Raw genomic sequence first — 72,089 nt, forward strand, 5'->3', positions numbered from 1 at the left:
AACTTTACATTTTCCTTTTGGTTGATACATGAAGACAAACTAGCACAAATTGATTTATTTTCAAATGCAAGATCATTCAGCAGCCTGCTTTCACCTCACAACTGCACAACCTTAGCTTCTCTCACTGTTTCGTTTCTCTCCAACCTTGACCCATGTTATGATCACACTAAGTATCTGAATACTGCTCAGGAAAAAAAATTAAGGTACTTTTCCTGAAATAACTAAGAATCTATACTCATTCTGAAGATTCCTCTTGTGGGCTAAAGATTACAGTACTTCCAAATTATTTCATGGCAATGCATGAAAACAGCTCCCCTTTCAAGCTTGTGTATTAAAGCAAAACTAGGTTGTTCAGATGATCTTGCACATGCACAAAACTAAGCTGGCTGTAAATGACAGATTCCAATCTTGTAAGAGTTGTTATACTATGAGGCATGTCTAATACTGAGTTAATAATAACAACTTCCACCCATTAACACAAAAATCCTGTTTTAGCACATGAAAAAATAAAATTTTATCATCTGAAATGACTTTAAGTTTGCTTTCATTTTCTGGTGCAGAGAAGCCTCTCCTTTCAGGGCCTGTAGTAGCAACGGGTAGTAAACAATTGGACAATTCTTTTGATGGTATTTCACTTACCCATTCACAGTAACTGAGACAAACAACTGATAATACACATTTCTTAATGTACATTATGCTTTCTAGCTATTTCTTCTTTTCCTATCTTGTACTATGTCCAACTGCTATGTAACAATGGGAATATGAAATTCACTATTATCAAATATCAGAGGCCTCCTAGGAGGGGTTGATTCTTTGTCTGCTTTGTGCAACAGTTTAAAAAGCCCTGTTCCAATATTCATTGGAATTCCCATGATGATGCACTCAGAAACACCTAAGGAAAAAAAAAAAAGACATGTTGAAGATCTAAAGAGTAAGGATTTACAAAATCATTTTCATTTGCCTACTCTGTATGCCCTGCCTATCAAAGTCTTCTTGGACCCTACAGATAAAAATCAAGGTCTTGTAACTAGCTGAAGTAAATTTTATGGTAATCAGATCAGTATGTTATTGAATTTGTGTTAAACTCTAGATTGGAAAAACTCAACCTAACCCAAACACCTTCTCTAGTGAGGAAAATGCTTCAGAAGGTTTGCTTTTGGATATGACACATTCCAATTAGTACCAATAACAGAAGGTGCAAGGCAAAGCAACTCTATGACCATTCTCCAACTCAGTGCTAAGACTTCAGTCAAATCCGGCCTAGGTCCCTTGACACCCCAGCAACTTCCCAGTGGAAGAGACATACCACTACTTTGCATTTTCACAATTCAAGAAGTGCTTGGTTTGAATTTTAAGATATAGTCTGCTCTGATGGCTATAACACTTTCACAGCAATGCACTGGCACATTTATATTCCAGATCTACTTATGTATTCAACTTTTCCAAAGAACATTCCACATTAAAAGCAATCTACCAGACACCATTGGTTTCTTTTCTTGGCATGCTGTTATGACCCAAATGACACATATTCTCAGGAGTGTAAGAACATTCCTAAAATTACAGATTTAAGGAAATAAGAATAAATAGCTGTCCCTTTGAACAGCTAAAGAATGAAAATCTATTTGCTGAAAATTCAGGAGAGATTTTATTGGTAATTGAAATGTATATGAATGAAGATTCTGTACCTTTGCTCTTAGACTTCTACTACACATTTTCCAACATTATGGACTCTAAAATCTTGTGCAACATAATTCTTAGGAGTCACTATTTATTTAGGCCCCTAAAGCATGCAAGTTACAATCAATAAAGGAAATGCCTAACTCCTAGCACCTACAGTTGACTTTGAGTACACTCTAATTTTCCTTGGCAACATCTAGGGTTTTTTTTCCTAGGATTTTTTCCCTATAGAGATGCAAAACTGTGAGTGTAAGAGTCACTTTTCATAGCAACTCAGAGAGATAAGTAGTGATACTCAGGTAAGGCAGCTGCACAGCACTTTTTAATGTGAGTATCACCTCTTCAGTTTAGGAAGACAGACAACAATTTTCTGTTCTGTCCATTCCTTTTCCTTATTTGAATGAAAACATTTTTATAGAAGACAACATGAAAAGATCTTTGGTCTCCACATTATTCAAAACAAAGTTTTTATCAGCTCAGAGAGAACTCTGAGAAAACGTTTTCTTTTCCTTACTGTCTAAGATAGAATCAGTTTCCCATAAAATTTTTGCTTTAATCATTGGCACATAATAATTTATTTAAAAAAAAAAATCCCACCCATGTGGAATGCTGGACAGCTAGAAAGTGGCAGAGTACTTTTAACAGATTTCAGCACTTCAGGAAATATACTGTCCACAAAGCACTGTTTAACATTGACTACACTAAGACCACCTGCAAATACAATCTAGTACCCTCGATATAATATACTCCTATCTTTGTACTTCACTAGCACCCAGAAACTCCAAACAAGCAGTTACAGCTCCAGGACGTAGCCTCACATAAACAGATGAAGAGGTTGAAACCTATTTGACCTCACCTTTTCTCTGTTTAACCTACGAGATAGAGGCTTGTTAACAAATCACTCTAAAATGTATCTAACTTAAAGGAGAATGAAATCTGGCAGGAATGGAGGTAAAGGAGTTTTTCTAGAAACTAAAATTCAGTTCCCAATATTAGAGTACATCGCAGAAATGCAAAGTTAAGAGGCTAACAGAATGGCTAAACTACTAGAATTTTCTGTTTGGCTGTATGGAATGTGTGCATGCACACATGTATTTTTAAACTTCTATCAGATTCCTTCATGAATTCAGTGACAAGATGATTCAGTAGATGCTAATGAACTTAGATTTCTCGAGACATGGATCTCCTCTGTTGGTAATGGAGCAGGATAAACAAGGCTTCTAATTAAAAAAAACCAACACAACTTTTCAGCTGTTTACATGAGAACTAACTGAAGAGGCCATGAACTTTGCCCTTATGTTTATTACTATTCACAACTGACAAATTACACAAGCAATCATTATGCACAGTATGTTATTCACATATGCTGAGACATGTATATCTTCCTATTTCTTAGTAGCAATGAAAATGAAACCTACATACTGAATGGGGCACTAGATTCCTTAATCAGCCCCAGGTGATTTCAAAATTAAAAGAACTGAACTACTAGTATCAGGACAAATTTTCTGGAATTGCACTGACCTGGCCAGCCTGATCTAGCGTGGGGTGTCCCTGCCCATGGCAGGGGGGTTGGAACTAGATGATCCTTGTGGTCCCTTCCAACCCTGACTGATTCTATGATTCTATGTGGTGAGCAGTAAAACTCAAGTAATAAAAGTCTACCTTAAGAAACATCCAACAAATGTCTAATTGACTTCAAAATCTCCAACTGAGACTAGAAGTAGAGAAACATTCACCAAACTTCTAGGGTCAAGTATGGACTAGCTTTGGACCTGAAGTTTTTGACATTTAAGCTGAACAGAAAGCTTAGCAATGGAATTTGCAATACCTACCACAAACAGAATCCTTCTGTCCAAAGTAGGCAGCATCAAAGAGATGGTCTGCAGTCTTTTCAAAAGAAGCCAGCATCAAAACACTTTCCTTCATTTTTGCCAGTCCAAACCTAGTAATGCCCAACACTTCACCCTTGAATGATGGAAAAACACAAAGAAAGACTCATAGTAGTGGCTGAAGGTCAGTTCTGTGTGCTAAAGAAGCAAATCAAGTGAAAACATAAATGTAGGTTTTATTCTAATGCACAGAAGAAACAAGTAAAAAGGGTACTAGCTATAATACAGCACTGCGATAATACGCTGCTTGACAAACATCCTGAAGGTTAAGAGCTTCATAGTAACCAATATCTAAATAAAACAGAAGTGATTATTCCTACACAACAGAAGCTGTTAGAAATGGTTAATAGACTTTTTTAAGCAGGAACATTGTAAAGACTGAAAGAAGCATGTCCATGAGAAAAAAAATCCCACAGAATTATAAACCAGCTTCCATGTGGTTGGAGAGCACTACACTGAAGCTACTGCTTATTATCTACTGAAAAATCTAACTTCAGCTGCCAGGAGATTCCAGATGTTAAATCTTCATTTTTTCACTCTCCAGAAAAAACAGTAATTAACTTTTTTAATTAATTTGGCTTGTTTCTGCCTCTTTTTCTAACATCCTGATCATAACAGACTGTGCACAGAAGCACAAGTATAGACAAAAGAATGCATGTGAGGGTGACAGCAAGTGTAAAGCACTTCACTCTGATGCCTTTTTCCACTACTGTGTTGCAGCCACACACAGCCAGCCCTGGGGACTGCTGCAGCTCAGTACAATGAAGCTCTACAGTTTTGGGAGAAGTCAGAACTCCTTCATCCACATAACTCAAAATTAAACCCTTGCACTCTAGCAGGCCAAGTGGAAAATCTTACTTCACTGAGCATACTCAAATCTAAAAACCACATCAGATGGAAGGAAAGATAGTCAATAAATAATGAACAGGGATGGTATACTAACAACTTCTGGAAGACTGTTCATACTCTATATGTAATCTGATTCTATTTGTAATATCTGTGTCCTCTAACTCTTTTAAATAGTGCAGCTGCTATGAACCACACCCCATGTAGTTTTCTGCCCAGCAAGCCTTAAATTGCATGCATGGTTACCCAAACAATTTATTTCATACCAAAAGGTTTAGGATTCCTGTTTCCAATATGAAATTACAATTCCCTATATATGATGTCAACTTGTTTTCGGTCAAAATACAGCTTGTCCTCTGTCCTCAACCACTTGATTAATCAAGCATTTTGTCTGATATACAACAGTACTTTGTCAGTACCATCTATAATTATTTTAACCTGTAACTGATTTCCATCTCCTTAGCTCACCCATGCTTCTCAAATATGGTAATAGTAATTGGTATCAACAGGCCAATGCACCGTTTAGAAAGAGCAGGGTACAAACCTTGTAAGTCATCAGGTCAGACAGCAACATCACGTGCCTCCTGTCAATGCTCATACCGTGGTTCACCATTGTATACTGAATCTCATTGATAATGGTTGTCCGAGCAGCTTCAATTCCCAGTGTCTTCTCCACCTACACAACAGATTATGTTTGACTAATGAAAAGCCAAATGCCTGAAGCAAGTATATGCTTGGAACATGCATCATCTGATATCAGCACATACTTCATTTCCACTGCTACCATTTTGCATTTCTCCGTTTTAAAAGTTTATAGAAAAAGCTTCTCTAAGTGAACAGTGCTGCCAGTCGAATTATTCTCTCCTGTTAATGCATTCTGACAACTATTAGTGAAATCAGGTTTGTTTAGGTATCAGCTGCTGTATCTGAACACAAACAATGCACTTGTAATAAAGATGCTATGGGGGAAAAAACCCCTCACAGTACCTGTTTAAACATTACCTCATAAGTGTTGTTGGAGGACGTTTTTGTTCCTTTCACTCCATGAGTAGCCATAACAGCTCGCAGATTATCACCTTCAACTAGAAGCTTATATTTTTCCTTTCCACTTTGTTCATCAATATGAATGACAGCTCTGGAAACCTCTGGTATACCTTGCACTACAACCTTCACAAAATAAAAGAAGTAGTAACTTTTATACCGCATTACTGTACACATTGAAGAATAGTCAATAGTCTTTGTCAGCATTCAAACCTATTTAGAAGCTGCAGGCTTTGGAGTAAATGCTCAGTTAAAATAGATATGAACTAAGATTTCCTGCTCTTAGATACACTGCTCCCAATGCAACATTCACACTGTACTATAAACTTTACTCACTACCTACATTTTCCATTTTATGCTAGATATCATCATACTCAGACCTGGGTCTCAGAATGCTGGTAGATCTATACAATGAAAAAGAATTAATAGGGTTCATTTATCACTATTTTTAAAATCCAAAGTAGACAGAGTTTACCCAGAAAGCTGCAAAAATGCCAAATATATTTGTGTAGCCTAATTCTAGATGCAGCTGGAAAAAGACACAACTTTCATACAACTGCTGCACTCAGAATGTTTCAGGAGATGTTCAAAGGCAAGCATTAAGGCTTCAGCTTCATTTATAGAGATTAGTAATGGAGGTTTAGTTTCAGCTGTAAAGCACCAGCATTACAGGCTAAGAATTATGGATTCAGACTATCCTCAATGTCAACACTGGCAAGAATTAATTTTATCCTCCACCACAGAACCCTATGTTACTATTACTGATAACCTCCCACAAAACATGAGACAACCTGTTTTTACCTTTGGTAGTTCTTCCTTCAGGGACTGCAATACATAGTACATTGAACTCTTGCTGTTTTCACGTGGGGTCACACATACAACTGCTTCTCCATGGACAGCAACATCCCCAGGCTTTACTCTGAGTTTAGATATGCAAATAGAGTAGCGCACAGTCTCTGCATTCACCTGTGGCAGAAGTCAGCCAGCAAACATCAGGGAACCTCTCTCAGCTTATATAAAAATGCTCAAATACATGCAGCAGTCTTTCAACAGAATATAAAGTATAATTTAGAAAAAACAAACAAAAATTGTTACTCTCCAATGTTGCATGAAATATTATGCTGAGGCTATCAGTCTGTATTTCACCTAATGGACAGAAATGGCACCCTTGTATTTATCAAGACAGCAGGAAATGAATGTCTGTTCTCTCATTCCCAAATAAAGGAAAAACTATTCACTTTACAAGCAAAAATGGGGGGCAAAGGAAATACAGATGTCATGTAGTCAAAGAACATCCTTCATCCACTTTTTTCTAACTTCTCCTGGTCCAATTTCTGTTTCTGAGTCAGGATTAAGAGACACTTTGGAACTCACCCAAAGCAGATTTTGCATAGGAATTGAGCATCTCACCTCTAATCTCAGTAGTCTAATGCGCTCTAAAGACAGCTTCACTAGGATGAAACAATCATCTGGAAGAAACACTTCCTCAATGTATTCCGAAATCTTTAAGAGACAAGGACAAAACACTTAGTGAGAACTGTTAAAATGCCCCGTCTGCAATTAGCTAATGTTTACATTTTAAACATTTTCAATAACACAGTTTTTCCTACCTCTCCTAATAAAGTTTTCTCAATTCTTCCTTTAACCAGACGGGCAAAATCAGGATCATCATCTTTGTCCAACTGTGCTGTTATAATAGGGGTGCTGCAAAGAATAAACACACACACACAAAGGAAATCCTCAGATAGCTTACAGATTGCAGTCTGAATTACAGCCTGCCTGTGGAATTTTCTAGAGACCATTTAATATGCTAAAGAGACCTTCAGCTTCCTCAGGTACGTTAAAAAACTGTTTATGTAAAAACCCATATACACACAAGATTGTAAGAGAATAAACTGGAGACTATTTTCATACACTAGTCCAGCATTATTTTAAGTATGGCTTCATGGATACCTAGTAGTAGGCATGCTTTAACTACCACTAAACACTAGAAAGTTTTGCAATATAAACTTAGTAACCAATTCATTTGATTTCCAGAAAAATAAAAATATCCCTTCTCTAGCTTCAAGTATCATGGTTGGACAGACAATAGATTTCTTCTGTTTCTGTATTCCATGGATTCAATGTTATTTAGTACATGTATTACCGAGAACAGGGAAATACTATCACAGACTGCAAATTTACCCATCAAGTTTCACTTAAGCAAAGGGGGGAAAAAAACCCAACATAAGTACCTGATAGCCTTTGAAGCATTTATGATTTCTTTGATCCGTGGCACACCTAAAGTAATGTTCATTGAAGCAACACCAGCAAAATGGAAAGTCTTCAGGGTCATCTGTGTGCCAGGCTCACCAATACTCTGTGCACAAAGAGCTCCTACTGCAGAACCAGGCTCCATCTGTGCCCTGACAGAGAAATTTCATTTAAAAAAAAAATACAGAAAGAGACACATAACTCAAAAAAGTGTAAAATGCTAAGCAAGCAAAGAAAGAAACTGCTCTTGTAGATATGAGAAATGTTTTAATTTGTTTAAAAATCAACATCTAGAGGAGACGTTAAAAGGTCACCAATACTCAAGACACTGGTCTCATGCAAATGAAGAAGATATCCCATTATGCAGGCATTCCACAGATCCACTGTAACATCCTTAACAGAAAACAACACACGTCTCTTCTTTCTAAGCATTAAGCTGTAGGTTCAAGATTCCCTATTCAGCAAAATTCCACACACTAATATTTCCCAAACTACCCTTGTATGTTTTAGCATGAGAGAGCTTTATTAAGTCTTCTTTAAGAAATTACTATGCAATTAGTTTTTATTCAGAACAAAATCCTGATTTTCAACTTATTCATAAGTCCTATACTGATGACCTACTTTCCTTTCATGTTCTGCCTGTAATGGGCTCATTCACACATTTGCCCATTTCTAAACTTCCTGTACTTTGAAAACTGGTTGTCCTTACAGCACAAAAAATGAAGAGCACTACGCTGCTTTAAACTGTCAACAGATTATAAGAAATTAAAATGTCCACACCATCACTATCTTGCTAGAGAGTGACAAAGCCCCAATCAAACAAAAGACATCTACCAGTACATAATAGATTCAAGGACGTGTTAGCATGAAGTGCAATGTAAGTCTTCAGACTGTGTACATCAAGAATGATTGACAAGATTCACATGGATTTCAAAGTGATCTGTAAAAACATTATTTTGCATGGACTCCTTGGAGGTTTGAACACTCTCCTGCAATATGGGGAGGAAGGGAACATAGCTGTCTTTAACAAGCCCACCTGTAGATGACAATGTCTTCATTTTATATGTTTTTTTTGGGTTAATTTTTACATTCTACCTTTGTCTTGCAATGTTTACATAATTTGGGCCAACTATTTCTTATTCTTTATTTGTACTGCATTCAGAAAAGAACCCATGTTCACACAGGAAAAATAGCAAAATAGGCTCCTTGACTGCAAACAAAGCAAGAGGCAGGAGTAGGGATAAATTGAGAGAAAACACAGGTTAAATATTCACCTCATATATTTGTCCCTACAAGTCTCTAGAAACTTCTCTAGTTGTGTTGGAGTAATCCTATCCAACTGATACAAAACTCGTGGCTGAAAAGAGATAAAAAAAGAGTTAGAAAGGCAATAGCTTATGAAGACTTAAAATAACTACATAATTACCCCTTGAAATTATTTACCTCTGTTGTGCCATTGTCATTAATACCATACTTGTCCCTAGTTTTTTTTATCTTCTCAGAAACACCTTTGATGAACTTTTTAATTTCCTGAAATTACATTAAAACAACAGTAAGTAAAGATATGGTCTTCATACTGAAGTCTTCAACAGTTAGTTGCTCAGAGGTTCAAACAGAATGTTTACAGTAAAAAATCTGTACTAAATCAACAATGCACAACATGGAAAGGGGAACGTCAAAACTTAAGACACAAAGGTACACTAGAATTTAGCAAACCAGATTGACTCTTATGTAACTACAAATTAGCAGCAGTACCTGAGGAACACAGTCACACTGAATAAAAGCATCTTTCCTGAGCACACTCTGAAAACCAGTAACTTGACTTTGGTTGATCCTTCTTTCTCTCCCATCACTTAGTGAAACTGACTAAACCCAATCTCTGTATACTGACACAAACACATACTTATTCATTTCTCTGCAGTCAAAATAATTCACTAGTCAGAGAAGTGTGGCATAAGAAGTAGTATACAAAGGACACCTGCTGGATAGATTTCAGAGATTTGTGATATATTTTATTGGAAGAGGTAAAAGAACCCAACAGACTCAAAACTGATATATACAAGTCAGTTGCTACCTAACAGTTACGTAACCTCTCTGCTGTGGACAGGTCGTGAAGGTAACTGCATGTAACTTGTAGTAGTATCTAAGCCTTTCACTCTCTTAACACGTTTACCCAAAGTAATTTTAGCATTCTTTACTGAAGAATAAATTGAAACAATACTGCCAGGAAAGTATTCAACATTTCTCTGAAACATCATTCAGGCACTATGCTTTGGATACAGATATGCACACTAGAAGTCATGAAACAGAAGGTCTATGATTAAACTTATCCATGAAAGGGGACTCAGTGCAAGTCATAGGTCTTTCCTGACCTGGGTAATTCTATCCTATCCTATCCTATCCTATCCTATCCTATCCTATCCTATCCTATCCTATCCTATCCTATCCTATCCTATCCTGTCCATGACCATAACACAGGCTTATCAAAACCAAAACATAAACAAAAAGCAAGAGGAAATCCTTCCAATCTACTTCAACAATGGCTTAGGAAAGGAGCAAATAGTTTGATTTTTAGCATTCTTTTAAACCCTTTCTGTCCCATTAGCCCTGCCTGACAACCAGGATGATGATTATACAGTATCACCTGTTCTTCACACTGTACTGGACTCCTTCCAACCACTACCATAGGCAGACACTGAAAATTACTTGCTATTTTTAAATTTGTTTTAAACACCTGAATTCATAAACACTAGTACACCACTTCTATTACAACCTAACAGAATCCTCAGGTTCTCAAAGTAACAAAATTTTTACTGACATTTAAGGGTATTTTCTGACAATATATTTATTTTCTGTGAATATTAGAACAAAGTTCAAATCAAAGAATTGACAACAGAAGTGTGCTTCTGGAACAGATGCTTCAAGTTGTTTCCCTGCTTAGATGCACTCACGTATTTCTGCCCCTTTTGCCATTAATTAAATAGTTTGTCATTTTAAAGTTTTTTTTCACTCCAAAGTCTTTGCATAAAACTCATAATTCTATTTATTTCCTAAAATAAGTGTTGAGTAATAATGTGGTATTGCAAAAATTAATCTTCTTAGTGCAGATACATTAAAAAAAGAAGGAATATTTTCAGGACTTGCAGAACTTCTCCAGAACATCCGATCTGGAGAAGAAAAACTATTAAGGAGAGATCTTAAAAAGAAATTCCATCTTGAAATTCCATCTGTGTTTTACACAGAGAGAGTGATTGCCCATTGGAATGGGCTGCCCGAGGAGGTGGTGGAGGTGTTCAGGAGGAGACTTGATAGGGTGATTGGTTTCATGGTTTAGTTGGTTGGGTGGTGTTGGATGATAGGTTGGACACAATGATCTTGAAGGTCTCTTCCAACCTGGTTTATCTATTCTATTCTATTGAAAGTCGTTTCTTTTGTGGAGAGGTAAGAAAGGAGGAACCAAAGAGGAAGAAGACACTAACTTCCTCCAGTACACTGACGACTAAGTTCTTAGAAGAAGATGACCTACTCACATAAAACCAGGGGACAGTAATACGAAACCACATGACCAGTACCACCTTCTCATGACATGAAGAAAGGGCAGGCTTAAGACCAAACCAGCATAGGATGGCAAATAGCATTATGGCAAAGTACTTCTTAGTCAACTTTTCCTGTTTCGTAGTCTCCAAGTACAGAAGTATTCAAAACCATTTTAAATTCTCATTATATATCCTTCTGAATTTTAAAAATAAGCTACTAAAATCCTATATTATTTCCAGGCAGTGGAACCAAGAAAGAAAGGTGATAATTAAAAGGTGTACCTCTGAAGAGATTTGTTTTCATTGTCAAAAGTTTTATCCATGCACAAGAACTAATAAGAGAGGGAATGACCTATCCCTCTCAGTTTTCAATGATCTGTTGGCAGTTTAGCCAAACTATGAATTAATTTATGTTACCAATAAAAAGAAAACGTAGCTCACTTTTCGCTGAGCCTATCTCTATGGGGCTATCACCATCCACATAACACTGTCCTCTAAGAGCACGGCTATGTTACTTCCAGAGTGAGCTCAAGAAACCATTAGTTTTTTCACATAGTCTAAATCTGTGAAATCTTTTAGTCTTGACCTGTTAAACGAAAAGGCACCAAACTGACTGAGTAAGCTCTGGCTCACCATGGGCCTTGTTGGCTCCTACAGAGTCCATGTTCAGTCAGAATAGCAGTTCAGTGCAAAAAGCCTGGCCATGCAGGCATTTGCATCATGTTTCCCAGCACTGAAGCTAGTGCACCATTTACACACCTGTATTATAATTTAACAAGCAGTAATGTATATATGCTAGTCAGTTACTTTAGCACTGTACACACATCTTTAGCTAGAAAGCACTAACATTAATGCTCACACAGTGCAAACACATGCTACAATTACCTCATTATATTTTTCATAACCTGTCTCAGTTAATGTCTTCAAGGATGAACAGAAAAAAAAAAGAGAAAAGGAAAGAGGAAAATGTAACAGCATCTGAACTTTAAAATCTTAAACTAATTACCATTACAGTGATGTGCTTCCATAATTAGTAGCAATCATTCAGATTTTCCTGGTATGATTAAAAAGATGTACACCTCAAAGAACTCAAAGCTTCATCTCTAAACTGTAGTATTAGTGTATTGCATATTTTTTTCCTTCAGAGATGCAGTTAAGATTTACAACACATTTCAAGAATGGGTATGATTGGTTTTTTATAACTCCATTCCAGCAATGGAGTTGCAAATCAGGTGTATATCCTACTGCTTACTAGTTTTGTTACCTACTGCTCTGAAGCACTCTGATCTATTTAAAAGCAACCCTTCAAACACAGTTCACTAAATTCAGGTTGTTCTCATCAGTGCCAGTAATCAAGAAGTTCATCAAGGTAACAACTTTGTGTCCAGAGGCTGGTTAATTCTGCAGTTTTTATCATTGCCTCCCAAAGCAGCCTTAGGTGTACCTGCCCTTATGAATATTAAAATGGATTAATACTCTTTCAAACAAATTGACTTCTACAATGACTGCAAGCAATCATGTATATGTTCACTCATCCTTCAAACAGGCAAGTACTCCCCAGAAGATAAGACCCATCCAGCAAAGCACTTCCTATGACAGAATTTTTTTTGCTGGATTAATAACATAAGAAAGCAGGGTAAGTAGGTGTAAAGCCTACAGCTTGTGTTTCTATTACAGGAAAATAAACAAATGAGTGAACACAGTAATTCAGACAGGTGATGACATCAAGACATATGCATAATGGAATATAAGACACAGTCCTAGTGTCTTCTTACGCAGAGTCAGTGAGTATCAATTAATTTCTGATGTCCCAAAGGAAGCATATAATTACTGTACCATCTTGCTACAGAGAGAAATTCTAGCAAGATCTCTCAGACCAGCAGCACCTTCTACTCAAAAATCACTACATTTTTTTCTCATTTCTGAAGTTCCTGCGGTGAGCACCAACAAACTGTACAGGAATGTATTACTGACCAAACTAATGCATAAAATTCAGCCACTGTTCCTACAGATTGTAAGACCGCTTATTTTAGTTTCCTTGATTTATAAGGAAAAGTTAATCATACTGTGATGAGGAATTGAGATAATTACCTGCAGAAAACTGTCCTGGCAGCAAAGAAATTCATTCTTCTTCATGATAGACTCGGATGTTAACACCAATTCATTTTTACTAAGGGCTGGTTCACTTCGGCATGGATACACAGCCTTAAGAGAAAGAAAATTATTTCTTCACATAAAACATAAGGACATAAACTTCATTATAATGACAAAGAAAATAGATCCATGTAATTGATTAACTATTCTTCAGTTTTGGTGGGGGTTTCGGCTGCTTGCGTTTTCTGAGATTTGTTTTATTTCTGTGACTTGTTTTATTTAATATATAGTACCAGGCTATTGTGAATAGAAGGTCCACACACGATTCTGCTCAACACACACACTCTTCTAATTCTAGCAGTTCATTACATTCAAATAGCAGAATCTGAACAGTCATCTCAGCAAAAGGCTTTTAGCTTTCAGGACAGGGGGAGATCAATGAAAAAGCAAACTGCAAAAGCCAAACAACTCTATTCTTCAAACTTCACAGCATATTCAGAATTATTTATCAGTCCTCTGGCCTAAGAAGCAGTTCCACACCAAAAATATGCATGTTTTGGCTTAGTAAGGAAATAATGTAATCCAAGTCCAATCTATTACCCAACCAAGCCAGCAGTAATTTCTCTAGTGAGTTGGCCATTAGGCCTTTTAGGGCCCTTCTGTGTCTAAGCACAGAATAAAATTCTGTTCTTCACAGCTTACAGTTTGGTCCTAGTTGCTCTGTTCTAATGTAAAAAAAAACCACATCTGTAAAGCATGATCACTCAAAAGGGTAACTGCAAAATAAATTCTTCAATTGCAACAATTCTCCCCATAATTTATTACTTCCTCCAACATGTTTATTAATCTTTTCACATTCAACAAAGATTTCAGTGATCCTTACTCTGATATTGTCTAGAACTCTCTTGAATTCCAGTGGTTCATCCTTCCCTTCCATGGCTGCAGGATCCAAGCCATCTCCTCCATAAATAAACTGTATAATGTCACCAGTAGAACTTCTGACTGTCAAATCATACTGTGAACAAAGATCTTCAAGTGATTTTACTAGTCGCCTCTGAAGGAAAGAAAAATACATACAAAATAATTAACTGTGAAAGGCAAGTAAATGGGATCTTTTAAAATAAAAATGGCTATTTTGTACAAAAAGTAAGGAAACTAGACTCTGGAAATAAATCTGACAGAGTGATTAACAGGCACCAAAACCTTTTTTAAATCACATATTATCCTTAGGGCTTTCCTGTACATTCCCCAGAGCACGAAAGCCAACAATAATAAAATAAAGCAACGACACAACTCTCCACATTGAGAAACTCCATCATATAGGAAACATAACAATTATTCTAGGCTGATGAAGAGGTGTGGACTTTGTCACATAACATTCATTATCTCCCAATTGCATTTATTTATGCATATGGAAGCAAAAGTAGCCAATGATTGTTCTGACAAAGCCCCAAAAGTTCACCTGTCAGAACCACAAGGTGCTGTTCACAGGACCATAGGATGTTAGGGGTTGGAAGAGACCTCCAAAGACCATTGAGTCCAACCCCCCTGCCAGAGCAGGACCACAGAATCTAGCACAGGTCACATAGTAATGCATCCAGACGGGTCTTGAAAGTCTCCAGAAAGGAGACTCCACAACCTCTCTGAGGAGTCTGTTCCAGTGCTCTGTGACTCTCACAGTGAAGAAGTTTCTCCTCGTGTTGAGGTGGAACCTCCTGTGCTGTAATTTATACTCATTACCTCTTGTCCTATCACAGGATGCAATGAAGAAGAGCCTCTTGGCACCCAGCCCTCAGATATTTATGAAAATTTATAACCCCCGCCCCAGTCTTCTCCAGACTGAAGAGCCCCAGGTCTCTCAGCCTCTTATCCTCTGCACTTATCCTTGTTGAACCTCATTAGGTTCCTCTCTGCCCAGCTCTCCAGTCTGTTCAAGTCTCGTTGAATGGCTGCACAGCCTTCAGGCATATCAGCAAAGCCTTCCAGTTTGGTATCGTCAGCAAACTTGCTGAGCAGACACTCTGTCCCCCTGTTTTTCTACCAGAGTTAGCTACTTCTCTTACATTACATAATTTTATTTGGAAATCCCTTTGATACCATCTTCCTTCCCCCCATCTCCCAAAAAAGAAGGCATGCTATGAAGTACCAGTGCTTAAAACCTGTTCTATCAAAGCAAGTAACATCACTAAAGAATATAAATGGGCATTCATTAAGGAGGAAAAAGGTAAGATGCTGTAACAGTTGTTTGGGGTTTTTTCCCCCTTATTTTTTAATTCCAAAGTCTGTGTGCTATAATTTATTCATGTAGGCTGCAAGTTGAAGAAAAATATTTTTCATGATTATAAACACATTATTATATTTGCATATTGCCACTTATAGTTACACACACACACAAATATGAGTGAGTTTGAGAGACAAATGGTCTAATTAGTCATCCAGACCAACAGACATTTCAATCTTTGTAAAGTTATTTGCATATCTCTGAGCATGCCCCCAGCCCCAAATTATCTTGGCTTTTGTCCTGCCTTTTATACTGGGAAGTGACTACTCATAGTAGTAAGAAGTGTTGTTGGGGGGATGTTTATTTTCACAGACAATACAGCCAAAGATACTAAGAACTTCCATTACTTGAAGACCAAGTCTATATTGTCAAGGGGCCTGTTACCCAGAGGACAAATAGTAAAATGGAACTTCAATCATATTTCTGTAACCCAGACAATCTCTTTCAAATAATCCAAACCAAGGACTTGTGCTTTCTGCTACTTGTTGCTGAAATCCTGTATCTGAAAAAGCACTCACAACTCCATGTTATAATGTACGGACAAAACTTCTATCATTCACATGGGTGTCTAGAGCACACACCACATAGAAAGTAATAAGCATGTAACTGTACCACTGCCTGAGGTCTGGTTTTCAAACTTCATGTCTCATGGAGGACAGTCACATATTTCACAGAATAAATTACTCTGTTACACAAAAACACACACCATGTATGCACTTCTCCCTCACCTCTCACCTCCACGTGCACATAAAGAAATATACTCCTTTTATAAGGCTGATAAAACCCAACTCCACTGACACTTACCTGCATATATCCAGTTTCAGCTGTTTTTACAGCTGTGTCAACCAGACCTTCTCGACCAGCCATTGTATGAAAAAAAAATTCAGTGGGAGTCAATCCAGAATAGAAGCTATTAGCAACAAACCCCTTTGCAGCTGGGAGCTATGGAGAAGAGCAGGGAAAAACAAGTTACATTCAATGTACATTTAATATACATGTTATCAAAAAATGGATTGTATGTCATCTAAATTCTTTCATATTCTTAACAAATACATACCCAAACACAGAACAACCATTTCAGCTGCATTTAGCTTTGAAGTTCAATGTTTGTAATGTAGATCTGAACAAAGACTTCAAAACCCTTGCTTTGCTCTTCTGAACTAATCCTCCTGCAAGCCTTGTCATGCTTCTAGTCGTTCCTTGCAAACACTACACCAACTACTAACACTTCAGCCTTCCTTAAAGTTTCAGAAATTGAAAGGGTGATAAGAATGTTCATTTTGCAATAGTATAACAAAGGTATCTGCAGTGCTGAAAACTAAAGAATCCAGAAAAAAATATGAATGGATGCATACCAAACTAATTATTTTTAACTGTTTGCTCTCACCTGAGAAGAGCTCTTGCCAAAAGAACTTTATGCAGACATTCCTTTATGTCAAATAACACAAACCTGCCTCCATGATCACATAGAAAAACATATAGCCTACAGAGAGGTTCATCTTGGACTACATTGTACTGTTATTTAACTAAATCAGCACAAAAGCTCTAGTTAAAATTTACATTTTCCTTTCTCACCTAACCTATGAAGTATTTTTAATTCTTTAATTTCTTCAGAACAGAAAAGATTTTACATTACATAACTCAGAAATTTCTTTAATTTCTTCAGAACAGAAAAGATTTTACATTACATAACTCAGAAACTGAAATTTAGTGACATTGACGTTTAGTGACAAATGACAAATGCGAGTGCCATGGCTACCATCTGACACAAGCTAACACACTAACAAGATTGATGGCTGGTGCATAGAATCTTCTCTTCCCATCATTACATTTCAGATCACAGTTTAAAAAATTAACTAATCTCACTGAATTACATTAACAAGTGATTGAGACTCCTAATTGCTTTATGTAAAACAGAATTCAAACACAGAATGTTCAAGGTAACCCATGATGTCTGTCTATTCTAGTGGGGAAAGAAAAATCTAACAGAGAGGCTTGAGAATGGTTTATCTGGCATGTTTCAGCTCTCTGAATACACATCCAGCAGTTGTCCTGAAGAGTCTTAGTGCAGTGAAACAGAATGCAAGAGAAACAAAGAAATAATTTTTAGAACACTTAAGAGAATTAAAAATGTAGAATCAGACCTATTTCAATTTTACTAAAAGAGAAAAGGCTGAACAAGGCTTAGATGTAAAAATTTAAGCTAACTAGACATCCTGTGGCAATTCACAACACTACACAAATGACATTCAGAAGTGATTTCTTTACAGTAAATTTCTTTGCAGTATTATAAACATACAGAATTACCTTGGAATGCTTCTCAAAATGAGGCAAGGATCTGTTCTCAAATCCATCAGGAACTCGGGACCCACTGATAGCCTGCTGACCTACACAAGCAATCATCTGGGATATATTAATGAAGGAGCCTGAAAAGAATGAAAACAAACAAACAAACAAAAGGGTCACTCATAGACGTGGAATATCCTCTGATGAGCTGGCTTCACTTCTATGAAGATCTATTATTTGCCTTTGTAATTTGTCACAATTGCATTTAGAACTTCAGCAGTTGAAGCTTTTCTGTTACTTCTCCTGTAAATTTCAGCATTTATGCAGAGTGACAACTAAGTTAGTCTATGATACAGCTAAAAACTAGTTTACAGAAATTTTTTTTTTGGTCATAAACATTCATGACACCACTGTTTGACTATTCCTTGTATCATCTTTTTGTATTATGGACTGTGTTTTATACAATTGCTTCACAATTTCTTCAATAGACGTATTTTAACCATGTTTCTAATGAAGGGTTGAGTGTCTATGAATATTCCTAAAAGAAATTCAGTCTCAGAGAATTAAATCATTAATTCAGAAGTTTTATTTGATGAACATCTTTGCAAACAGTACCTTCCCCCCCCAAATTATGCACTTAAGAGTTCAGTATTTCTTTAGGAGTACTGTATGCCACGCCGAGGCTTTCCACACTTCCTTAGAGACAGATAAATAGAGTTAAATGATTACTTCAGATTCTCAAAGGATAAGAATTTGAATATAACCCAAATATTTACTACACTGGTGACTCTTCAGAAACAAAGCAGCAAAGATGGCTTTAAACACGTTAGTGTCAATTCTTAATTTATCATTTACAGTTGATTTTAGTATGTGATACTTTTTACTGACGAATGAATAAAAGTTTTAAGAACAGCTGAAGTTCCAATAGGATGTTTTCTCAATTTGCACTAAAACTGTCAAGATATAAAAAGTGGCATATCACATTGATTCTAATTAACTATACCCAACCCCTACTTAGTGAGAAGAGTAGAATAAGCGATAAAGATAGAATAGTAATTTTGAGAACAGTGGTGGAGTAAGCTTTCTACTTCGAAGCTTAGCTATCCCTACCTTTAGAACCACAAAGAGCCATGATAAGGGGACTGTTGCTCTTGTCCAGTTCTCTCAGACAGGCACTGCCAGCGTGATCTCTGATGACAGAGAGTTCTTTAAGGATTAAGGCCTGAAATCCAAGATTTCAGAGGTTCAGCACTCATGAAAAACACAGTGCATAAACAGTACTTCAGTAGCCAAAAGAATTTAAAGTATCATAAAGAAAACAAGACATTGCTTTGGGCAAAATGTAACTTTAACCTAAAAAGTTGGCTGCACAAGCAGTCTTTGTTGCGGTACGACAGGGATAGCCAGTGACATGAGAACCTCTTCTGTGTCACTTCAAACTGGAAAACTATGCCAGTACTTCACCATAAGGTGGGATTTTCTGATTGGTTCTAGTTGGATTTTTTTTTTCTTTCTACTTATTTAAAGGTAAAAACTAGATGTTGTCCAGCCAAGAAGACCAATGAAACCACTGAAGACCATGAAAAGAATATTTTGCAGCTGGCTTCATTAGGTCTGTAATAAGCTTTCGGGCAACACTAACTACTCCTCGTGACAACTCCTACAGGAAAGAGGATTTTTACCCAGCATAACCAAAGTCTGCTTAACATTTTCCTCCCAATAAAGGGCAAGCAAACACTTGCATATGAACTGATCTAAAGTAATGCTTCGCTTCTTGGATTAGGTTCTTCCCTGTTACCATTATTTATTCACTAAGCAAATACTGATAAATATAATTAATCCCATTTACCTGGATAATTTTGTTGTTTTATATGTCACCCCAATACATTCAACATGGAGGAAGGGAGGATCTCAGTTTAGTATTTAGCTAATGTTTTTAGATGAATATAAGCAGCTAGATATTAAGACTAAACAGAATCAGTTCAAATTGTGTCTCTACGGTCCCCATTTATTCTATTTGCTCATATTTTTAGGTTTCAGAAGACAACTCTGAACTTCACAATTTTCATGAATATACTCCAAAATTATACTGATAAAGATTACAAATTTTACCTCTAGTGTCTCCTCTGCAGTACAACCAGGCTGCTGCTGTAGCTTGCCAGTGTTCAGAGCTTCTATATACTCATCACATTTCTTATAGCCAGCATTCAGGAGCTCATACTTAGCTTTCAGCAGACCCTGCCCAGGTGTTACATCACCAATTCCAATTGAAAACCCACGATTAGCTATTATTAAAAAAAAAAAAAGAAAGAAAGAAAATATTGATAGCTCAATCTCATACAGATAAAACAAATTAAACCTAGGAAATGTTATCATTGCAAACTTTGTTATTTCCTTCCATTATGTGATTATGATAAGCACAATCAGCTGTTTCACCACTTATGTCAGCTCACAACTACAAAGACTTACAAAGATAGACAGGAGCAAGTCTGGCTAGTCGTGACATGGCATCTGCAGCTTCTACCTGTCCCCAGTCTCTCAGCAAGATGTAGAAGATATTGTTCTTGGATCCTGAACCTAAGGTTCCTTTGTCCATGCTGCCACTCATTAACTCACTGTTTTGAATTGTGACATCTAGGAATAAAAAGGCAAAAAATAATTAAGTGGTTTTCTAAAACATTACCCAGTAATCTGTTATGAACTAAATTTTCAACTCAGATTTCTGTTCATGAAAAGAGCAAACCCCAAATAGATGTTTAATGCATCAGTGTAAGTGCATGAGAAACTATGTAAACAGAACAGCTTATGACCGGAGATTAACAATTTAAGCTAAAACGCATTCCCCTTCCTCCTTTGAAAGTGAACTGCATCCAATTCAATACTTGTGAGGAACACTGTGAATAATTATTTTTGTTTAAAAAATTAAACTCAGCTTCATCCATCAGAATAAAGTCTTCAATCTTATGTGCTGGACTCAGATGTCTATTTTAAATTACAAGTAACATTACCATACTAATATCCATCTTGCCTGTAGGTCTGTACAGACTATCCCTTTTAGAGTACTTCCTTTTGTTTCATCAGGAACTTTCAATTTCAAGCACTGAATCTTCTTTGTAAGTTATTTCCTTTAACCAATTTAAAAGTATCTTCTGTACACGAACATTAGATGTATTTTCTAAGAGAACAGTACAATGTATCTTCATCCTCAACTGCATTATGCACGTTTCAAAGAACTGGCTTATGTAGATGGATCAAATTTAAGTGGATCTCAATCTTTTTGAATCAGAAGTCACTGCTTTGCCACTTATTACACACAATCAAAATACGATACCAGGATTTCCCGAGACTATGAAGAATTTGCAGAAAACTTTCTGAAGCAAATTACTGTTGCTTCAGAAATTAAGTTTCTTCAGAGAACTAAACAGAGCCACTAATGAAATTTAAAAGTTTTCTGCAACACCTGCTACTGCTGAACTCCTACATGCCTATGTTCACACTTATGGGCAGGCTGAAAGCTATTGTGCCACCATGTTTATGACCAACTTTGCAACCACAGAGTAGTCCTGTGTTCTAAAGAAATTGATGAGTCTACTGTAGCATAGATCTGAATCCTAACTGGCAAATTCTCTCACCAACATTGTGTGACAGAATTACTGTATGTCAGTGGCTCCTTCTAGGTTCCTTGATTCCCACTTTTGAGTGGCAAGGAACTGAGCTAATCCTTCCTTCTCAGGTTATCATCCAGTTGCTACCACATGAATGTTAAATAAGCAGAGCCTTGCTTATCTCCTACAACCTCTCAACACTGATGCTTTATATTCAAGTTGCCGCTGACTTTTCTAACTGGTAGAATACAGATGGTTTGATATTCTAGGGATTCCTATCTTCCCTACATATCCTAACTCCTTTCACTATTTAACTTCTAATCCCTCTATCAGTACCCTCTCTTAAGACGCTGAATTACCCTCTGCACAACCACTTCCCAAGCTTCTTAATTTTTATCTTTCTCATCTTCAAACAGTACCACAGAAAGCCTAAAATCATACACAAGGCATTTTTTTACAAGAAAATATGAAAGTATTCTCTTTGGTGTTCAGCATGAATTCCACTTTTGAGAAAAATGGCACAATTTTGTTTTTCATTCCAAGAACACTTATGTGAAGTACAGTGAGCTTATCAGCAACAAAGTCAACAAAAAGTAGCTACAATTTTTTTGAAGACTTCCAAAACACAGCTTTAGAAGTGTCACTCACAAGAGTCATTGTAACATAGGTCTTCTCCTTTACCACAATACTGCTTGCCCTTGGTTCGTAGATTTGCTTTCACAGGACAGTGATCACTGGGTTTGAGAATTAGACTGAAAACCTGTTTTCCTGTCCAGAGTGTTACAGGCTTAGAGAAACAAATGGACAAAAAATTAGAATTACAGAGCCTATGCTACAACTACAGAAAAACAGCAAGCAAGAACTTGATTGTAAAATTGTTTATATTCTATAGAGCACCTTTCTATACTGAACTTTACTCTTAGAAGTGCCTAGCAGTATTCCTTTGAATAGCTAAATATTATGCACTGTTACAGATATAAAACCACTGACTGCTGAATGGTTATCCTTTACAACGGGTATGTGCATGCATTTAGAGAAATATGCTCCTCCTCTACTGCTTCCTCTTACTGTCCTGTTCCCCTTTCTGATATGAGAAAAAAAAAAAGGGGGAAAATTGTAACATTTATAATTCCTTCTTTATTTCATGCCTTTGGTTTAAATTTTTCGAAGTTTAAAGATTCATGTAATCATGTGCTTCCCTCAGCTGTAGTTAAATGTAAGTAACTGTCACAGATAGTGCTAAAATTATTAATTTGGAGTGAAGAATCACTGCTCTTGGCTATTAGCAAAAGTTACAAAACTCACATTGGATATTGCCCATAAATGCTCTGACCTTGCTTTAAATTAGTTTTTTTCGCTAGCATTTCAATTTAACTCCCTGAATTTCCCTAACATTTCACTTACTATTTTGAAATTGAGTGTTTAAAAACTGTATACACCAAACTGTGTACACCAATATGTAACAGCAAAACAGTACTTAAGTTTGCAAACATACCAAACTGTCTCCAAACAATACTGTTTCCCACAAATACAAAATTAATCAGACACCCTTAAATGCCTGGGAATAAAGGCTTAACAGACCACAATCTAACAAATGATACTATAGCTCTCCTCAAGTTTGTGGCAAATAGACAAATATTCTGCCCTTCACAGTAAATATTTTGTGTATGTGAGGTAACAAAGGAAACAACAAAAACAAACCACTCAACAAACTGCAGGGTTAACAACTAAAACTATTTCCCAGGTTTAATATCTCCATTGAAACCTAGAACTGTTCAGCATTTCTGTAAATTAGTTGAGGGCACCCAGGCAATAACATAGTTTCTCTACTTAGCCCCCTATCAGCCTGCACAGCAAGTAACAGGGTGGTTGCTAAGAAGGATCTATCTTCTACTGACCACTAAGAGACAAATGTAGTCTGTCACATAGTAGCAGTGTATCAGCAAAGCTATGTTTGAACCCTAAAGGAACCCTTGTACATGAACTCTGTTCAGCATCACAAACAGCTTCTGCATAGCTTCGATGCTGAATTCTGATCCCTGCACTTTACAGTTTATGAATACAACATCTCATACAAAACTAAGGTCAGAAAAAACAAGAACTGTCTCTACCGAGAGCGTCACTGGGTCAAGAACACAGCAGAGGAAGGCTTAATAACATTAAAATATAATTTGACACACCTTCAGAATTGCCGGAGGTGGAAGACGAACTTTAATCTTTTCATCCTTGCCAACCAGGATAGAAGCAATAATCTGACAGGCTTTAGCACGATCAAAAAAGGTATCTTTTAACGTGAGAAGATAGGCACCTAGAATGAAAAAAAATTGTGACAGATCAAAATGAGATAAAATTTAAAACCTATTGCATATTCAACACCAATGATTTAATTCTAATACTAGTTAGCTACTTACTATGCAATATGACAGTCATTTAGACAGCTCCAGAATCTTAATTCCAGAATCTTAATCCTTTCCAGAATCTTAATTGCTCAATACTTAAGTTTCTCAAAATTAGAACCAATGCACTTCTATAATCTACTCCCTCTCACAAACTCTATCCCATAGGTATAAATAACGCCTTGGCATTGCTTTTTGAACAATTACTTTCTTATATTTATTGGGCATTTGCCAAAGGACTAAGGAAACTTGAAGACACTTACTGTTGGTTATAACTGATTTGGGATTAATGACTTTAACTCCTGTACCATGATCATAAGCAGTTTACATTGCCTACTTTAACACATACGAAGGTCTCAATCATTCATTTTCTCAATCAGAGAAACACTGCAAAAGGTAGTAATTAACAACTGCAGAGACAAAGGCAGACAGCACCAGAAGAGATTCTGAAGATGTTATATTTCAGACTTAGTGGTCTTACTTTCATGTCACTTTGACATGTGAAAGGAGAAATTTTTTCATTAACACAGAAAAACTCTGGAAAAGAAGCAAGTCATTCTGAAGAAACAATTGTTAAATCACAGTTCTAAAGTAAGTTTAGATGTACACACCTGTGAGAAAATCTTGAATAGCAGCAATGAGAGGTTCTCCATTTCTTGGTGTTACCAAGTTTGCTTTTGTCTATATGACACAAGAAACAAAAAAGTTACATATTTGAAGAGACTGATACTGTTGTGTTGGGTTTTTTTCAGAAGGAAACTAACCATTCAAGACAGTTATTTTTGCAAAAGAGGTAGAAGCTTATTCTAAATCGAGGTACAGCTGTCTTCAGAATAAACAGAAAAAATAGATTTGGTATTTCAGTTCACTACAGTCCATGCAAATTTGAGAACAGTTACTGGAAATTACACATCCTGTTTCCAAAGCCCAAGCCGCAATCCACTTGGTGCTTTTGGTAGGTTACTGTTCAAACAGGACAAGGAAGGGAAGACAAGCTAGTTTGAGAACCTGTGAGGGGACAAGAGGGCTCACATACCCACTACATGGAGCTACTCTCCCTAATGATATATATACAGCTAGCCACTTGCCCTAGCCGCATTTGCTGATGTCTTACTCATAATACTGCTTCAGTTACTCACCCGCACCTACACAGTGCCCAGTGCCCCCTTTCCAGGATTGTAATGCAGCGCAGCCATAAATACAGCAGTCGTAATTCACAATTTTGATAGTGGGGAGTATACAAATATATATTATACATATTATGTGGTTCAAACCACTGCAGGGGCCTGTAAGATGGGGACAATCTTTTTAGCAGAGCTTTTTGTGGTGGGACAAGGGGTAACTGAACTAAAAGAGGGGAGATTTATATTAGATACAAGGAAAAATGTTTTTACAATGAGGGTGGTGAACCACTAGAGAGGTGGTTGAAGCCCCATCCCTAGAAACATGCTGGACAGGGCTCTGAGCAACAGGATCTAGTTAAAGATGTCTCTGTTCACTGTTAAGGGTTGGACTAGGTGTCCTTTAAAGGTCCCTTGCAACCCCAACTATTCTATTATGCTACGATATCCAAAGCAGCTGTGGCATTTAGTCACCCCGAAGGAGCAAAGTACTAGAAAATCCTCAAAGTCATGCTCCTAACCACTTTCACACCACAGATCAATGCCAGGAACCACTGGACTGCTTTTTATTTACCCTTTCTTCTCCCTCTTTTCTCTGCCCTAAGAGCGTACCGTCTTCTGCCTTCTCTAGTAAACTGCCATCAGCAGTGCAAGAACAATATTGCTGCCACATTTCCAGTTGGTCTGACTGTCCGCGATTGCGGGGGTGTTAGACCAGGAAGCAAAGCATGTACCTGTTTGGTGACAGAACCACCTATTTCAGTAGCAATCACCAAGGAAAGTCAGGCAGACACATATTAATGACATTTACTTACTTAAAACAACTGAGTTTTCCATGGATCTTAAGTCTACTAGGTTACCATTTTGTAACAATCCTAATTCATTCTAAATACTCTTTTGCAGAGTTTTAAGGCAGCTTCACAGTTGTACATTACTTATACCCAGGAACCTTGGTAAGATTTCAGATTTCACATTCAAATTAAGAAATACAGAGCTCAGCCCATCTGAGGTTCCAACCTCAACATTATCTACCTACCCCCATCAAAACAAGTGCTTCTGCTTTTGCTTCTTCTGTCTGAGGAAGGTGAAGGTTCATCTCATCTCCATCGAAGTCTGCATTGTATGGTGTACAGACACATTCATTAAATCTAAATGTTCTATGAGGCTTTACCCTTGCCTGGGGAAAAACAAAACAAAACAAAACAAACAATCAATGCACATGCGGTCGAACATATTCAGGGATGCACTACCTGCAAGTTAGGATGAGTGTGCACTTACAATGTGAGCCATGATACTCAGCTTATGAAGAGAGGGTTGTCGGTTGAACAGGACTATGTCACCATCTATAAGATGTCGCTCCACAATGTCACCAAACTTCAGCTCCTGAGCCATCTTTTCTCGGTTTCCATATTTCAAGAATCTTAAGAGTAACAGATAACAATGGACTCAGAAGAAATAAAGTGAGAAAAATGTAAACACCACTGAAAATCAGTTATGCTTTTAAATGCAAGTTCTTCCATCAAATCTTGAAGTATCTGTTCTACAATAACTGGAAAAAAAACCTGGTGTGGATTGCATCATTAGACATCATCCCCACTGCTATTTTAAATAATTGACATGTATCTGACATTAATCTATAGTTATTAGTCACCATGTAAGCAAAAAGTCTGTTTATAAAAACAGAATTTGTGTCAATTGTATCACAGAGTGTAGGGAGTTTCACTCATATAATATCAAGATTAACTTTCCCAGTAAACATACCCAAAACTGCTTCTTTTCATTCACCACTGCACTGCCTCCTCCACTTCAAACAAGAAAGACTCAGTCATTAAAAAACCCCAAACAATAAAACTCTAATTGCAGTTCACTATCATTAGTGTATGCACTTCAGCTTAAACTCCATAGATGATCTAAAAAGAAATTGTACACTACAGCTGAGGAGAAACTGACAATTTTTTTTTGTTACTGTCCTTTGTGAAAGATTACGAAAATAAATTAGTCTGTGTAGATAAAACTGTTTTCACACAGAAGTAAGGGTAAGTTGACAGGGAGAAATAAAAAGTGAATCATTTTAGGTAAGCACAATACCTTTTCATCTGTGTGTGCCTTTGCTGTATGAAGTTAGCTCCAGGATGAACATCAGGGCCATTACGGACAAGTTTCCTCATAAAATTAATATTTGCTTTGTTCACCTGTTGCATAAAGAGTTCAGTCAGTAACAAATGAAACACGTTTCAGGACTTCTTGTTCTTGCTGGTAGCTTTTGTGTTTTCAGATGTTATGCTCAACTAACAATCCCCTTCAGCCTCCAACTGCTGAAGAGAACAGGCAGGAATGAAGAAAGGAGGAAAATGGAAGCCAATCTTAAAGCAGAATATTAGAGTGAAATTGAATTAAAAATCTGTGATATAAATTCAGAAACAAAAATATCGAACCCCTCCTCACACAGGTACACCAACAAATACATGAAGCTACCCAGGAGTTCAAAAAAACACCTGTTCTCTTGACAGGTTGCTGCTTACACCGTGTGCCTACACAGTACTTGCACGTATCCAATGCTACAGACTTCATTTACCAGCAGCAGCAGAACTGACAAAGTGTCACTGAATGACATCTAAAACATGAAGCATGACATTAACTCTCTTGCATGGAAAGGCTATAAAGAAGACAACATTGAGGGCCTGTTTAAAAAAAAAAAAGAAAAAGAAAAAAAAAGGAAGAAAAGAAAAAAAGGAAAAACAAAAAGAAAGGCATAGGAATAGTTTCAGCTCTACACTACTTACCTTTTCAGGAAAGGTTAGTATTTTAGCAACGTGAACAGGCACTGCTACTTCATCTATTCTTAAGTTAGGATCAGGTGAAATGACTGTTCTTCCAGAGAAATCCACTCGCTTTCCAGAGAGATTGCCTCTAAACCGACCTAAGAAAACAAGCAAGTGAAAGCTTTCATCCAATATTGGTTTCAAAAAATTATCTACTAAGGCAGCACATTACAATGCCTTCAACATACACCACCGAAGCACAAGCCAATAGTAGTGGAGAATAGCAACTGTGTGTGGCTTAATTAAAAAAAAAAAATAACAATTTAAATTACTTCCTAGACTAACCTTGCTTTCCCTTAAGTCTCTGAACGAAACCTCTGGTCCATTTTTTAGGTGCCATGTTGAGAGGAATTCCCGAGAGCTCACTATTAATGTATAAAGCACACTGCAGTTGAAGAAAGTCCCAGTCTTCCATGATCATCTGTGTTTTGGCTCCTGATATCCTATGCTAAATCAAAACAATCATGCAGTTCAGAAAACAATACACAAAAATACATATATAAAATATAAGGCATATTATACTAGCAAAGAATTTTTTTGATACGAGTACAACTTTTGTTTTGAAAACAATGTTAAAACACCTTCATACCTTGGAATAAAAAGGCAAGACAACCTCATAACAAGATGCACATTACCAAGGACACTCACAACCCAGGACCCAGTAAAAAAATTTCTTTTGACTAGCATTGGCTTTGGACAAACGCTCACAAAACTAAGTATTAGGTCAAATCTTCTTTTTCCCAATATAAATTCACAGACAGAAAAATCACCAGTAATTGTTTTTCCATTACAGGAAACTTCGTGCTCACTTGATCTTGCTTGCCCAGCAAAAGCCCAGTTTTGAAAAGCCTGAAAGGCATTAGTCTGCTAGAACTCTTTTAAACAAATGATACATTTTGAAACTTACTTCTAGTCTGGATTTGATGAGCATGCTAATTGAAGCCTGCTTTCTTAAGAATAGATGATGGAACAAAGAAAAGACAGTGATACAGTAAAAGAAGAAGAAAGTCTACATGAATAAAAAGCAACTAATAGGTAGAATGCTTTTATTGTGACCCCTCAAAAAGTCTCATAGTCATAGGAGGGTAGAGGGTGGGAAGAGAGAGACATAAAGGAAAAAGAGAAAAAAAACACAATAAAAACCAAGAACAAAACCCCCACAAACACAAAAACACAACAAGGAAGAGCTGAGTTTATAGATCAGAACTCAAATGAAAAACCATTTCCTACAATCCACCAGCAGAGCTTTAGCCGGTCAATCAGCTACATTTCACAGATTTGTAGAAGGATTTATGTTGGAAGGGACCTTGAAGATCATCTAGTTCCAATCCCTTGCCATGGGCAGGGACATCTTCCACTAGAGCAGGTTGCTCAAGGCCTTATCCAACCTGGCCTTGAACACTGCCAGGGAGGGCACATTCATGACTTCCCTGGGCAACCTGTTCCACTGTCTCACCACCCTCACTGTAACGAATTTCTTGCTTATATCTAGTCTAAATCTACCCTCCTCAAGCTTAAAGCAGTTCCCTCTTACTCTGTAACTACAAGCCCTTGTAAAAAGTCCCTTCCCAGCTTTCTTGTAGGCCCCTTCCAGGTACTGGAATGCCACTGTAAGTTCTCTATTGCTCTAAATGAAATGCCAAAAGACACAGTAGTACCTATAGATTGTAAGCAGTAAGTCAAGTAAAACCATTTGCTATGCTCAATTCTAACCAAATCTTTTGGAAGGCAAAGGTCTCTGAGAGCTAAAGGATGACTCACCTTTTTAATAACATCATTGAGGAAAATTATCTCTGTCAGTTTCATTGTCAAATCATCTTCATTAGTGCCAGACTTCAAGTCACTCACAACAGAGGGTCTGATGCACAGAGGAGGCACTAAAAGGCGTGTGAGGATCAAATCTGAAGGTTTACCTGCGTCTGGATTCATTAGAAGCAGAGGGATGTCTTCTGCTGGGATTCTTTTAAAGAGGTTCAATACTACCAAAGGATTCAAGTTTTCCTACAAAATCCATTGGAGAATGAAGAGAACAAGCAGTCATATAACAGTTCCAGGGCTCCTCTCATTTAATGGTTGTTCAAAAAGGAGGTATTTTAAAAAGACAAAAAGAGAAGAACTTTCCATGCAAACAAAACTGTGTTTTGGTCTATTTATTCTGAACCAATGCTTTTGGAATCTCAGATACTAATCTGTTGTATTCTCTCCTTCCTTTCTTCCTCATCATATTACTCTCTTCTCTAAATAATTAACCAAGAGTATTTCAAAGGTATTTGCCAAAGAAACTCAATGAACCTCTTACGACTTACAGTTCATTGTATTCTTTTAATTAGTAGAAACTCACATGAATCACCGTACTTTCTAGACTATTTGTCAAAACTTCACAGTACAGTACTCTTCTTAGTATAAGAAAATTCAGATAGTCACTACTTTGTGTCCAAATATGTACCAATATCTTTCTAACTTGCAAAGACCGTAAGGAAACTAAAGTGCACACAATGCAAAGCTGAACAAAACAAAAAGGTTAGATAACTAAGTCTTCTCTCTTGTTTTCAACATGGGGGTCTTCTGAAGATGTTTTTTTCCCTGTGTATTTTAATCATTTTGGTGTTGCAGTAAATCTACGTGTAAATGCAGAGTTTATATGGGCCTATATTTCTTTGTTTTCTAGCTTATGGAATGTATAATACGCCAAGAACATTGCCTTTCTCTTCCCACAGAAAGCTATGTATCAGACAATAACATACCGATAGATTAAGCTTCTCATTTTAGAAGAGTTAGCATTATTGCAATAAATACAAACATTCAAGTGTCTGTTGGGATATGAAACCACTGCAAGGTTTAAGATGCTACATTAAAACCTTTGAGGAGTTTTATTTCATGCAGAAAAAAAAGTGTAAGTCATAATCAAATTCACCTGAGCTCTTCCCAGTAAGGGTTCTACTTCTTTGTTGTGTTCTATGGCTGTTTCAAAGGACTGGAGAAAAGTAGATACTACTGGATCCATGACTTTCTTATTGGTCTTGTACTTTTCATGTATTATTTTCAACAAACCACACTTCTTCACAGTTCCTGAAAGCAAATAAACATGGGTGGTTTTTTTTCTTTCCCTTTTACCTTTTCTTTGGGTGTGTCTGCTTTTTAAAATGACAAAAACATTGGGGGTAAGAAAAAAGACAGGACAAAAAAACCCACAAACCAAAGTCATGTCTCCTTGTATGGCTGGCTTGGTGCACCCAGATCATGACGCAGCTTCTGAAGCTGAAAGCAGGTGGTATAGCCCACATGAAAATGCAGCTTCACCTCAGTCACAGCAGGTATTTTTTTTAAAGCAGAAGTTTCCAAACAAAACCAAGAGAGTAGGATGTGCTATTTATGTATCATCCCACTATCTTCTAAAGTAATTTGGAAGTGAATTGTGAGAGAAATTTTCATGTAATGCAGGTAACATTACCTATAAAACTTTCACAGACTAGTAGAAATGCTTTCCAAATTCAATTATTTTTACTCAGGTATGTTGACCTACCATTTAATTTGGTAAATGCCTATTGCTTGTGCTCCCTTGCGTGGCGCTCACTCCCTGTTTATTCAGGACGTCAATCATTGCAACAAGCAGCCCACAATTTTAATGAGTCAAAACCATAAAGTTCTAAGTATGAATAAACTATTCACTATGAATCAGTAACACTACAATCTTTTCACAGCAGTATCATCTGATCAGTGTAAAGAAAGAAAAAAAGTACTTTGAAAAATAAATATGAGATCTCAAGACATACTGCCCTGAAGAACAAGCTCCAGTGTAACCCGACATGATCACAGCTTGAATACTGCCAAATCACAGAGCATACCCTCCTAAAGGATGACAAGCACATTTAGTCTTTACTAAGACAATAAAATGATGAAAAGTGAAGTTCAATCAAAATTATAAAGCCTACAATGTTTCTGTGTTAAGGTATTGATCACTGGCAACAGCTCCCAATATTTAAAAAAAAAATTAAACAGGGACATTTTTGCCACTATTCTAGTATCAAATATCGGTTACAGAATGGAAATAGCACATAAAACAAACTCAGCAACTACAATGATGTCTATATCCACATAAGTGAGATGTTAACAAGCACGTGTCTGGCATTAAGAGTGCAATTACCTATTTCTTAATGAAGGCCAAAGGGAATATCCATTAGCTGTGGAATGAACAAGCATATTCAATGTTTTGAGGCTGTCACAGCTGTCAAGGTAAAAAACATCACAGTAGACAACTTCACTAACTGTTAATGTCAGCACTCACCATTAAAGGCACCACAGTAAGGACAAGTGTTCTTCTTTCGGCACTTTTCAGATACTTTCTTTTTTAGCCCTCTCTTCTGAAGATATGTAAGGCCAGGTCGCTTTAAGTAATCAAAAAACTGTTTTTTTTCTTCCACTGACAGCATGATATGGCAACAGGTTTTGCAGATCATCTTTAATGTAAATACACATCAGCACAGTTGTCAGACATTCAGAAACGTTGCACGCTCGAAAACAACTTAAAAGGTTTTCAACACAGTGCAGTTTTTTGAATAAAATAGCATTGCCTTGGTTGAAAGGCAAATTCATTCACTGCCATACACAAAAAAGTACATGGCAAAAAGAAAGATAGAGTCAATATGGCAAATCCTTTTCTAAGCTCTGCAGAATCTTAAAAATCCTTATAAAGCAAACAGAGTTTTTATTTCATGGGATTAAACTATTGAGTTCAATATTACGGGAACCAGAAAAGATGGATTTATACTATTAAGACTGGTATTTAAATAAATTCATTTCACAAAACACAGAAGCACAAACTCTAAAACAACCATATTTTGGTCTTTTCAATTGCTATTTCAAGCATCATCTTCCCCAATAATTTCCTTTTTCAAATGTCAACAAATCATAATAGCGTTTACCTGTAAGATGCCTATAACAGCTTTGAAGTATCCAACATGAAAACATGGTAGTTCTAAGTCAATGTACCCATAATGTCCTAAACAATCAGCTAGATTTTTTCCACATGTTTCACAGGGACGGTCTTTTTCACTGGTTCCCTTTGGGAGAAGGAAAACACAGACACAGAAAAAAAAATTACAGTTGTCATCAACTGAATATATAGAAAATGTAACAGTTCTTGAGGTAGTTAGCTATCCTGACTGCAGAGCCACTGCTTTTCCCACCATCAAGAGCATGTCAGTAACATTACATTCACTCCAGTCCATAACAAAAGCATCTTTCACACACAGCCGCTATTACCAGTGACATAAACTCATACAGCAATTGCAACTGATCTGCAGCCCACTGATCTACAATATGGCATTTTGTAGATGTCTCTGCATCTTCCAGGGACATCTCGGCAGAAAGAACTTATCCCCTGCCACAAAAGAACATTTTCCTGTACCATCTGAAAGCGCAAAGTAGCAGTCTCTGCCACTGACAGCCCATGCAATTTGAGAATAGACATATTTACATGTATTTTCGATTAGCAGTAAATTTCAGTCAACTTATTTTTAACCACTTCATTCTACAGAAAGAGTCAGGAAGAAAACCCCTGGTTCTCACCATGCGATGGTCAAGTACTCCATACTGTAGAGGAGAGTGGTGGTTGTCCTGACTGTACAAGTTTTTGCTGACCACTTGGATGTGAGCCTGCTGACGCATCTCCTCCGGAGATTTCATGCCAAAGCAGATGTGGCTTCTAGAATGGAAATTTCACATGCATGTGTGTGCACATATATATTCAGAAACCCTTCTATTCACAGACATGCATAAACATGCATTTAAAAGCAATGCAAAGGTGGCTACGTTTATTCACGATGTATCGGGAGCAACTTCTTTTTGGACAACTGTAAAAAAAAATAAAATAAAAGAGCTCCTTTGCAGTGAGTTAGTGGCTTATATCCGGGGGAATTATATATGTTCTTGGGCAGCTTCACAGCTGCCCACGTGTAGCTGCGCACCCCTGAGCCTCTCCGTAAGTCTGAGCCGAGCCGAGCCGAGCCGAGCCAAGCCCATCCCGGGAAAGCACAGCTCAGATCAGCGCTTTTAAAAGTGGACTAGGCATAATACCGGACTCTCTCTGCCGCCCTGCTCACGAAACTTCTTCCCGGCTCCTTTCATAGGTGTTGTGCCCTACCCTGAGCCTTCAGCTGCTCGCCACCACAGGTATCAGGCCCTCAGCGCGGAGGGCCGCACAGCCCCTGCGGTGCGGCGGGCTGCGTGGCGGCCCCCCAGGAGCTTCCCACCGCACGGGCTGCCCCACTCACATTTTTTTGGCCACATCCGTCTCCCTGAACTGCTCCTTCACCATGGTGGCAGCGGCGGCGGCAGGCCGCCAGCGCCCGACCCAGCTGCACACAGCGGCACGGGGCCACCAATGCGCAGAGGCGTCTCCCTCTGCAGCGCCCCCTACTGGGGCAAAACTGGGGTCCTCCCGTGCCGGTCTTCCCGACCCTGCCCCGCGGGACGCCGGCTAGCAGCCCTGCCTCCGTCCGGTCTTTCCTCGGGGACGCGTCTCACATTGCCAGCCCTTTCGGGACCCACAGGCGCTCTGGTTGCGATCGTAGATTGTTACAAGCCAACCACCGCCGCCCCCCGCAAGGTGCCAGGAGCTATGTCGCCAAGCCCACTTCATAGCTTTGCATGGGCTTTCCCCACAGTAGCCCTGGTTCAGGCCCTAGGCATCAGCAGCGGGGTAGAGCACGATGACAAAACCAAGCCTTCACCGGCATCAGTATATAGGAGGAAAGCGTGCCCCGCCACACCACTGGCAGCATGCCTGAGCCCACTCGGGCAGCACACACAGCATTCGTAGCCTATCAGGCACACTTGAGGCACCCCTGCCGCCTCCTTCCGCGTCCGGCGCTAGGGACAGCGCCCTCTACGCACAGCTCCACCTCTCGTAAGAAGGACCCCTGCGCCGCCTTATGATTGGCTGCGGGGAGGTTCTCATTCTTTTTCTCGCTCGTTGGCGAAGAGGGAGTTGCCAAGATGGTGAGTCTCCGGGCTTGACACGGGACAATCCATCCCGCCCTGCTGCCATCCCTCTACCGCGGGGCTCCCCAGCTGCTGGGTTATGATGGACTGAGCTGCACTTAACGGGTTGAAGGGCTATGGGGGAAACTAAGGGGGTGCTTATTCTCGTGTTCGGAGTCGGGGCTCCTGCGGCCTGGCGCGGCGCTGCCGGGTGTAGGGACGAGCTGCGGGCCGGGAGATATGCTTCGTCTCGTGTTTTCAGTGCTGTTTGTCTGTGAGAGCTGTCTAAGGCTTTGATGCTACTTTGATGCATTCAACTTTTTTTAAGGTGTTAAAGGGGCGGTGTAGACCATACTCCTATCGTAGAATAACCGAATGGTTAAAGATATCTAGTTTTAGCATGGGTAGGGACAGCCTCTACTGCACCAAGTTGCTCAAGGTTTTATCCAAGCTGGCTTTGAACACTGAAGGGGCTGGAGCCTCCACAGTTTTGGGCAGACTGTTCTGGTGCCTTACGACCCTCATGGGGAAGAGTTTCTTAATAATGTGTTATCTAGGTGTAGGTTCTTTCCGTTTGAAGCCATTACCTCTTCGGTGTACTACGTACCTTTGTAAAAAGTTCTCCAGCTATCCAGGAGGCTGTCTTCAAATGCTGTAAAGCTGATACAAAGTTTCCCATATATTAGGGTTATGGCTGTATTTACCTGAAAGCATTAAGGGCATGGTAACATAGGATTTTAATGGAAATTTCCATGTGAAGGAGGCAGCAACATACAGGTTTAAGGAAACTTCTCACGGGTTGTTGCAGCACTTGGGCTTGTAACCCATGTGATTCTTTAAAAGTTGCTTCAGCTTTCAGACTGGTAGAGATCCGTCTGTTGCTCTATTGTTTGGAAACGGGGGATGAGGCTGTCAGTTTTTCAGCATACTTTTTAGCCATGATTTTTGTAGCCCACGACCAGACCCCTTAGGTTATAAGTTCATTGTAAACGCACCTAGGAGACTGCTGCCTTGCTGTGCTGCGTATTATTTATGTATTTACTTAGTTTGAATTGTATGTGTAGCTATTGTGTTTTATTTTGTGTTTTGTCTTGCAGAATGACACGGTAACCATCAGAACCAGGAAGTTCATGACAAACAGACTTCTTCAGCGCAAGCAGATGGTAAAGGAATACACAGAATTGCTTTTAATTACTTGCTGCTTTTGGTTTGCAAATGTTTAGCCACTCTAAGAGGTTCTTAAACCTCCAGGTTCCTATTGTGAGAGTTTACAGGTTTGGATACTTTGCTTTGTGCTGAAGGTATTTAAAAGACATGTGGATGTGGTGCTTAGGGACATGGTTTTGTGGGACTGGCTGTGTGAGGTTTGTGGTTGGACTCAATCTTACATGTCTGAATGATTCTATGAATTTGTAGACTTAGGAACACTTCTGTATCACATGAATAACACTTTCTACTACTGAGGTGGGTTAAGCCTTAAGCTCATGGTGGGACTGTAGCACGTAGCTGTTGTATTGGATATTGACCTTTCTATACAACATGTGAAAATTCTTTCTTAGGTGATAGATGTTCTCCATCCTGGGAAGGCCACAGTCCCCAAAACAGAAATCCGGGAAAAACTGGCAAAAATGTACAAGACGACGCCTGACGTAATATTCGTCTTTGGCTTCAGAACTCACTTTGGTGGTGGCAAGACAACAGGTTTTGGCATGATTTATGATTCCCTGGACTATGCAAAGAAAAATGAACCAAAGCACAGGCTTGCCAGGGTAAGTTGTTTCCCAGCAACCTGGAAACAATTAGGGTGGGTTTGAAGTGTTTTTCCTTCACAATTTATATGTAATAGCTAAAATTTTATCAAAGTACCATTGGTAAAGAGCACAGGTTAGCCACTGCATTTGCAAAATATGTTACTGTATGTTAAGGGAAACTTGGAAGTTGAAGATGATGTTGGCAGTGATGTTTGGCAGCCATAAAAAAATAGTCACTATTAAAGTTCTTGAGGAAGCATTAGAGATGAGGCTGACCCAGCTGCCTTAGTGCTTCCATTCTGTGTTGAATCATTCATTAGTGAACTTGTCTTACTGCTTAGCTAATACTTCAATTTTAAACAGTATTTGAAGAGTCCAGAAATAGTGACACCTAAATTCAGAATTCCTATCAGTGAAATACTGCTAAATGCATCTTTAACTGTTTTTCATAGCATGGCTTGTATGAAAAGAAGAAGACTTCTAGAAAGCAGCGAAAGGAGCGTAAGAACAGAATGAAGAAAGTTAGGGGCACAGCCAAGGCAAATGTTGGTGCTGGCAAAAAGGTAGGATGAGAATATCTGTAAGCCAGAATGAGCATGTTGCCTTTGAAATGTTGATGAGAAAGTCTTCAACAGAATAACACTGTTTTTCTTCCATTTCTTTCACCTGTTCTACTGGATAACAGAAGGTAATCTGTGTGGTGTTGCAATAGCTTGTTATCAGCTCAGTAGCTTAGTTTTGCTCCTCACTGCTGCAAGCTTAGCTGATACAACACGAAACAATGCTTCTTAAATGCTTGTTTCCTTCGTCACGTGAGCTGCAGTTGACCTTTCATAAATCTAACAGTATTGCTCTAATTGCATAACTTAGTCTTGCAATGTACAAATTAGATTATTTTAACACTTGTTACTGGAACTACCTAAGTATTTGATATTTCTTCCATGTTACTGTTATTTATGGTGTTAATTATAGAAAAGATTTTGTTAAGAATGGGTGGCATTGCAGGCAATGAAGGCAGTGTATAAACAGAAATAAGTTGGAATGCTTGCTTTACTCTGGGTTAAAGTGAGTGATTTCCAAGATGTTTTTCCCTGATGTGAGCTTCCTTGCTGTGGCCAAAAGTTGTGGCAGCTTGGAGGGAGGCAGAGCTCCTCTATTACTGAACTGCCTAAAACTGAGGAATAGCCTGGGTATGAAGACAGTCATCTTCATTAGTAGCTTTTTGTTCTCTGGAAAATACTAAGTAATCTGAAGTGTGTTAACAAGAAGAGGGCAATGGCTTTTGACACTTAGTTCTGTAGCTGCTAAAGTGCTTTGTCATCTTGACCTTCAGTAATCTTCACTTTTGCTTTTTTTTTCCACTTTCTTGGAATTCTCCATCAGAAATGAAGTATCTTGCAGGTACTGAAAATGAGCATGGATGTGGTGACTGAATTACACATCACTGAAATGTGTGTGAATTCTTTTACCTGGAGCACTGTACTGCCTTGCATACGTGCATGATTGCTTAAAACTTGCTTAATTACATCATAAATTTTTTCTGTGTGACTTTAGAAAATAAATTTGGCTAACAGCAAGACAGACTTTTGAGACTAGTGAAGTAACATTAAATAACGAATTCCCAGTGAGAAGAAATCCAAGAAACTCAATGCTGTTGATTTAAGGCATTGGGTCAGAAAGCCCCAGGTTCTCATTCAAAGTAGTACAGTGCAATTGCATGAGCAACTTGATCTTTGTGTGATAGTAGCTGTGTGTGTTTGTGAAAAAGTCATGTCACAACTTACTGTATTTGAGACTGGTTGGAAATGACAAGAGTTGTCAGCATACAACTATTTAAACTACTGTAATATTCTAAGTTAACACACAAACTACAATGAAATAAACCTTTATGAACTTAGTCTTACCACTCAATGGACTGGATGAATATGCTGCCAACTACTAGATGAGATAACCTGTAGATAAGATTAGGAATATTTTTTCCTTTCTGCTTTAATGCTTGTTTAATAATTGAAGTCCATCAGTTGTTTACAATATAACAGCACAGGTTAGCATTTGGTGTAGTAGTAACACCAAAATACACTCTTGTCAATGTCAGGGTTATTTATGTCAGGGTCATTTAGTGTTATGCTGACACCAGTAGTATGGATGACACTTTTTTCAAGAATATTAATTTGAAGGTGCTGTTGAGTGTTAGTGCAGAATGTCTAAGTCAGTTCAATTAGTAAAGCTGTCCAGATCTTAGAAATTTGCTTAAAGCCTGTAAGTAGTTTAGAAATTGACCAGGATTGTATGCTGTGATAACTACAGAGCAGATGTGACTTCTATACCAAGCACTTCTCAAACTAGCATGCAATCTCAGTAGTAGGTGAACTGTGGGGTTTTTTTATTAGAGGTTTTTTCATGTCTTTTAAAATGATCTTCTAGTTGATAAGCATGCATGGGTTGGATCCTAATTGTTTACAAGTATTATTACTCTCTGTGTCTTTGCATTAAACTTAAAGACAATTTTTGTTTGCTGGAGAACAATACACTTGTTTCTGAAAGCTTTCTCTTGAAAAATGCATGTTTAGACATAATGGAGTGGCATGGTTTATCATCCTTTATCACAGCTATGTGGAGGAGTTTTTAATATGGGTCCTGGAATATGTTTTGGATTCTTCCTATGCAACCTGTGAAAGCTGTCTATCTCTGAAATGTATAGGCACTTGATTCTGAGGTATCTTCAGGCAAGTCTGTATTGTTGCGAGTTATGTATCACATAGTCATACCACTCTTCAAATGGTGCATCATTCTTGCATATGTGTGGTGTTTTTATACCTTTAAAGCCAGAAGTTAATTATGCTGATGTCAGACTTAATTTTTCTCCTGCACTTCCTTTCACTTCTCATTCCTTCAGAATTCCTGTTCTGTTTTGCCTGCAGTTTCGAAGCAATACTTGAAAGTAGTTTGTGTTAGTTAATATAGTCTGCAGCTAAATCATGACAGTATATTCTGTATCTAAACTGTTGTTGAGCTCATAAGAGTTTTAACAAGTAGATGTGGATGTCTCACCTAGTGTTTGCATTTAGAGCAGTGGCCTGCACACTCTGGGATACTATAATGCCAAAAAAAAATTAAATTAAAGAAAACCTACTCTCTTAATGTCAACTTCAGTTGTCACATCTTTTGACATATGAGCCTTTCAAACAAATGGTTTCATTTAGAGAAACTTTATCAAGCAGAAGAGTGAACAGGTAGGAACTTCAAGCCATTGTAGCCTTTAGATACAGTTGAACACAGAGTTTCTTTCTGACAGTGGTTTAAGCTCTAAACAGCTGTTGTTTGGTCCAATTTTCAGTTTGAGAGAATGTGTGAAAGCTAAGTTTTCAGCCTCTAGAGCAGTCAAAACTGAGGTTTTTCTTATCACATTTCATTGTGGTAGTGAGAAAAAGCACATTGAGTGTCAGTAAAAAGCCTCAAAGGTCTATGTTCAGCACTAGTAGAACTTTGATAAAATTGTTCTCTTACTGATTAATGCTTTGTCTTTTTCAGTAAATGACCATACTTCAGATGGAAAATGGATAACGGGTATGATTTCTGAATGCTTTGAAGCGGTAGACATTCGGTAGTTTGTAGTTGCTAATAGATGTAATGTCACTTTAATGTTCACGGTATTTTGCTGATACAGAACCAGTGCAAGAGCTGAAGTCCATGAAAGGCTTCAATGTTTATAAGTTACTGTTGTGCTTACTACTGAACTGGTAATTGATGTGACTTCTACTTAGTAAAATGCTTGATTAGGCAAAAGACTGAAATAATCAGTTCAGAATTACTCTTGCTAAACTGATTATATAGTGTTGTAAATAATGCTTATGTTTTCCTGTTGTATACCAAGGACAGGATAGTTCATCTTAGTTTTTGTTGTTTTGAGTTGAAGTGCTGTATTCTATTTTGAGAGCAAATTTCTGTTGTTTTCATACAGACATTTAAGCAAATTCCTTACAGACAAACCTGATCCTCTTAGGCAAATCTTAAACTGGTTTTTAAGAGTCTTTGGTGCAGAAATGAGTTGCATGTGCTGTGGGCAGTAACTGCTACAGACAAAACTCTAGATTTTATTAGAAATGGTTTGAAAAGCAACTCAAGTAGTCTGTCTGCAAGCTGATGTAGTGAGTATAATGCCTTAAACAGCTGGCAAAGCAGTTGTAGTTTCTTGAACTCTTCTTCAGAAATGCCATAACCCAGGCTTTTGTTACTATTTATGACAATACCATGAAATTTTGAACACTGTTTTATGACAGGCAGTGTGGTTCACCTGGTTTGAGAACCACTTTTTCAGGCTCTATAAAGGTATGAGTGTACAAACTGTTTTAATTGTGTAGCACTGATCTATCTTTTCCTTTACAGATTACACAATTCTGTGAAGAAGTGTAGAGTTCTTCTGGGAAGAAGTGTGTCATCTGGCTTTAACATCAAATAAACCATGTCAATAAAACATTGGTTTGCTCTTCAGTTTTGATTTGAAAGCTACCATTTTGTGACATTTGAGAAATTTACACTAGTGTGCTGTTGGCACTGTATTTTCATAGCCAAGCAACCATTGTTTGGAGTATCAGTTCAAAGTGAATCTACAGATAATAGTGTAACTTCATGACAAGTGGGCAGTGTTAGTTTATGGAGGTGGGTATGGCTTTAGTCACCAGGTGTTCAATCTAATATGGGAAGTTCTTGTAAGGTCTACTTGTTTGACTGCTTCTATATGCCCCTTGCAGTATAGCAGAATAGAAAACAAAACAGGTGGACAAAGATGCTCAGAGCTGCATAATTCTGCAGTTCTAACCTTTGCTAATGAAGGAATCTGGCATAACTTGCCTTTATTCCTGAGTTGTCAGGAGAGGTCCAGGAGTCTGTGCTCATTAAACTGCAGTACACCCCTTATTTTTCATCTGGTACTTTAAAGGACTCATTTAAGATTGTATTAGTGGCTGGATGAGTGGATGGTGAAACAGCCATTACATCTAAAGTAATAATTTTGATTGTGAAGTCCTGTGGAAGTTAAAAGGCTTTTTTCTTGGCAGGCAGACCTTCAAAGAGGTACCTATAAGATGTTTGTCCCTAATGTATACATGTATTCAAGCCTGGAGGGTTGGTGGAAGAGTATTGAAAGTGGGATTTGTGCAATTAAGATACAGTAAGTGCACTGAACTCTTGAGTCTGCAGATGTTTTGAGTAAGTGACAATATGTTTTTGGCAAAGAAAGACTGTAAGGGCTGTGGAGCAAACATAGAACCTAAACTTGTTCTAAAGGTAATATCTATACTAAACTCTAATGTTAAACAGCAAAGGAGATGTGTTCAGCTGTTAAATGCAATTGAACAATCACTAGGGGGTGGTGTGAACACAGCAATGCAACAAGCAATAGAAGACAGACAGTGATTTGTCATACAATAGGCTGAAAAGAAGCTGAATTGTCCCCTGTCAAACAAGTCAACTCCTTTGTGTTTTTCCACTATTCTGCAACATTCTGTGTTGATGTGTCTTCCTTTATCCTGTCATTCCACCTGGAAAATTGAAAGCATCTGAAGAGATGTCATGTGAAGTCTTGGTGCTTCAACAGTCTGGAGATGTAAGCAGCTCTTCATGTGAATTTCTGTTCTGCCAGCATTTTGCCTTCTACTACAGTGTAAGCAACGTGTAGCAGATGGTCTGTAATTCGAAAGTTTAATGCGTACGTCATGCTGTGAAGACTTTAGGTTAATCCTCTTTCCTGTGGGAGGTAAAACAATTAAGTGGAAAGAATTGATGAAAAAGAATCTTCACTACTTTTCCTACCATGAACTGAAGGTACCCTTTTATTTCCTGCTGATCTTGGCATATCCCATCATCTATAGATACTAGTTTTTGTCATTGTTGCCTGCTTTTAGACTTTGGCCTGGCCTTTGTATTTCATCATCTCAAATATTTATTTGGTGACTGATCTGGAGTCCAAATTAGACTGAACTTGTAAATTAAACCATTGATGAATAATCCTAAATTTATATACATGGAAAGCCTTTCATTCATTCTTCAACATTTTTACTGGCTGGGACTTGGTTGTGTGGTGGGTTGAAGTTATCCCCAAAATGAATGTCAGATGAGCTCAGAAGGTTTGAGAAGTAAATGAAGTTGTGTCTACAAGCAAACTGCAATCCAGAAATACAAAATGGAATGAATATGTACAAAATACACAATATATGTACTCTATATATTTATAAACAACACAGACTCCTCAGGGCCCCCCTGGACAGATTTGGGGCACCTGTTCACCTCCTCACCTCCTCCCTCCCTCCCTCCTTCCAGTTACCTCAGAAGAAATTAACTCGTCCACATTATGCTGGTTAGTTCCTGTACAAAATCACTATCATAAGTTTTCTACACAAACAAAATAGGTCACTGTCCCATACTAGCTGTTGATCCTAGATTGGAATGGTAAGTTTGAGATTTTAATTGTGAATCTTTCCTGCTCATGCTTCCTTCTGAGTGAAACTACATATATTGGCCTTTTTTTTGACAGGTATTTTGGTGGTCCTAAGTGACCACATGAGTAGTTTTGTTTTCTTTCTTTCCTCCGAATGCTGGCAAAGTTTTATCTGAGCACAAGAACTTTCCAACAGAAGCTGCAAACTTCTTTTGCTCATCATGTTCTTCACATAATAGCAATATGATCAAGTTACTTCCCATGAACACATTTGTTACAATATCTCTAAGGTTTACCATGAAAAGGTTTAAGTAAGCTTTGACAAGCCAGTGTGGGGAAAATAGACACATCCTAGTATGTTAATGCTTTTGGACTCCTTTGCTGTCAAGGGATTAAATGGAAACTCAGTCTTATGTTTGTAGCTAACATTAGTGAACTCTTATGTCTTAAAAAATCCCCTGTGGAATTTTATTCTCACCTGGAATTCAGATAAGTTTCCTCCTAGTTGCAGTCTTTGCTCTCTGTAAAGGCTGTGTCTAATGGAACAGCTCGTAAGAGTGGTTGAAAGACCTCTTGAGTGCTAGAAGATAGTAGTGTGGTTGCTTTTTTTTGAGAGCTGGCCATTGACAGCCAGTGCTACTAATAAAATAGCTCCTTCTTCCTTTCCAGTGACTGCAGTTCATGCACATAAATAAGGTCAAGTAGTGTGCTGAGATGGAAGGACATCCAGAGCATGTGTGGCTCTCTTAAGGCAGTACATGTTTGCAACAGCAAAAACTGCAAGTGCAGTGCTACACTGAGGTAGATAATAATGGTTTGTGCTTGTGTGCTCTGGGTTAAAAAGAGCTTGTTATCTAATGAATCTGACCAGAATGCAAACTGACCTGCATTAGGGGAAGCATGCTTCATTGCCTTTCATGATGATCTAATTTGATTGTACTGGAGTTGCTACCCTGCTGTCATTTTCTGTCAATTTTTGCTAGTCTGTTTAAGCCAGGCATCATTTGTTTTGATTTGGTAACAGTTTTCAGTCACTAATAAAAGTTTTCTGCAACAAATTACCTTAAGTCCATATCTCCTGCACAGTGATAACTGTATATAGGAAAGGGACTGACACTTAAGACTTCCAATATTTTTTTTGTTCAACAGCCAATGTAAAAATAGCTCAATATTTCTGAATTAAAAGGGTATTATCTGGTTTTAAAGTAGTGTTGTAGAATTCAAGAGCTGTCAGAAGTCATGTTTTAAGTATTGATTTTAATTGATCAGCTCTGGTTATAGAAGAAAATCAGGTTGATTTAGGCCTTCTTCAGAGCTTTCCAATAGCAAAAACTAAGATAAGGATGTAGGATTGGAGAAATTGCTTCATATTCACACACAAATATTAAACCCTTATGGTTTTGAGGAATTAATATATTTTGCTTAGCACTGTAAAACAGAAAGTATGGTGAAACTAAATTGTCTAGACTCAAAGAAATGGCATGTAAATGTGTGGCATTACATACAAAGTAAAATGCACATCAACAATTTCCCCACATTTTTATTATATGTGAAAATCTTGATGGGCATAAATGTCTGCGAGTTGCCTTTGTGTGCTAATAAACCATCTCCTTTCAGTGTTCTACACGAGTGCTTTAAAATACCTTTTATTTAGCAGTCTTCTGGCTCCTGGCAATACTTCATCGGTGTGGCATGTAAGCTTACCTGGGTGAAAGTCTCAGTGTAAGACTAAGATACTTTTACAGAAGCTTTATCATGGTGCTGCCCAGACCAAACCTTGAAGAGTCTCCTTAGAAAAACTTGTGGCAGTGTTGAAGACAGATGCAGGCACTCCTATGGTCCTGGCAGGATGTTACCAGAAAACCTTACTGGAAAGTTCCAGCCTCCTAGAGATTTGTATGCCTGCTTCACAGATGAAACGCAGAAAGGTTTTTATAAGTACAAATGTATGCAAATATGTAGGAGAAGGGTTGTTTTCAGATAGCTTTGGAAAGGCTATGTTTGGTCCCTGACTTAGGAAAGAATGTAAACATTTTGTAACTGAAGGGAGAAACTTGGCAGAATTTGGTGGGATGTGTTAGAATATTGTTTTGTTATTTTAGCCTATTCTATGCCTTAATTACACACATGCCAGTAGAAAATAACCAGTTAAGATGTGACACATATGTCTTCTGATAGAGTATATAACTTTGCTGTGTAATGTAATAAACATCTTGCAAACATCTTGGCCTGGAAGCTGTGCTCAGGGTGATTGAACACCTACACCCCTATTACAACTGTTTAAGTTGGAAGGGCCCATCGACAATCATCTAGTCCAACCACTGGACTAAGCTACAACGTGTTATCTTGGGCACTGTCCAAAGGCTTCTTAAACACTGACAGATTGGGTATAGACCATCTCTAGGATGCCTGTTCCAGTTTTTGCCCACCTTGGTAACAAAATGCTTCCTAATGCAACTAATTCTCAAACAGCTTTGCTTCTGGTGATTTTCCTACAACAGTCTTACTCAATAGCTGTGCTTACGCTTCAACCCTTATGTTTCAACCCAGCAACTCATTCATGTTTGATGTTTCAGCCAGTACTATCAGCTGGATGCCGTGATCCTACCTACTAGCATGTAATTCTTTCTGCTGGGTTCAGATAGCTCATGAGGTGACTTTCTTCTTTAAAAGCTCTCTTCAGAGGTAATGGGGCTAGTTTGTAGTATTTAAAACATTTCTGCTGCAGAAAAACTGTGTATCAGATGTCTTAAACAGATTTCTCTGTCTCTGCAATACGTTTCCAAAGCTTCATGTGGGGATTAACTTTTACTTTGGTTAGTGATGACAGACCAATATTTTGTTATTACTGCTGATTCTAAAGAGGTGGGTGAAAATAGTTATCGTCCCTGGTGTCTTTTTTTCTTCCTCCTCTTCTTTTTCTCCCCCTCCCCCCCAGTTCATTTTGCCATCTAAAGAGCTGCAGAAGCATGTGTGAAATACATTTTGTGGGGCTGGATGAGTACTCAAAATGGTTTTTATTTAGACATTCTGTATCTACACAAGCTTCAAAAACAAGTATCTTGCTTTTCAGTGAAGGTATGGACAAGAGAACAGCTTAGATTCTCTGGGAGGTGCAAAGTAATCCTTTAGCCAGCAGAGGACTGTAGAACCATGTATCAGGCAGTTATTGGTGCAAAAATCTTCAATCATGAAGAGCAAGGGGAAAACCTATGTAGCAAACTATGCAGTCAAGACAGGCTCACAAACATGGTAAAATAGTGAAAAGGGAGGGTGCCTGCCTTTTTATCTCATTAAAGAATTTCATTTGCCCCAGGTTCCCCTTGCCAATGAAGATCTATGGGAATTTTGTTTGTTTTGAAGCACATAGCCAAGAAGGGTACTTCCTATGGCAAGTATACTGAACCTTTTGAGGAAATGACAGCACTACAGAAATCGTGGCATGTTCCCTAAAGGAAAACATACTTCATTTGTAATGAACATTATGTCTGCAGAAACTAATGGCACAACCTCCTATTCAGTTTATGGAAAATAAAACAGGCCCATATGTTGCTGCTTTTAGAGTTTGGGTGTTTAAATTAAATGTTGTTTAATGAATATTCAAGCCCATTTGCTCAAAAAGTTGTGCTCAGTGAAGCATCTTTCTTTTTTCGTCTGTCTTCAGTCTCACCTAGAATATTAAGATGTTACAAGAGAGTGCTAAAGCTGAGGCATCTGTTTCAAACTAAAATTTGGATATTAAAATGCCAGAGCAGATGAGAGAGTAAATAAAGACATACAGTAAGAGACTCGTACTATTTTTTGTTTTGTAATTAAGACTGAGAAAGCTTTGATATGCATGGCACCCTTTAAGAAACAGGAACATTCACTGTGCTATTACTGCAGTTGCAGTTTGTGTACATTACAGTGGTATATTCACTCTTCTCATTTCCTACAGGTGGAGTTAATTGAAGTTTTCCAGTATGTGTGGGCCAGATGCCTGTGCAGGGATAGCAGCGACTGCTTGCTGGGGACACTTGCATCTGTGTGGGGCTACAGCTAGCTTCTAGATTTTTGTACCGACATGTGGGGCAGATTGGCTAGAGGCACTCCATAAAAGCTGGGATTCATGTATTGCCAGTAGCAAGATTTTAACTTTTATCCTGTCTCCAGCTCAAAGTCAAATAGAAACATTAGAAGTCTGGAAGAAATCCTCTAGAAGCCAAGTTTGTCCTATTGATTACCCTATTGAATGATCTAGACTGCTCAGACCTGAAATATACCAGGTGTCATCAAATGTCAGTAACTGCACTGTGACAGGTTACTATGAGTTGGGAAGGAACCCACAGCTACAAATAGGTGGGTTGAATTCAGTCTCATTGTGCATTTGCTTGCATCTGTCAAATCAAGGTTTTTAATTCATGAAGTCACTACTGTGTAAGTTTAACTCTGTATCTTTTCAGGAATTCTTCTAACAAGGCACAACTTGAAATACGTACTTAAATGTTTTCATGAACTTTATCTCTGAGTCCAGAAATTGACAGCATTATCCTCCTTTTTTAAATTTTTGTTAATGGCATGGAAAAGAAATCTTATTAGAAGACAGCTGGAATGTAAACACAAATCACAGTAATTGGTTTGTATGTATTTTCATGACAGTTCTTCAGATGCTTGTTTTTACTGCACAAGTGCAATATTGTAAATACACAGTGAAGCTCTCTTCAAAGAATAATTGATACATGGATAAAATACTGAAAACTCTCTCTGATGCTGTAAATCTAAATGAAGGCCAAGACTATTACACAAACCCTCAAATTCTTTACAGTTCTTCTCTAGAGTTTGCCTGGCCTATCTAATTCCACCATCTCTACTGAGCTCAGTTGTTAAGCATCCATTAGTGCAAGAACAGAACAAGAAATTGCCTACCCAAGGAGGTGTCACCTGAAGGTGGTTAACCTATTCTGGGTATGTATGAGGACATAAATTCATCATTGATGTGTCTCTTTTGGAGTATGAGTTAGAGATCTCAAATTAGAAAAATGAAATCTCTACAAATATAAAAAATTATAAGGAAGTTAACAATACTTCTAATTTCTTCTCATACTTCAACAGGAAATTGCACTTTTATGGTCACTGTCCAATAAGCAGTGAGAATTCTGCCCTGAAATACTGATTTCATTTTGCATCTCAATTCTGAGCTCCTAAATTTTGCAATATATAGGAAAATAATTTTGTTCTGCTAAATATTTGATATGATTGAGAAATGTTTAGGATTATAATTTTAAAATATAGCTCTATGTTAAACTGCTTAACTATGCAATCCTCTGTGTATATTCAGTGAGTACATCTAGTCATTGTAGTTAAACAATTCCTTCTGATATTAGCATTCCCAGACAACAAAGGGAAATGAGCTGTTCCTTGTTAGCCATTACTGCTCATTGGCTGCTATCAGCTACTGTCTTCTAAAGTCCATGTGCACAGGAGTGAGCAAGGGGGAAAAAAGTGAAAAATCAAATGTTGGGATATTTTTGGAATCAGATTGACACTGGAAGTGAGTATATGTGAGTGCTGAATTTGCAGGTCATCTGCTCCTTTTACTTATGGAATAAATACAGACAGCAATTTTATGTTATGTTGATCAGATGACTCAAGTGTAGGTGACTCACAAATGTTGACCCAAGCCAACAATGCCTGTTCAATTTCAACTTTCTAGAGTTCTCTGTCGGACAGCACTGTGGCCAGTTCAGGATCCAGAATTTGGCCCACAATTTCCATTTTGTTTCCTGAACATCCCTCCTTTTGAAGGACTTTTACCCTTCACCAACTACAATCTGTTTAAATTGCAGAGAGCAAACTCTTCTCCAACCAGGAAAGCATGAACATTTTTTTGCCCCTATCATGCTTTAAAACACACTATCTCTTTCTTCCTCAGCTTTTTTCTTGTCAGCTCTAACAAACACAAACTGTCCCTAAGGAGAAAACAAACACTTGCTGTGGTATGCAAACACTCTATGAATTTGTGACATCAGTGCTAACATGGCTTATTTCAGCACCAATTTAAAACCCATTCTCCTGCACCTTATGTCATCTCTTCCTGCCTATCTATCCAGCTTCTTCCAGATTTGTCATATTAATCTGCCATCCACCCTTTTGAACGCTGGAATGTGTTATCCACCCTTTCTACAGTAGTGTGCATGCTAAAACATCGCAATGGTTTTGCCTCCTCCTTTGCACTATATAGGAAAGATGATGAAAGAGACCGTAGAAAACAATCGTGCATCATGGATCTAGCCCTCAGGACAGGAATGATGCTGATGACAACCTGTCAAATGCTAAACTTGTGTTGTTGTTTGGATGAAAGAATGCAAATGAGGGATAAGGAGAAAACAAAAGCTCCAGGATAGGCAAGGGGGATTTTCCAGCAACAATATAGCAAACATTGTCAGAGCGCTTGTGATTACAAGTCATACAAGACTCCACTGATGGGAGCCAGAAACGTCTCTACCTCATTTACACTCCTTCTTGAAGACATTATAATGCCTGAAAGAAAATAAATCTAGACAGATTCCACTAGCTGCAACAGGAAAATTTGCTTTATTAAAGTCTTAAAGAAGACTCATGGCCTCTGCTTTCATACTACCTGCCAGGAGCTGTGTGCATGTAGACTATGAAAGTGAATGCATTTCTGTGCCATTCTGGGTTTATATATATGGTGCATTCACATAATTTTAAAAAATGGGTAATTGACATAACTCCTTCATGTAAATGTTCTCACATGGTTTCAGTTATCCTCTAACAAGTTACCTTAGTTTGATTGGACAGTGAAATCATTGCTGATTTCTGTTATAACTGAGACCTTTAGGACTATATATTTAACTACTGGTGCTACTAATAAGGCTACAGTTGAATACTTTGGGGGAATAAAAAGAATAATAATGTCTGAGTTTGTGGGATGTACTTCCACACTTCACTGTACATAAAGAACCATTATGCTGTACATGATACTTTTTTCTAGAAGGCTGCCAATAATTATGCTAAGTATGAAGAAACCCATTCCCAGAATACACACAGGTGTTTTTTGTGAGGGAAGAATTCTTTTTTCCACACAGCTTTTTGGCAACACAGTGCAAATACAATCAAAAAAGGGTAAGCAGTGCTAGGTAGATTGACTACAAAGAGCAAAGGTGATTCTCTGCAGTCCTATCTCTTTCTGTATTATCCCTCTCCCTTGCTTCCCCCATTGCCTTGCAGGTAGGACATGAAAGTAAGTTGTATATGAGGAACTGAGAGTAACGGGAGCACAGCAGTCTTTCTTGATTTATTGCTTCATTCATTAATCCATATATAAAATGCAATTTAGGACAAGGCTCAGAAATCCTCACTCTGACATGTTCTCACATATTTGATAAATCATTTCACTGAAAGAGGTTTGTAGGGCATCTGCAGTAAATTCTGCCGAGAACTATTTCTCAAAACATTTTTACACACTCATATCAAATTAGAGGATATCTCACAGATAAGGATAAGTGATGGGATTTCTATCACTTGGGTGCATGTGAAAGAGTAGAAGTGAGCAGCACAGTAAGAAAGGCACACAGCTTCAGGACAGTCCCCTTGAAAATCTCAGTATTGTTCCCTTCAGCATAGTCACTGAGATGTTTGAAGATATTGATGTAAATACTGTTTTCTCTTACTATCCAAAGGAAGAAACACTGTGATGTATGGATTCCATGTGAGTTATTCCAGGCAGAACCTGGATTCTTGTTAATTTAGGGGAGCTAAACAAAATTTTAATATGGTGGTCACACAGTCTCCATATACAGGACCAGGATACCAGAAAGACTCTGTAAATTTCAAACTGCATTCCTTTGATTAGGCTGGAGAAGAGTGGTGGGAGTTTCAGTTTTCAAGAATCTTCCTCTGTTGCCAAACTGTCTCCAGAATACACACCCATCACTGCACTGTCCTCAGGCTTTCCTCTCCCATTCTACCCTATTTTTTGGTACTTCTCATTTCTGTACATAATATTGCCTTCTTCTAGGTTCTTTCTTTCTTCCCTAAGGCTTTTGCCAGGTTATACTTCCATTTCATGCCACATAGAAATTAGTGAAGAAAAGGAGTGTCACTAGCAGGAATGGACTTGACTAAGTGGGAAGATGTTTACATCTCACTTGCCTGCATGTAAGAAGAATGTGCACCCAGTCAAGGTAACTATAGCCACCTCCCACTTTGCTTTATCAAACAGTGATGTGATGTGTGAAAAACTGTTTGTGGACCTTGATTCTTCCGACACATTGTATGATTTGTGTGCTTATTGTGTAGCAGTATGCACATACGCATACAGACACGTACAAGTGCATGCCTGTGTCCCTGCTGTTCGAATGTGGCTATGAGCAATCTGATCTAGTGGAAGGTTTTTCCGCGCATGGCAGCAGGGGTTGGAAATAGGTTTTTTAGGGTCCTTTCCAACCCAAACCATAATATGATAATGATTTTTAAACCTCAGATTTAAAAAAAACAAGGTTACATTGATCTTGTAGGAATACAGGACCTGGAACCTCTATTCTCTCTCTCTCTCTCTCTCTCTCTCTCTCTCTCTCTCTTTTTTTAATTGCATTTTGTTGAGAAAGTAGCAAGTAAGCAACACTCTGAATTCTAGTAACTGCTTCTTTCTGTCATTCTTGCTTTTATTCAAGCACTTTTTGTCCTTTTCTCAAAAAAATTAGTAGAAAATATCTTCCTGAAGACCAGACATGAATTCAGGGATGCTGTCTTCTAACAGAAACAGCTGTAACATTACCTCTGTATCTGCAGTGAATGTAGAATGCTGCAGTTCTCAATCATGCATTTAACTTTCATGTGGATAGATAGGTTTTGCTGCTGTGCAAAGGATATATTCCTGCTACCCTTGAGTAATATCCTCTATCTTTACTCAGCCTGAAAATACTTATCAGAAATTTATTACAGCTGGGTTTTTTTGCATATAACTTTCATGCCTCATATTTTAATGTCCAGACAGCATTAGCTCAATCAGTCTAATGAACAAACAGGTCTTCTAGTATCTACTAAGTTTATTGTCCTAGATGTAATGTGCTAGGTCTAATTGTGCAATGTGTCTAGCCAAGACTGGTTTGAAAAACTTTATGGTTTATGTCTTTGATGTTTTGGTTCAGCACATTTTGGAAGAGAAAGAATGGGCTAATCATCTGTTTTCCTACAGCCTGTCAAAGCAATAACTGCTAAGTGAAAAAACTGTGAATCCCTTCTATCTGGGGCAATCTGGATGGATTGGATAGCACTTAAGAGAGAAACTGAAAAGGGGTCCATCTTTTGCTTTCTAGCTGATACATAGCATGCAACAAAAGAAATGGAGGACAGCACAGAATAATAAAATGCTCTTCTCTCTCCAAATGGATTAAAAGTAGAAATGCATAAGAGATGTTAGTTTATTACTTATTAAACTACTTAAAAGTGCTGAGATCTTACCAAGAAGGGATCCTATCAAAACATAAAGGTACACTGTGAATGGAAACAATAGAAAAAACAGTGTAAAATACAACTGAAGTAGCTTAGACTGTTTCTCAAAAAGTAGAATAAATATTTCCCACCCACCCTCCCCCCCCCCATTTTTCTATGTAAAAAGCATACTCCTAGAGGAGTAATCCCAGAGCAGCCTTACAGGTTGATCAGCATCAGCCCTGAGAAGAAGGGTTGTATCTAATCCCAGCTGTGGTACTGATGCTGTAAAAGACCCAGCAGAAGTTCATTTTCTGTGCAGCAGGGTTACCAGGGCAGTAGTGTAACAAGCTTCTTTTTGTCAGAGCCAGGTGAGGCAGAAAGGTTTTCTACTGCTAGCCTTGGGGCCTGGAGTTCCCACCCTGATGGCTGCTGGGAGTCTGAAAGCCCAGAGAAAACGAAGATCAGGAGCAATAGCTAAAAGATTCAGTAGTCAGGAGCAATAGCTAAAAGATTCAGTAGTTCATTTCCTCCAGATAAGAAACTGGAAGAGCAACTGCTTAACTGAGATGTGTTTGAATGCTCTGGGGATCATCAGCTTAACCTGCAATTCAAGGAAAGCAGCCTTAGGAAGTCATGAACTCGGATAAAGGTAGAAAAACTCTGGAATCTCTCTTTAAGACTGCTGGAGCTTCACTACTTTTATTCATCAATTGGAGACGCTTAAAAGAAACAGCAAGATATTAAATCTGTGAGTGAAATAGTGCCTAACTGTCTTTTTAATTCCAAACAAAAGACAATATAGCAAAGTCAAAAGAGCATGCTGTTAAATGGATAGAGAAATACATTAGAAAGAAGTATCTAGAAATAATGTCTCTTTTTATAACTGCTTTCACTTATTAGCCCCTTTGGTTTTGACCCAAGGAGTAGCTTTATAAAATGGTGTTCTCTACTTCAATCAGTATTTCCAGACAGCCTAGAAACAAAACCTGGAATATTCAAGGAAAATCTCTTCCTATTTTCTCAGTCTCTGTTTATTTCAAGTTGTGCTTTAACTTGGTGACACCATGCACATCTGTAGGGCATAAAATGAAGACATGCAGGGCTATATAACTTGGTGCATATGTGACTATAAACTTAACTGGTTTCACCACCTTTTCCTTTGTATTACTCAGTATTACAAGGAGTGCTGTGCATCCTAATGTGTTGTGAATTAACACAGCCTGCTCTCACAAGCCCCTCTCCCTGCAAGAGAAGGGATTGTCCTGGGTTAACACAGCCCACTCTCACAAGGCCTGCTCTCTCCCCACACAGATGGGGCAGAAAGTAACACAAAAAACCTCTGGGTTGAGATAAAGAGTTTTAATGGAAATGATACAATGCACAATTGCCATAGCCTATTTGCAGAAAAGCATAGCAAAAAGCAGAAGCAGCAGCAGAAGACAGTGATAAAACAGTTTTGCCACCCAAGCACATAGGAGCTCACCCAGCAGAAAAAACCAACACCCCAAATTCTATCCTGATTTAGTGTTGGAAGGTTCAACATTGAACTGAATCTTAATAAACAATTTCACACGAGAAGGAAAGTTTTGTCCTCATGGCAACTTTCCGAGGCTGGCTGATTTCCTAAAGGTGTGAGTCTGTATCATTAAAAACTTCTAATATCTTTGCACGTCTGGTGCCATAATTCTTTGTTGCAGAAATATCCACTTGTATTGTGTCCCAGAGTGTTAACACATCAAAAAGCTGTTCTGATTGCTGTACTGGTAGTTTTGCTCAAATGCAATCAATAACAATACAATCAAAGCCAGCACAAGCACTGCTTACCCTTCAGCTCTGGATCTCCCTTTTTGCAAAATGGAAATATTTCACTTTCTGAAATGGCCTTTTATTGTCATCTAATGCTGTTACTTTCCTCCTCAGTGGAGCTCTATGTAAACTATGATGATGCACCTCTGAAAGAAGTTCGAAACCTGCTTTGCAAACATTTATATATGTTTATAAATTGGTCCCAGCATACCCTGTTTCCTTATATCTGAGCTTTGAGTATTAATAGCATAATTTCTGATCTCTTCTACTTCATCAACATACATACACATAAATTCATGTGGCAGTTTAAAGCCAATTAAAATTTATAAGCCACAAGTAGTGAGTGAAATTCTAAGGATTAATTTACTCACTGGAGTATTAATCTGTGTAATATAGTAGGTTATCCTTCAGTAAACTTGCCTATGTGGAGATAGTGAGATACATTTCCTTGCATGTTTTACTGTAAATGCAGTAATTGGTCCCAGTGGGCTGTTGAGCTTGAATGGTTACAGCCAGCAGTACCACTGCAGCCCTGGTATGAACCCTGGGAGAAAGAACCGCATCAGCAAGATGAAATCCAGTTGTGTTTATCTAGCAAGATCCATCTTGCTTTTCATTTCCTGCTCAGAGTTTCAGATCATGAAAGAAAAAAATGAAATAAATCACATTAATTAAAATTGAAAAGACAACCTTTGCTGTGAATGTCAGAAAGCATAACCTATTCCCTCTACCTCCCCAAACCTCTCCATTAAAAGAAGCAATTTAGAAGGGATTGGAAAAGGGAGGCAGTGATCATAAGTTACTTAACTTTTGTCAGAACGAACTTCTTCCTTAAGGCTTCTGAGTTAGGATCTTTTTACACTTGGAAAACCTAATTGATCAAACCTAGTAAATCTGACTTTTGTTAATGGGTTTTAAACTACCATTTATTCAGCTAATGATCTTGCTGATAGGGAGCAGGGACAGAAAGTTGGTACCTGATCCAGTGTTTTAATTCAGCTCCTTTCCTCTCTGCTTCAAGGTCTGTTTCCATTCAACATCTTCTGCCCTGCCCCTAAATTATTAATTGTGAGCTTGCTATGATCAACTCTTTAGAATTTACACGTGTTTAAAACAAAAACAAACAAACAAAAAAAGTAAATAAAGCTGAAAAAAACCCACCAAACAAACCCAAACGACAAACCAGGTGTCAGAAGGAGCCTGGCAAGAAATTATTTTTGGGGTTTTCTCTGGAAATCCCAGTCAGGAAAAGAAAAGGAATAAATATGCTGTAGAAACATGTATCACTGAGCACTGAGGTTTCACAATGAAGAGCTGCAGTAAAGGAGCTCCTCTCCTAAAAGAAGCTAAGCTTGGTATTCAGCCCTGGCTTTTCCTGTTCTTGTTTAGCTACAGGTTGGAAAGCCAGCATCCCTTTGCTATCTCACATTACTGGATTTATCTATCACATTCCCTCTGAGAGGGGTGATACTGAAAGGCCAAAACCTGCTGAATTGCCTTTGTTTAGATGACATGTGAATTATCCCTGCCCAACCTTCTAATTCTTGTGTTTATCAATCAATGTGAGGCAGAAATGCAGGTAAGCAAAACCAAAAAAGTAAAATGGCTTTCTGCAGGTAATTCTATGTCAGAAGTGAGCAGAATACAAGTTCCTCTCCTTGGTAAGCCCTGCTCTGTCTCCTAGGCTGTGCATCCTTCCAGACCCTTCTTCCAGGCCCCTAAATGTCAGGTCTTTCAGCAACTGTCTGTCCCTTGGACAAGTTTAATCACAAAGCAGGTTGTAACCTTGCAGGCTGCCATGTGGCAGTGAAAAGTAGGCAGGAATTATGGTATAGTCATGGCTTATCAGTTACTGATTCCCAGCTGCAGTTTGTGTCAAAAAGTCATGTTGGTGCTGCATTTCAAGGAAGTGGAGAAGAACTACCTGGTTTCTGGCTTTGCACAGGACCAACATTGTAACAGAGACTGGAATAAAGATGTAGGATTGCAAGGTTTTAAACTGAAATAATTCCAGTGTGCACTCATATATGCAATTAAGCTAAAAGACTCTAACTAAGTTAACTCTAAAAACTTTTCGAAATTACAGAAACAGGGACATATATAACACAGGTGCTTTGGCAGGAGGTAGGGAACATTTTGCAAAGGTATACCAAAGGATCTGCTACTAGGAGTTGAAATTGCCTTTCAAGTTTCATATACATGACAGAAAAGGTTACTTTTGTCTCACTCAAACTTGAATGGCTTCAAATGGTACTTTATTTTTATTTTTATACAGATATGTACTCTGAAGAGAACAAACCAAAAACCAATGTGGTGCATTTAAAACTAATTCATTGGCAAAGGGTACCTTGTTGTCATGGTAGGCCCAAACAAGCCCTATCACAAACCAAGATGGACCCTGATGTGTCTAGACATGGTCCCCCTCTTCCCCCCTCCTTCCTGCAGAAAGTCAGGGTAAAGCGGGATGCCTTTTACGGCCACAGCTGCGCAGAACCTCCTCTCATTGGGTAACTATGTCCTGGCTTCAGTTGCCCTATTGGCCCAATTGAATCTCAGGCAAGATATATATATCTTATCTATATTATATATATCTTATCTATCTGATATATGTGTGTGTGTGTGTGTGTGTGTATATATATATATATATATTTGCTGTAAGAATACATACATACATAGAATAAACCAGGTTGGAAGAGACTTTCAAGATCATCGCGTCCAACCCATCAACCAATCCAACACCACCCAAACAACTAACCCACGGCACCAAGCACCCCATCAAGTCTTCTCCTGAAAACCTCCAGTGATGGCGACTCCACCACCTCCCCAGGCAGCCCATTCCAATGGGCAATCACTCTTTCTGTATAGAACTTTTTCCTAACATCTAGCCTGAACCTCCCCTGGCGCAGCCTGAGACTGTGTCCTCTTGTTCTGGTACTGGCCGCCTGGGAGAAGAGACCAACATCCGTCTGTCTACAACCTCCCTTCAGGTAGTTGTAGAGAGTAATAAGGTCACCCCTGATATATACAGGCTGATTTCTAGTCACCTTGCATTGCTTTGCTTGAACCTGCTTGGACCTACCTTGCTTGAAGTTGCCTCGAGTTGTCTCTCCTAGAGTTGCCCTGTCCAGAGCCTGAGATAAAAGCCATGAGCCTACCTACAGCAAGCTAGAGAAGCCGCAAGCTCAGGAGGCAGAGCCAAGCCTGTTTCCCCTTGCAACCAGAATTTTGCCGTGCCTCAGTTTACCCAGGACAAAGCAAGAGCCCATTGTGAAGAACATGTTGAAAACCACCCACCGTCTGTCGAAGCCAAACCAGCCCCGGGAACACATGGCCTTCTTGCTGGCAACCAGCCATGCCTCGTGCATGAGAGCCCCAAAGCCTCAACAGCTATACACAGCAGCAGCACTCCCCAGTTGGGTGGAAACAGCTGTAAGTAATTAATGCAATGCCTCTTTGGCTTAACAGTTCTTGTCCAGTCTCCCCCTGTGTGGTCGAGTGCCTTTTTGCTCTCCAGGATTCTCTTTCTGATAATCCTACTGGTTTGCATAAAATTGTTTAAATTGTTATAGTTGCCTAAATACTGTACATTCCCATTGTAGATAGTTGCCTAAATAGTTGCCTAAGTACTGTACATTCTCATAGTAAATATATAGTCTAACTGTACATTTAACCTATTTAATATGTTTTGGCAATTTTTCATATTAATAAAAGTTATTTAAAATTTTATTAATATTTGCCATATAATTTATAAATTAAAACAATATTCCTTAACACTTATTTCATACTGTATTACCCCATGCAGTGCTACAGGCTGGAGTCAGAGTGGCTGGAGAATGGCCAGGCAGAAAGGAGCCTAGGGGTACTGGTTGATAGTAGGCTGAATAGGAGCCAGCAGTGTGCCCAGGTGGCCATGAAGGCCAATGGCATCCTGGCCTGTGTCAGGAAAAGTGTGGCCAGCATGAGCAGGGAAGTCTTTTTGCCCCTGTACTCAGCACTGGTTAGGCCACACCTTGAGTACTGTGTCCAGTACTTGGCCCCTCAGTTTAGGAAAGATGTTGAGTTGCTGGAACATGTCCAGAGAGGGATAATAAAGCTGGTGAGGGGATTAGAGCACAAGCCCTATGAGGAGGGGCTGAGGGAGTTGGGGTTGCTTAGCCTGGAGAAGAGGAAGCTCAGGGGAGACCTTATTGTTGTCTACAACTACCTAAAGAGAGGGTGTAGACAGGTGGGGGTTGGTCTCTTCTCCCAGGGAACCACCAACAGAACAAGAGGACACAGTCTCAAGCTGCACCAGGGGAGGGTTAAGCTGGATGTTAGGAAGAAATTCTTCACAGAAAGAGTGATTGGTCATTGGAATGGTCTGCCCAGGGAAGTGGTGGAGTCACCATCACTGGAGGTGTTTAAGACACTGGGTGGGGCATTTGGTGCCATGGCTTAGTTGATTAGATGGTGTTGGGTGATAGGTTGGACTCGATAATCTTGAACGTCTTTTCCAACCTGGTTAGTTCTGTTCTGTTCTGTTCTATTCTATTCTATTCTATTCTATTCTATTCTATTCTATTCTATTCTATTCTATTCTACTCTAATTGCTAACTCTAATTCTTTCTTCCACCTTCACTCTCCCCAGCTGTTGAAGTCTGCATATATTCTATTTTTGTGTGCAGTTTTCTAATTATCTTCTATGGGGTATTACTACTATAACCCTACAGCAAATAACAGAAGTTGATGGAGATTCATAAAATGTATTCTAAACCCCTCCAATATGATAAGCAAATATGGGGAGAACCCGTGATTTTCCTTTGTGTTCTAGCTTTTTACATGCCTGCCTCTATTCAAACAGTGGCATTCAGGAGCTGGAGATTTGCTTAATACAATTTTGTTTCATGGCATTATACTTTTTGGGGGGAGGGGAAAAGATTCTGGTAATAACTGTCTTTCATAAGGGTGCCCATCATCAACACTAATGCTTTTCATTTGTTCTTGCAATTCTTGATAATTTGTCTTTTTTTTTTTTTCTTTTTAATATCCAATAAAGGATCTTCACTGTTATGAAATAAAAATGGGATGAAATTGCAAGTATCCAAGTGTAATTGTGAATATTGTGGACTTTATAACATATTTTGCTCTTGCAGTTACATTGTATTTGAATAAATACAAAGTGGTGAGACCCTGGAAGAGCTTGCCCAGGAAAGTCATGGTGCACCCTCCCTGGAGGTGTTCAAGGCCAGGGTGGAAGAGGACTTGAGCAGCTCGGTCTAGTGGAAGGTGTCCCTGCCCATAGCTGGGGGTTGGCAGGATTCTCCATTGGGGAAGTAACTTGATTTTTGCCAGGTTTAGATTTGAGAGGCTTTCACTCTGGTGGGACAGGCAGCTCTTGGGTAAGGGAGTGCCATTTTGAAAGCCTGGGCTGGCCTTAAAGCTCTTTAATGGGGCTGAACAAAACAATAATCAGCTTTTTAACTGGAGAGAACTCCACTGTCTTAACTAGGTTTTGGATCAGCACTTCAGAGAGATGATCCTTTTATCTAACACAGAAAAACCTAAAGCTTTGACCTTGTTTACCTAAATACTTAGTGGTGCAAACTGCTGTAGTTTAATGACCTAATAGTACTGACCCTGAACACAGCACAGACTGGTTTCCAGTCTCATACAAAGAATGTCTAGAATGGTGAAGGTGCACGGCTCAGAGGGCAGATTTAAAACTTGTTCAACACACTGGAAGAACAGTTTCTGATTTATTTCAAATCTGGATCTATATCAAGAAGAGTGATAAAACTGGAGACAGATGGGGTGTTTAAAGCAGATCAGTTAGAATTGCAGAATTACTGGGGTTTTTTTCTTAGCCTCATGCTGTGGTCCTTTTTAGGATACAATGGTAAAATTAAGTATGCATTGATTTGTTTGGTCTTTTTTGGTCCTTAAGTGACCTGTATACATTTGTGTAAATGTATACATTTACATTTAAATTCCTGTAATTTATTTAAAGTATTAATTCTTAGAAATTATCTTTATGAGACCACTATGAAGCATCACTCTTTCTGTTCCACAGACACTTCACTATCTGCTACTATAACTATCTGCTATAACAAGTGTCTTCCAGTATTTCACATTTCACATATATCATAGGAAGATATAGCTTCCAGAGTACAAGTCCTATGAGTAGTGGCTGAGGGAGCTGTGGTTGTTTAGCTTGGAGGAAAGGAGGCTGAGGGGAAACGTTATCATTCTCTATGACTACCTAAGAGGAGGTTGTAGCAAGTTCTCAGTCTCTTCTCCCAAGCAAAAAGTGATAGGACAAGAGGAAATGGCCTCAATTTGTGCCAGAGAAAGTTTAAGTTAGGTATTAGGGAAAATTTCATTACTAAAAGTGCTGTCAAACATTAGATCAGCCTGCCCAGGGAAGTTATGGAGTCACTATCCTTGGAGGTATTTAAAGGACATGTAGATGTTATGTTTAGGGAGATGGTATACTGGAGACCCAGCAGTGCTGGATTAGTGGTTAGAACAGATGATCTTCAAAGTTTCTTCCAATAAAAGCAATTCTGTGATCCTTTACACTTTTCCTAATTGTCTAGGTGACTTCTATTCTAAAGAAAAACCTGAAGGCTTGTTTAAGAAATAAGCATCAAAGAGAATTAATTCCTGCAGCTTTGATGAATGATAATTGAACTTGATATTTAATGTGAATTAATGATTTGGATTTGCTGTTTTCAGTCTGCATGCAGTGAAGAAATCAGTATAATGCTGTAGGATTACTTAAAAACTTCTGCTTAAAAAAAAAAAAAAGAAATAAAAAAGAAATAACAAACTTGTATATACCAATGAGTGTACTATAATTTCTACCACAAGACCCTGTATAAGAACTTTTAAAAACTAAACAAAAAAAAAATATTAGATGCTGGCAGGTTACATTGCTTGTTTGTGTTTAATTCCTATACTGCATGTAAAGTAAAAGTATAATTGATATGGCTACCTTAGACTAGTAGGTTATTTTTTCATCTGAGGAGAGTTGGGTATACAGCCACTGTCAACTTATGTCTGTTTTCTTTAAGGAAAATGGTCCAGCACCTGGGCACATGCAGAATTCATAACTGCACATAACAGCCTCAGGATCAAATATCTTGTAATTGCGTATTTATAAGTACATTTGATTTGGTACATGTGTGTTTGAGGAAAGAAAGAATTTATTTTTGACCTTTTTTTTTTAATAGGAAGATGCTAGCAAGGGCACAGTGACAAAGTGGTAAAAGCATTTTTCCAATTAAAAGCCAGGTACAGATGTCAGGGTTTTTTCACAGCTCCTTGTGAAAGCCAAACTGATAGCCACCAGTTACCAACTCTAATTTGACAGTGGGCTTCTAGCACAATATTTACCTTTGTGCTGAAGGTCACATGCTATAGCAAACCTTAGCCATGCCAACTCTGTGATCCAAGCAGCTCAGGAGAAATTACATATTATAGAAGAAGCATGTTTGTGGAGAGACCACAAACATAGGCAGTGAAGTGTCCACTGCCTGTCCACCTAAAACCGCACTTTAAGCTGGTGGTTTTCAGTAGCATTAAACATTAACAGTCAGTAGCTTCTAGATTTCTATGAGTCTTTAAATATATGAAGTAAAATCAGGTCTCAGTCTTCACTGTACAGTATTGGTGTTATGAATATGCATGAGTTATACTGATGGGGAAGGAAATGAAGGATGCAGTTTCACACAACTATGAACCTTATGCTCTACACATAATTTCCACAAATAGCAGCACATTTGGGTAATGTACAAAACTTTGTCTTGTTCATTGGTTACTCCATGGGGCCCCTAAGAAGTTGCATGTGCAACACAGGAATACTGAACCACTCTTGAGTCCTTGCACTTGAACTATCATCTGAAAAAGATTACAAGGATAACATGGTGTTCAGCTTTCACTGGTTCCTTAAACCACTGACTGTTTAAGCCCTACCTGGCAAAAATGTGATTCCTTGCACATTGTAATTGTTGGTGAAGCTTGAGTGCAGTATGAGCTTGAAAAGTGAGATACAGTCTTTCCTGGGCTGCCTGTTGTGTTTCCCAGTGCTAGTCATGCTTTCTTTGTGAGAGCCTATGTGGACAGAATCACAACTCCATCTGCTCTTCAAGCTGTTTCCTTATTTTTAGGTTTATGATGTACTTGGGCTCTTTTCCCTGCAGCAGCAACACACTTTACCTACCTCTCTGACTGAGGTTTAAAATACAAGGGTGATGATATTGGTTCATACGAGGCCATGGCAGCATTGCTGCTTTCCCTCGCAACTTGGTATGTTCTGGTGGCCTGAAACTCTGCCTTGCTCTGAAAAATAACTGTATGCTCACATACAGAATATGATAAATGCTTCATTTGATCCTAGTTCAGGGAAACTCAGATTCCCACCAGTCAGAAAGATGTAGGTTTTTCCTTTAACTTTTTTAAACCCTCTGTTGTGTATAGACATTGGTGAGCAGCTTGCAATCTGTTAGAAAAATGAATTAATATGTTTTTTCATTCTTGATATATTGCCAAATCACAGGACTATTTCTGCTTTGTTCGGCCCTGTATGCTATTCTGATACTCAGCTAGAGAGTGTATTACCCAAGTAAAAATTACTATATTGAAGCATAAGGATTTGGTCATGTTTAGGAGACAAGTGACTGTACAGTCCTGTTCTCCAGTGTCTGTGGATATATCTAAAATATATATAAAATGTCTGTAGTTGCAATTCTTGTATTTATTATTGTTTTAGCATTATTAAAGAAGGGCCAACTAATTTTGGTTTTTTGGAACATCCTAAGGAGAATGCAGTTGAAATGTTAATAGTTTTTAACTCTACATTGTGTGTTTCGTTAACATTAATATTTAATTCAATGATATCATAAGATTAATGCCAGTGTTTATTTCTGAAAAAGGCAAAGATGCTGCAGGATGGCATGTAGCTTTTCTATGCTTTAGAAAACATTACTGAGGAAAATACTTGTGCTGCAATTGTACAAATATTCCTTTCCTTCCCATTGCCCCTCCTGAAATTTCTCCATTCTCTCATTCCTTATTCCTGAAAGTAAGACGTAGAGTTCTAACGGGGACACTGATTAAATATTCTACTCCATAATTTATGCAAAAGTGAATCCCAACAGGAATCAAGGACTCTGAAAATCTGTTGTGAAATAATTATCCTGAATGACATTGTAGAAATGGTCCATGAGGATGTTGTCAATAATACATTACATAAAATCTGTTTGAAATAAACCTTGAAAATTACATGATATTCATGGGAACCTGAAAGAATTATCAGTAAACAAATTTAATCAGCTTGATGTTATGCATACCACTCAACCTCTTATTATCTGATCATCTACATTTTGGAATGCTATGGGGAATTGCATGACAATTAATACTAAGAGAGAGCTGTAGAAGCTCATGTAGTGGCTGCAGGACTACCTGATTCTCTTAATTTTGCCTCATCTCTTTTCATTGGTATTCATTCCTTGCTGCCACAGTCTTTAGTGATACCCACTGTGGTAACCTGGCTAATTTCTGTTGCAGCCATTCTGTTAACAGGAAGGCACTTTTAAACAAATAATGACCCTTCTTGACAATTGAATAATTCTATTTATTCCTACATACTGTGAAATGGTTAATCCAATGTCTAGACACTTCTGGTCATGATATCCAAACTGTGCTGTGACAATGGAAGCCAAACCACACAATCAAGTGCAGCATAAAATACACACTAACTCATGTACAGATTTAATGATGCTTCTTGTGGTAAAAGGCAGGACCATGGGGACTTGATTGCAAGTAAGTTCAGAAGAGGTAGCACCTACTACACTGGAGTCACTAGAAATCTTGCTGCTGACCTCACAAGGATAAACAGGATTGGAATTTCATTTGCCTGTATTTTTTTCCCCAGGCAATTTTTCACTAGATATCTACCAAGAAAGTCCAATAAAAGGCAAAAAAATGGTAAAGGACTTGATGGGAGCTTCAAAACTTCCTTTCAGTAAGAAGGAAAACAGTGAAGACTTAATTGGTAATTCTTTTTTGAGGTCATTGGTCATTCATACACTTGCATCTAGGAGTTCACCTTTGAGTTTTACATGTGCACTGCTTAGGGGGATTTTCTGCTTTGCGAATGTATTTGGATGAAATCAGGTGATACTAGAAATGTGCTATGATGCCCGTGGTCAAGACAGTGCTTCACTAGTTTTGAATATTCAAGTGAGAATTCTGTCAATGAAGACAGTGACCTTTCACAGAGAAGCTGTAAGTTTCATTAAAAATGATTCCTTCAATCTGGTTTATGTCAAGGGGGCAGAAATGGAGACAGATTCATTTTTTAAAAACAACCCAGATTGTGGTTAGGAATCAGCTATTATGCTATAAATTTATAGCTTTTCCCAAAGACTGATGAATCTTTAGGCAAGCCACAATAGAAATTACTTTTGCAACTGTAAATGAGGACTACATACTAATGTCTGAAATAAAGGACAAATTCTTTATTCTTGATCTTAGCAAGATGTGTTTTGGGTTCTTGAAACATTTTTCCTTGGCATTATGGTCATCACAAAATTGCAGACCATCCTGTATTTAGCTGACAAGTGATACAATCATTTGAAATAATATTTTTCTTGATGGTAGCATTGTGAAGGAATTTATAATGGAACTGTGATATTTAACTGTACTGAAGCAGGATAGTATATGTTAAATGGGGTACCTGTCCATATTCCATTTCCATGTGTATCAGTATGGATGATTATAGATTGAGACAATATCTGCATCACATACTTTTCTTTCAGATCTCTTATCCAGTTCTACTTTTTATCATTTTCCAAGTTCAATAGCTGCACCTTTGCATTGCCTTAGCTAAGCCACAGAAACTTAAAATGAAAATTAAATACTCAACTAGAGTACCTATTTTCCTGTTCTTGCTAAAAGAACACTAAAAATATTAATGGCTTTTGTAATGTGAAAAAAAGAAAAAAAAATTGCTTCAGGCTGCAAGTAAATGAGACCATGCAGCAGAAGATTAACTTGTATTGCTGGGATAAAATGCTTTAACCCCTCTCTCTGAGGGAAGATGACTGAGGCCAACCAGTTGGTATCAGGATGAGACATGATTTAAGTCTACTATAGTTGCATCTAGTAAAAGTTACGTCTTTGCTTAACTGAGTCAGATTCATATTAACTGGGACAGTATTTAGTGTAGTGCACTAAAGACCTTGGTAATAAAACTTTTGTGTTGGCAAGCAAGGCTGGAGAGGGATAGAATGGAACTGCAAGAATTCAGAACTAGACCATTTAATGAACTACTGTTAGAATAACTCGTGAGGTTTTAATTGATTATTTTGGATTCTTTTATTATGGGGGAAGGGAATGAAAACACATCTAGAATGAAAAAAGCTTTATGTCACCTAATCTAGGAAAACACACATTCAAAGACAAAAATCCTGGTTTGGATTATGAGGCATAAATCTGTACCTAAATCAAGCAGCAAACTGGTGTACGATTGTCTTTATTCCAAGGTATGGGTGGTCCATGTGCAAGGAGTTAACTAAGTCTCCTGGCAAAAGCTAAGAGCTACAAACATCTTTGAATTCTTGTAGGTATGCTGACAGCAAGAAGTTGCATGGAACTTACCTTCAGTCAGTGCATGTACTGCATTGTGAAAAGCTGTATGCAAACTCTCTTTATTCAAGGGCTTTATTGAAACAACTGGTCAAAGCTCTATCTGTGGTGATTGGGGTTTAATTATAGGGCAATACCTAAACAGGTAAGTTTGCCAAGGAATTTGTATCATTTGGAACTAATTCTATTTTTCATTTCTGGCTAAGCAAAAGTACCGCCTACAGAAATAATGTGAAAAAGGTGCTCCTATCTTGCCACTCTTCAGCTTTTGTGGTGTGGAATTAAGATGTGAGCAGTCTGTTTAGGAACTTAACATTAAATATGACAAACTGTGACTTTAATCCCAAATAAGATCTGGAAAGGGCCGTTTCACTAAACCAATTTATGTAGAGTCTCAAAACTGAAAGCTCACCTAGGAGATACTGTTTAGACATACCTTGTCCTGTCATTAACTTTTCTATTGTCTAGACTTCTCAGAACACACAAGTGTTAAACTTCCTTCTCTCTGGCATTACTTGTTAAGAGATACGTACTGCCTTATTGGCTTCATGAAGCTAGTAAGACTTGGCAGCTCTGGTACAAGTGTGAATCAGCAGAACTTACTTTGCAAGTCATGATTCATTAGTACATGAAACCTGAGAAGATTACATGCTATTGTAATCTATGTTAAACATACCTGAAATGTTTGAGTTTGCTATGGGAGGGATGTGGACACCCTGTACTGTAATTTTAAAAAAGAAACTTTTCTTCCCCTTTTCTTTTCCCCCCTTTATTTTTCGTACATTAGGAACACCACCTTCCTCATCCATTTTTATGCATGCTTCCTACGTATGCATTTTGCCATGCATTTAAAAAAAAAGATCAGAAGAGATCCAAATACTCATAAATATTTAGGTATTCTATTCTTCAGTTTTCTGAACTTGACTAAGTCCTTTTGTCTTCTAGCCTTTGCTACTGTCAGCTGGCTACCTTCTTTATGTTCTATTTGACATCCTGAAGTTTCCTCCCTTCTTCAAACTGTCATTAGTCTTTCCTGTAATTTCTCTCTGACCTTCCCTTTGGGAAATAAATGAATCTTCTGAGTGAGTATGTCAGTTTTTCAAGTCATATCTGTCACTACCTTCAGTATCATTCAAGTACAAGGCCCTTGGTCATCTTGGATTTTATTTCTCTTCTCTGCCTTTTCCAATTACCATTGTCAGGATTGAATTCAGCTGAATAACTAGTAACAAGGTTATGAGTGTCCTCAGTTGCTGCATCCTCAGAAGGGCTGCTAGCCTGGTGTGCTTTGTCCGTCAAGTTACCAGACTGTGCAACTGCTCACACATGTGCTCTGTTCATCTTCAGGTCTGAGAGCTCACCAACACATCAAGAGAAGTCCTGTCCCATGAGCTCATGAGAGTTTGAGGGCAAACTTCTGTTATGGCTGAAGTCAGACTGCAAGCTCAGGGTATGAGGGATGAGTGAATTTGCCTTTTGATAAGTCAAGCTTACAGCTTACATGGCTTGGGGCTCATCTACTGATGCTGATTTGCTCATTGCAACCATATGTGGTTGCTTTTCTTTAAATATTTTAAAATAACATATAAAATTGGAACTGGGTTCATGCTTTACACCTTCATCAGACCTATTTTATGCTAGTTTTTCAGTGATTAAGTGAAATCTGTTGCTTTCACCATGACACAAACAGGGAAAGCATTGTCCTTTTCACACGATTTACCTGAAAGCCTATAATAGAAAAAATAGTCAGCAATCATAATTGATCCATTCCAGGAAAGCGGTGGTCGTGAAACTAGTTGATGCAGTCCTAAACTGTTAAGACAATCCTTTTTATTATCAGACTTTCGAACAGAACAGCAAACAAAAGTGTATGTAAATATGTTGAAAATCTATCTACAATAATCCAACCACTTCTACAGCAAACTGTAATGTTTCCTCTGTTCTCTGATCCAAGAGGCTTAAATCATGGTATTGTGTTTGCCTTAAAATAACTGTTGCAGTCCAGTTGTGAGGTGTCTATGTCCTAGCAGTCAGTAAAAGAAGGATTTTGTACACACACGTCTGCATGTGGGAGCACGTATACATGTTGAGTAAGCCTGTATAAAGCACAGTTAGATAATAAACAAATATATGCATATTTGGACACACTCACATAGAACCTAGTCCTACAAGTTACTTAGACCTATGAGCTACATTAGTCCTTACCAATGCTTCAGTGTATTGGTGCAATTATTGTGAGAAAATATGATAGTAAACACAAAGATTTTATATGAAGACTTCCAGCATCAGTCCATGAGTTCCCAGGAAATGCTCAATGATTTTTAGGGATGACTGTGCTGAACAAGAAGCCAATGAACCCTACAGTAATAAATGCAATAACTTACATTGTCTCCATTATCTCTGAAACAAGGTTGGTTTTAACTTTCATATATGTGTGCCTTCAGTTAAAAGCAGCCACAGATAGAACAAGAATTGCCATTCTATTTCCTCCATTTTAGTTTATGATGACAGTTGTGTAGGCATCAGACTTCAACTTGACTGTTGAAGTCACCCAAATTTGTGGCCTGCAGACAGAATTGGTATAGTGAAGCTGGCTTATTTTAGTCCTAGTTCGTCTGGATCTTTTATAAAAACTTGCTGTGTCAGTTGTACTATTTTGCATTTTAATAAGAAAGAGATGCCTCAAACACATATGTATGTGCAAATTTCCTCTGTGAGTGTATGTTGGGGATCAGAGGTAAGTCCTCATTGAAAACCAAACATGGACTTATAGTTCTCTCTCAGAATGGAACAGAGAAAATAGTTTGCTCTGGGACAACAAAATTTACTAGTGGATTCAAGAATTACTTCAGCAAAATGTGATAGTATTGGATGTGGCAATATCACGGTATTGTTTTATTGGCAATTGGATTACAAACCAGCAGAGATGTATGAATATAAGCCTCAGTTATGGGGCTGTGGTGTTTTAATGCTATCTGTCCACAGTTTGTTTCTTATGCCACAACATGGGTACCTCTGGAGGGGAAAAAAAAAGGCTGAATGGAACATGTGAAGAGGTAAAACACACCAAACTATACTCCCATTTTTAACAAATGGTATAATTTATGGAGTCTAGTGTGGTACAAACATTTACATTTGCAAAACCACACAAACTGGAAGGTTTTCTGGTTCATCTGCTATATTATCAAGTAATCTATACAGCTTGAGATCTTTTTGATAAGAGTGCTTGTCAAACTTGATACATTAATTATTTGCTGTTGTAAATAATGTCTTGTAAATCATGGAATTCTGTAGGTTGGAAAAGGTCTTTAAAATCATTGAGTCCAACCATAAACCTCACACTGCCAAATCCAGCACTAAATCCAGTCTCTAAATGTCACATCTACAAGTTTTTAAAATACCTCCAGGAATGGTGATTCAACCACTTCCCTGGCCAGCCTATTCCAGTGCTTGACAATCTATTTGGTGAACAATTTTTCCTGATATCCAACTGAGACCTCCCCTAGTGCAGCTTGACACCATTTCCTCTTGTACTGTTGTTGAATGAATTAAATGAAGCAGTCTTACTAATATGGGTATTTCATAGGGGCTTGGAACCCTTTGCAAAGGTTTGGCTGTTGACAGGTTAGGTAATTGTATTGTAATTATTTATGATTATGACCAGTTTATGACATTCTTGATGATTATTTTAAGTACTTGATCAATTTGCTACCTATTTACCTTTAGGTAATTAATATTTTTCTGCTAATGGGCAGTATTTGGATTCTCAGCCAACTATATGACACTCCTGGGCTACTGTCTATACAAATACAACATTGGATTTGCTAAGATGAGGCAAGACAGGTGGAAGCAGATGCAACAACTAAGCAGTTGTGTGCAGACACACAGTATGTCTTGCCTCTAACCCTGATCTCAGCACTAAGGTGAATTCTCCAGAGACCTAAACCTTAACTTCAACATTTATTGTAAATAGCACTTATGTAAGATGTATTTAGTATGACACAATGAAACCAAAATTAGTATGCTCTAAAAATTAGGACTCTCTGTGGCAAAATAAGTACTTTGGAAGAAGAACCTGTTGTAGTGATTAGGCATGGTTACCAGTCTGGTTGTGTTCTGCAGCTCGGTTCTTAACCTAATAGTTTCCAAATCTTTCAAGCTTATTTTCCTTCCACAAATGCAAAAACAGGTGTAGATTGTGTATGGTCTCTACTAAACCCCACAAGCTGTGGGTGCAGTGTCTGGTGGTGGTGATGATGAAACTTTTGCCTTATCCATGCTCTTCTTAAGTGGGAAAAGGAAACTTAGTTGAATACCTGAAAAAGTTTTACTATCAAGAAGTACAATGAGATGCTATCTGTAGAGCACTTTGAGATAGTTGAGTATGTAATTTATTGTCTAGCTTGCAATTCTGTATGAAAGATGTGTCTCTACATAATGCATATTATATATTCAAATATAAACAGGCAGACGTAATGTCTGCATATATATTTGTATGAATTCATTTGAGCTGTCAGTGATGGCAAATACTCTTAAAACATAAATTAAAACCTTTGCTAAGATTTTGCCCAGGTTGGGGTCAGAATTAAGAAATACTGGATGTGTAACATTCATAATGATTGAACTCTTTCTCTGAATTCCTATGTTATATAGCTTCTCCAGTCTGTTACTCTCTTCCTGAACAGGAACTGAATTTAGATTCCTTGTCTGTGTCACTGGGGGAAGGAATATGTTAGAGTAGATGTTACCATTTTAAATCAGAGTAAATCAGCGGTAATTTTAAAGGCTTTCATGTGAAATTACATTTAGTGAAAGCAATGGTTGGGTGGAAGAACAACTAGATCTCTAGTGTTTGTTGCTCATCTGTTTCTACTTGAAAAATAATCCTGCTGATCTGGGTTGCTTCTTTTCATTCTCCGCCAGGCTGCACTAAGCTGGTTTTCTGTTTAAGAAGCAGTCTAGAGCCTCCAGAACAGAGCTGGCCATGCTGTAGTTTCTGTCAGAAGCCTTGTAGGGAAAGAAGCTCTGTCAAGCTAAAGTGAGCTGAGACAAAAGGACAAAAGCTGGGTCAGGTTTTGCTCACAGTAAGGTAAAGCTAATGCTGAAATAAGAAAATGAGATGGAGGGAGAGGAACTGACAACAGCATCAAAAAACATAGAGACTACAGGAAGCACAGAAAAATTGTGTCAGTGAAAGGATAATTGGTGAGGAAGAGAAAATGAGGAAAGGTAGTTATAAATAAGCAAACTTATTTAGGAAGGGCAGAGGTTGTGTGAATAAAAAAACTTAGTAATGATTGGATTGCCTTTGTATTTTAAAATTCAAAAATACACATGTATTCATTGATGGGAGGAGGGCAAAAACAGAAATGGTGAATGTTGTCTTTGATTTCCAGCAGAGCTCCTGACTCGGCAAGAAGACTGCTGAAGACTTCTATTTCCCAGTAGGTGTAGGTGTGTACCATGTCTTTACCTTCAGAATTGCTTAGAAACATTCGCTTTGGAAATAGTAATGCTCTCCACTTCCCATGACTAGCTCTAAGTGAATATTCCTTATGAATTTAGCAGTGCTTTGTGTGGGCTCCAGCACACCAGCACAGTGCATGCACACCTCCATAGACTTGAATGATGTCACTGAAGTTGGCAAGATTGTTCTGATGCTTAAAACTGTTTTAGTACCTTGTTCATCATCTTGCTGACCTGCCATCCTGGTATATTCCCACAGATTGTTCTGGGTCACTGAACAAAGAAAATGATAAGGTGAGTAACAGAGCAAAGTATATAGTTGTCTTATGTCTTCAAGTGGTTGTGGCATACAGCAATGCTACAGGAGGAATAAACGCTTTATGAAAAGGACAGTGACATTGCTGAAGGGCCAGAAGTCTGTAATACCCAAGAAAATGAATTGGTTAAATGAGAATTGACAAAATAATTGGTAGTTGAAGTTCACTCTTGCTTCTGAAAGGTCAGATTTGATTCTTGCTTCTACCAACTGTTCTGGCTTTATCTTGTGCTAAGATCTATGCTTGGATATTTTTCTTCAGATTTGATTTAAAAAAGCTGGAAGTATTAAGTCTTCAAATAAACATTAGCTTTCTACTTTTCATATTTCATAATAAAAGTGCAAAAAAATGTGCATCTTAAAAGCTGAAATGTAAGCTGACAAACTGAACCAAAATGTTTTTAAAATGATGTTTGGAAT

General features: G+C 38.1%; 2 protein-coding genes across 5 annotated transcripts; one reads left to right on the forward strand and one right to left on the reverse strand.

Moving 5' to 3' along the window:
* Positions 1 to 435: 435 nt before the first annotated feature.
* Positions 436 to 34,205, reverse strand: POLR3A (RNA polymerase III subunit A). 2 transcript variants are annotated; one of them, XM_054163484.1, is made up of 32 exons: positions 34,120 to 34,205; positions 33,416 to 33,551; positions 32,770 to 32,907; positions 32,133 to 32,304; positions 30,762 to 30,916; positions 29,609 to 29,848; positions 28,133 to 28,295; positions 27,809 to 27,945; positions 27,114 to 27,217; positions 26,304 to 26,445; positions 26,062 to 26,202; positions 24,516 to 24,585; positions 23,689 to 23,816; positions 22,157 to 22,295; positions 20,373 to 20,537; positions 20,016 to 20,188; positions 19,014 to 19,125; positions 17,925 to 18,043; positions 16,422 to 16,559; positions 14,220 to 14,390; positions 13,334 to 13,447; positions 12,128 to 12,163; positions 9,150 to 9,236; positions 8,981 to 9,063; positions 7,688 to 7,858; positions 7,064 to 7,157; positions 6,864 to 6,956; positions 6,255 to 6,419; positions 5,415 to 5,579; positions 4,957 to 5,088; positions 3,510 to 3,642; positions 436 to 892 (listed from the first exon to the last, which is right to left on the reverse strand). In XM_054163484.1, exons 1-32 carry the CDS (start codon positions 34,161 to 34,163, stop codon positions 744 to 746), a joined length of 4,209 nt encoding a protein of 1,402 aa, XP_054019459.1. In that variant the 5' UTR covers positions 34,164 to 34,205; the 3' UTR covers positions 436 to 743. The 2 variants fall into 2 exon arrangements, with proteins under 2 accessions (XP_054019459.1, XP_009895916.2); XM_009897614.2 differs by lacking the exon at positions 12,128 to 12,163.
* A 554-nt stretch (positions 34,206 to 34,759) lies between these two features.
* RPS24 (ribosomal protein S24) lies at positions 34,760 to 40,166 on the forward strand. 3 transcript variants are annotated; one of them, XM_009897612.2, is made up of 6 exons: positions 34,788 to 34,846; positions 35,926 to 35,991; positions 36,388 to 36,597; positions 37,032 to 37,142; positions 37,963 to 37,980; positions 40,111 to 40,149. In XM_009897612.2, exons 1-5 carry the CDS (start codon positions 34,844 to 34,846, stop codon positions 37,966 to 37,968), a joined length of 396 nt encoding a protein of 131 aa, XP_009895914.1. In that variant the 5' UTR covers positions 34,788 to 34,843; the 3' UTR covers positions 37,969 to 37,980; positions 40,111 to 40,149. The 3 variants fall into 3 exon arrangements, with proteins under 3 accessions (XP_054019746.1, XP_009895914.1, XP_009895915.1); XM_054163771.1 differs by lacking the exons at positions 37,963 to 37,980; positions 40,111 to 40,149 and adding an exon at positions 37,265 to 37,306 and having other exon boundaries at positions 34,760 to 34,846; XM_009897613.2 differs by lacking the exon at positions 37,963 to 37,980 and having other exon boundaries at positions 34,789 to 34,846; positions 40,111 to 40,166.
* The last annotated feature ends 31,923 nt before the right edge of the window (positions 40,167 to 72,089 follow it).

This window comes from Dryobates pubescens, chromosome 8, assembly GCF_014839835.1.
Source record: "Dryobates pubescens isolate bDryPub1 chromosome 8, bDryPub1.pri, whole genome shotgun sequence".
NCBI lineage: Eukaryota > Metazoa > Chordata > Aves > Piciformes > Picidae > Dryobates > Dryobates pubescens.

Bases quoted from the DNA above. Each gene is read 5' to 3' on its own strand.
- POLR3A (XM_054163484.1), bottom strand. From the start codon at position 34,163: ATGGTGAAGGAGCAGTTCAGGGAGACGGATGTGGCCAAAAAAAT. The intron at 26,203-26,303 runs GTAAGTGCACAC...GTTTTTCCCCAG, and splicing joins TGAGTATCATGGCTCACATT to GCAAGGGTAAAGCCTCATAG. The intron at 7,158-7,687 runs GTACTTATGTTG...TATTCTTTGCAG, and splicing joins AATGCTTCAAAGGCTATCAG to CACCCCTATTATAACAGCAC.
- RPS24 (XM_054163771.1), top strand. The intron at 36,598-37,031 runs GTAAGTTGTTTC...TGTTTTTCATAG, and splicing joins CAAAGCACAGGCTTGCCAGG to CATGGCTTGTATGAAAAGAA. The intron at 37,143-37,264 runs GTAGGATGAGAA...ACTGGATAACAG, and splicing joins ATGTTGGTGCTGGCAAAAAG to AAGGTAATCTGTGTGGTGTT.